The 72089-nt window shown below is 35.1% G+C and overlaps 1 long non-coding RNA gene across 1 annotated transcript; it reads left to right on the forward strand.

Annotated features, from left to right (window-relative positions):
- Nucleotides 1–8073: 8073 nt before the first annotated feature.
- Nucleotides 8074–26508, forward strand: LOC120319376. The gene is made up of 4 exons (XR_005559746.1): nt 8074–8161; nt 8397–8503; nt 24626–24714; nt 26443–26508. It is a non-coding gene; the product is annotated as an uncharacterized LOC120319376 (long non-coding RNA).
- Nucleotides 26509–72089: the final 45581 nt, after the last annotated feature.

Below are 72089 nucleotides of genomic sequence, written 5' to 3' on the forward strand. Positions count from 1 at the left end.
CTGGACCAGTCCCTGCAGTTTTCTTTCCAATATTTCTCAGCAGTGGTTTGCTTTTGTCTGCTTTCTAAAGCTAGAGGTCACCAGATGGCTTTGTGCCTAAGGCAGGACCAGAACTTACAGTCTCCTGCTTTCTCTCTTGATATCTTAAGTACTACATCAAATTCTCTCTCTCTAAATATTAAACAACTAAAACAGCATTGCTCACTCCAAGTGATTAAAAGGGTCCCCAACTACATACCGTGTAGCTCCAATTCAGGCAGCCTACAAGCACAAAGTGGATGCCCCAGACTGGAAAAAAATGGCTATCCCTGTTCTCTATAGCAACATTTTCTTTTAGGTGTTTGTTGGTTTGTTAAACAATACATTTCTAATGACCTGGATGGCTCAACAATAAAACTATAAAAATGGTAAAAAGCATATGAACCAAAAATGCTTTTTGGTGCCAAGGATAACAGATTCCCACATATCCATACAAACTATAGAGCTTCCCTGGGCTCCAGCTTCATAGTATACCAAGATTTAGGGAGGGAAAGTGTATCTTTAAAATTTTTCAGAGGATCAAGAGTATAAGAGCCTGTCAGCTTTGGGGGGGGGGAGGCTGCTTGAAAAATTATGCTCAGAGGCAAAAGGTTATAAGATATATAAACTGTTTAGGGCTGATGAAAGTTGCAAATCAACATTACTTAAAACAGTTTGGAGAAAGTTTTTCTCTACTGCAGCTAATTTTCAGGCTGACACCGCTCTACTAAAGGTCAATATGAAATGCTACTTTTCTGGCATTACAGAATAGTGGTCTCACAAATCAAATGCCAACAATGTGGGCAGTGTTAAAGTTCTGAGTAAACTTGCCCAGGAATTAGTCTTCAATTCCACCAACTGAGGCTTTTACCTCTAACATTGTTATTCATCTGGTAATGAACTTTTGATGTTAGCTACTTCAAAACAATGACAAGATTTGAATGACTGAATTCATTCAATAATTGAAGCCTTACATATAGGAGTTTTTTGTTCATTGTTTTTGTGAGTGTGGGTGTGCTTTAACAATGACAACAAAAAAGAACAACACTTACATTTTTATTTTAAATTCTTATTACTCATTCTGAATGTGGAGGTTTGCTCTGTGGAAATATAATAGTTTTCTTTATTAAAGCAAAGAAGGGACTTCACATCATCCCACAGTTTTGAGTTGGATAAGAGACTTCATTTTTCCTTTTGTTTGAATTTGCCTGCAGCACATTGCTGTCAAATTCCTTTTAGTGTCCCATGCACTTATTTTGGTTCATCTATAGAATCAATGCAATCAAAACATTGTAGCACTATTGCTCATGCCCAAAGAACAGAACTATATGTCTTATAGGTCTGCATGTTATGTATCAGTTAAAATCAGAGGAACGCTGAACATCAAGCAAGGACTCTATTTTTGGCTATTGTCCTTTCTGAAAGCTCTACTTTCAAAAGCTGTGTGGTCCACCTGATTATCTCCCAGGGCAAGGGTCCAGAGCAGAGAATAGATAGGAAGCAAATGAATGGTCTAACTTTTCCAATATTTAATTGAACATGGGAATCCTCCTGTCCCATATAATGGGGGAAGTTAAATTATGGTGCTGGTTGGCAGAAGATAGGTTTTGCGTGCTTTGGGTTGGCAGGTTGCTTTGATGGACAGACTCTTTGACATAGCTGTGGTGATGGAGTACAGTTGAATTGGGAACAGTGAACTGGACCAGGACTGAAATGGAATGGTATGCTGTGAAGAACTGGAATAGTTGGGGAATAATTGAGAATGAGCCATCAAAGAAAGGATTGTGTTGAGAAATAAAAGATTGCTTTATTTAGAGGGACACAATCTTCAACTAGGTTGGCATGCTTTTATATGGTATGAGAAAACTAAAGCGCATAAATTCTTTCAAAATCATGCCATAAGAAACGTACTACTTTCAGAATGGGAGAAAATCAGACATAATATATATATATATTGAGTGGCTTTCAACAATGGAAGCATTTGCTTACCCAAACCTGATTAACTATGATAAACTGGTTAGTTATAAAGACATTTTGGATAAAGATGGAAAACTTAAGGACAGGCAAACTCTTCAACAACAAGGTATTGACTTAACACGGTGGTCCTATTTGCAAATTCAAACAAGATAAGAAAAAGATATAAAATTAACAGGATTTTATAAAGAACAGACTCCATTAGATAAAATTTTGTTAAAAACGGATGAGAATTTGATTAAGAAACTCTATAAATTTCTTCTAAATTGGAAGATGGAAGAACAAGTGAAAGAGACAATGATAGTATGGGCAAAGAATTTTGGATATTCTATAGATTTAGAAGACTGGCAAAAACTTTGGGATAAAAATATTAAGCTTATAAAAGCAGCAGCATATAAAGAAAATTTATACAAGATGTTTTATAGATGGCATATGACACCAGCTTCCAGGTCCAATTCAAGATGGTTTTAACCTTTAAAGCCCTTTATGCCATGGGACCAGGCTATCTGAGGTACCACCTTTCCCCCTTTAAATCAGCCTACCTCATCTGATCATACAGGAAAGGCATGCTGCAAGCACATATTTGGCTAGGGATCTACATGTAGTGAGTCCCAGAACTCATGCCTTCTCTGCTGTGGTACCCACTTTATGGAATTTTCTTCTCACCAAAATTAAATTGGCCCCATCCATTTTATATTCATATTCCCTTGTTTTATTAAAAAGGCTTAGCATCTTAGATTTCAATAAAAATAAAAATCTGTTTTAAATAATATAAAAGTTAATATTCTGTAACCAATTGCCTTTTTAATTTAGAGATTCAAGGTCACTATAAAAAAATTCTTGCAATGGTTGTAAAAGATGTTGAATCCTTTGTAAGGCTGTGTAAAGATATTGCAACAACAAAGAACATCTTTTGGTACCTGTGCTAGTTTTCAAACATTTATGAATAAACTGTTTACAATTGTTTTTCGTTCTGTCTTTGGACCCTTTTATGTGCTGCGTATTTATGACTTCATTAAAAAGTCTGATTTCATTTTAAAACATAAAACTAAATTTTACAGGTATATGTCATATATAGGCTTATATGATTTCTGTTGACTAATTTCAGTGAACTTGGAGGAAAATTCTGTTTTGCCTCTGCATAATGTGTGAAATTGAGATTAGTGATTTTGGTTTTTTGACTGTAATTGAAGTGTGGAAGAGGATACGTTGGAGAACTTCTCAGTCAGATCAAATATAATTAGATAAATACATGTGGGCATAGCTATAAAGCTTTGCCGCAGTATAAAACAATTATGTCACATCAATATGCAGATTGTGTTCTATACTTCAGAAGGTGAAATATGGACATGAAACGATAAAGACATATCAGTTTTCTGAACAATGCTAACATTGCACAGAGTTTTATACATTTTGAATTATTTATTCATTTATTTTGTTATTTATTTAGATGCCACTTGATTCTAATTGACAATGAGGTTGTGAGATTTTGTGAGATGAATAGTCTTTTCAGAAATTTTACTACTGATATAGGAAGTATTATAGACATTGTAGTATAATCATCATCATCATCATCATCATCATCATCATCACCATCATCTATCCTATTTAAGAACCACCCATCTCCATCACAGAGTGAATTATAATTCTTCTTATATAAACTATGCATCTTGAAGTATGTATGTCTAATTTAGAATTGATTCAAGTCACTTGATTCATTGGATGTCCAGTGTATTCTGAACAATGGCCCCAGTAAATATTCTTGCAGTCTTTGCCTACCTAGCAAGGAAGAAGTCATTATGGAACTCTATCATGTCATCTCTCAGATGAAATTTTTAGAAATCAGTGCAGCCACTGGAATCAAAGATAAGGAAGAGTTTGCATAAGAACAACATGAGCTAAGGCTGTCATCACCTATTCATTCCAGATGAGATGAAAACCTCACTTGAGTCATCTAGCAGATAGCCAAAAAAAGTCCCAAGCTCCCTTGGAAACCTGTCAGCATCTGTTAGCCACCTGGGGCAAAACAATCTTATTAGACAATCTAACCTCTCTGTAAGAAGGTAGGCAGAACCTGCAAGTCAAGTAGCAACCATAGAGTTACCTGACCATGGCAATGAACTCATGATAATCTCCTCCAATGTCAGATCAAGTTACACTGTCCTGTGATTAAAAAAAAAAAAAACATTATGGCCAGGAGCTCCTAAGCCACATCAGACTCCACATTAAATTACACCTAACCTAGCAACAGAGTGACGAAGTTTAGGTAGCCAACTTCAATTGAAAGGTTTCATATCCAGTTATCTGTGAGATATTGTCTGTGAAACCTGTTAATATTTCCTGGGTAATAGTTGATACCCCCATTTCTGCTCTGCAGTTGTAACTGTTATTGCACTTAAAACTAATAGCAGACACTATCCACCCAAGCTGCTTTTGCCTTGCTGCACTGACCCATCGCGTGGCATATCTGTACAATATGTTTTATGTACAATACAGGTGCATATTAACCCAGCTGGGTTATATATGAATATATTATCAGGCAGCTACAAGACTAATACTTGGAATTTGGCACACTTGGCACACTCCCATCTCAAAACCCCTAACTGTCTGCCAAGTAACTAGTAAGCTCCAATATCCCTACATCTATGATTCCTCCACTTCAGCAACTCATTTGTAAAGCATCTAACAAAACTCCTACTCAAAAACTCATATCCTCATTGCTGGAAGGCTACTGGCTCATTCTCTTTTTTAAAAAAAATATTTTATTAAGTTTATATTAATAAGGAAAAAATAGGAACAATACAGGTATGGGAGGGGAAAGGGGTGGGGGATTTAGGATGGAATGGGGATAGGTACAATAATCACATACTTTAACAAACAAGCTACCATCCGGATCATAATAATGAATAAATATCATATTCAGCCATTTTAAAATAAGATTAACTATAACCATATTACTAACAATTAATAAACAGATAAATTCATCTATGTAAAACCTACCAAAAACAGTGCCATAAAAAACAGAATAGAAACACAAGTGAGTAAGTGAGTACCTGTCCAGCCTAGACGAGTTCAAATCACCAGGACCAGATGGATTACACCCTAAGGTTCTCAAGGAACTGGCAGATGTGATCTCGGAACTATTGAACTATATTTTTCAAAGATCCTGGAGTACTGGGGAACTACCAGAAGACTGGAAAAGAACTGATGTAGTTCTCATCTTCAAAAAAGGAAAAAAAATGGACCCAGGAAATTACAAACCTATCAGCCTGACCTCAATACCTGGGAAGATTCTGGAAAAGATAATCAAACAACGAATCATCGAACACCTACAGGCAAACAAACTCATTACTAAAAGCCAACATAGGTTTGCAAAAACAGATCATGTCAGACAAATCTTATTGAATTCTTTGACCAAGTGACAAAATTAGTAGATCAGAGGAATGCTGTGGATATAATTTACTTGGACTTCAGTAAGGCATTTGATAAAGTAGATCACAACTTACTACTTGATAAGATAGAAAAATGTGGGTTAGACAGCATCACCACCAGATGGATCCGTAACTGGCTGACCAGCCGTATTCAGCGTGTGGTCCTCAATGGAACCACATCTACATGGAGGGAAGTGTGTAGTGGGGTGCCCCAGGGCTCTATTCTGGGCCCAGTGCTCTTCAACATCTTCATCAATGATTTGGACGAGGGGATAGATGGGGAAATCATCAAATTTGCAGATGACACCAAGCTAGCAGGAATAGCCAACACTCCAGAAGACAGGCTTAGGATACAGGAGGATCTGGACAGACTTGAACACTGGGCGCTATCTAACAAAATGAAATTCAATGATGAAAAAAGTAAGGTTCTATATTTAGGCAAGAAAAACTAAATGTATAGGTATAATATAGGGGGTACCTTGCTCAATAGTAGTAACTTTGAGAGGGACCTCATAGTCCTAGTGGACAATCACTTAAATATGAGCCAGCAGTGTGCTGCAGCTGCCAAAAAGGCCAACACAGTGCTGGGCTGCATTAACAGAGGGATAGAATCAAGATCACGTGAAGTATTAATACCACTTTAAAATGCCTTGGTAAGGCCACACTTGGAATACTGCATCCAGTTTTGGTCACCACAATGTAAAAAAGATGTTCAGACTCTAGAAAGAGTACAGAGAAGGGCAACAAAGATGATTAGGGGACTGGAGGCTAAAGCATATAAGGAAAGGCTGCTGGAATTGGGTATGCCTAATTTAATGAAGAGAAGGACGAGGGGGGGACATGATAGCAGTATTCCAATATCTCAGGGGCTGCCACAAAGAAGAGGGAGTCAAGCTATTTTCCAAGGCACCTGAAGGCAGGACAAGAAGCAACAGGTGGAAACTAATCAAGAAGAGAAGCAACCTAGAACTAAGGAGAAACTTCCTGACAGTTAGAACAATTAACCAGTGGAACAACCTACCTCCAGAAGCGGTGAATGCTCTAACACTGAAAGTTTTTAAGAAGAGACTGGACAGCCATTTGTCTGAAATGGTATAGGGTTTCCTGCCTGAGCAGGGGGTTGGACTAGATGACCTCCAAGGTCCCTTCCAACTTTATTATTATTATTATTATTAATGAGTAAAAATCTCAACTAGTCATAATTATCAACATTAACGATTAAGAATCACTAAATCACTAAGAATAAAGATGTTATCAACCTATAAACTATAACTCAAAAATTTATCATCTATTCTGAAATATTAAATTCTTTTCAGATTCTAATGCGTCTCTAACCATTGATAAATTTTTTCCCAAGTTTTAAAATAAACTGAATCATCTTTCTCTTTCATTTCCAATGTTAATCTATCCATTTCTGCGCAATCTAAAATTTTAGCAATTATAGCCTGGTCAGATGGTAGATTTCAATTTTTCCAAAATTGGGCAAATACTATTCTTGCAGCTGTTAAAACATGTAATATCAAATAGTCATTATCTTTGCCATAATTAGGTCTTAATATTCCTAGCAAAAACAATTCCAGTTTAAATTCTATCTGTATTTTCATCATCTTTTCCAACCATCTATGAATCTTAAGCCAATACTTCTTAGCATTAGGGCATACCCACCAGGCACGGCTGTTGTTTACATTTCCAACAAGTATTTGATACATTTTTAAATATTTTCTTGCAAAACAGAAGTATAATATGTGTTGTCCTTGATGCTCAAAAACTTTCTGTGCTTCTGCATTCTGTACCAGGTGAAGTTTGGGTATTCTTCAAGGACAGCTCCATGTAGAGTTAATGCAGTAGTCCAAACTGTAAGTGACTAGGGCATGAGTGTCTGTAAACAAGGCCTGCTAATCCAGGCACAACTGATGCACAATACAAATCTGTGCAAAGGTCCTCCTAGTCATGATTGCCACCAGCTCCTCGAGTTTAGAAGAACTCCCAGATTGCGCACTGGGTCTGTCTTGGGTAGCGTAACCTTATCCAGCACCAAAGATGATGTAGTCCTTCAATCAGTGGGGACCAAAAGCCAAAATGACTTGATCTTGCCAGGGTTCATCTAAAGCCCGATGTCCCCCATCTAGACCCTCCCAGCCTTGAGACATCAGGATAAGATGATCATGGTATCACTTAATTTGCCATGGATAGAAATGTACAATTGGATATTATCAGCATAGTGATGAGACATGGTAAGAGATGAGCTCATCCAGAAGTTTGAAAAAAAATATCCTGGAAGAGTCTATATATATGGTTGCTAAGAATCAACACTGACATGATGGCATATAACTAGTCAATAAGATCATTACTTATCAGCGCAATCTCCATTTTATTTAAACTGACTCAGTTTTTTAAAGTAAATACGTATTTTATTTAGTTCATCTCATATTCTTGGCATACTGAGTATTGTGTGTCAACAGTATGCTGATGAAATTTCATTTTTAATCTCCAGGTGATTCATCTTAAAACATTCCAAACAGCTGTTGAAATGTGTGGACATCAGAAATGGGGTCATTGTAAAGCCTTCTTCCAATTCCAGTCCAACCGCGATAATCAGTGCAATGATCTAGATTAAGTTAACAAATTTCCTTTTCTCTCTCTTCTCATAAGACATCCAGTTCAGAGTTTAAGCATCAAAATCAGGGGGAAAGAAAACCTCTAGTTGAAATATATCCAGAAAAATCAGCCTTCTCCAAGTAAGTTTGAATATGTCTGTCTATCACATTAAAAACTACATTTATTTTTCCCAGCAGTTGTCAAACTGCATCCTCTTTGAGAAGCTGGAAATATTTTCAATAATCAATTGTTTAAAAATATTGTCCTCTCTCTTCCTATATAATTTTTCTCCCTCCTTAAAATGAGGGACAGTGCTTTTTCCTAAATGTCTCTGTGCACAGACCTCCTGAAATCCATTAATCTCTGTCTCTGCAGAAGGGAATAGCTCCAGCATCCTAAATCTAAGCAAAGTGATATATTCATGACAGGAAAAGAGATGGAAAACTTTTCTTTTTCGGATCGACATCTTCCTATGCATTAAGGTAGATCAAAGGTAGTTCATGGCCTACTCCATGAAACTTCCATTACTATCTCTATCCAATCCATTATTTAACAAGAACCTTTATAAAGTTAAAATTAAAGTTTTCAAAATCAAAATAGAGTCAAGAAAATTTGCTCTTCATGAAACTTTGAAGGAGAAACAGTTGTTACAGAAAGAAACGTTTCAGTGAGATCATTTGTGATCTTGTTAATAGAACAATAATGAATACTCTTTATTTATTTATTTATTTATTTATTTATTTATTTTATTTATTTATGAGATTTATATAACGCTTTAAGTGCAAGCACTCTCTAAGCGGTGTACACCAGTAAGCAATGTGTATGTATGTATGTATGTGTGTATATATATATATATATATATATATATATATATATATATATATATATACATCTCATTTTACCTACCTCGAAAGGATGGAAGGCTGAGTCAACCTTGAGCCGGTGAGATTTGAACCGCTGACCTGCTGAACACAGTCAGCTAAAGTGGCCTGCAGTACCAGTTTATGAAATATCTATCAGCACAGTGAGGAAAGGGATTTGTTCTATATTAACAGCTATAGTAAATAATGCTTTTATTTAATAATCAAGACCATTGCTTCCTAATACGTGGTCCTGGGAGGGCTAGGGATCCTCAAGATCAGTCAGGAGTCTATGAAATAAAAATTATTTGGTACTCTATGTTGAAAAATAATACAATATTAAAATTCCATAAAACAATTATGAGAACTGTAGCAGGTATATTAATTTTAATTTTTATTAAATATTGATAAGTATAACCCATACAAAAAAAGTTCCTTTGGGGTCCTCACTCATTTTTAAAAGTGGGAAGAATTCCTGAGAGTAAAAAAAGAAACATTGGTCTACACTCTGTGTTCAAGAATAACTGCATTTATCTCTTCTATATATTTGTCCCTTTGTTTTACTTACAAATGTAAAAGACATATTCACATATTGATATTCTGGAGAAAAACAGCAACAATGACAACAACTGTGCATGAGACCTGTGATCAGAATCTGAGCTGTTTCACTTCTCTGCTAATTTCAGAAATATTAATTGGTTATCTTGTTTTGCTTCATGTATTACAAACAAAATAGGCTGACTTTGAAAACAATTTCTTTGACAGAATATTTTTGCCTGGAGCTACAGCTTCTATTGCAATACATTAATTAGCCAATATTTAATTAATTTGCGTATAAACAGTGCTATGTTTTGAATGCTGACCTTTGCAGAGCATCAGTCTTATTCACCAATGGATTTTACATGCTTTATTATCAAATTTGATTTAATTTACTATATTTTCTAATAAACATTAGTATTTTTAGTGCTGAGAGCCAATTTGGAGCAGTGATTTAAGACACAGGGCTAGAAAATGGGACATATAGAATTTTAGTCCTGCATGAAAGTATGTGGGTGGCTTTGGGCCAATCCCTCTCTTTCAGCCCTAGGAAGAAAGAAAACGCAAATCAGTTCTAAAAATGTTCGCAGGAAACCTGCACATATTAATAATAAATCAAGGGCACCCCCTCAAATAAAATTATAAAAATGATAAATGCTTTATATTAGGTTCTTGCTACATGTAAATAATCTCAAAATATAAGTAATTCTCAACTTACATCCATAATAGAGCCCCAAAATTCCATTGCTGAGCAAAGCAGTTGTTAAGTGAGTTGTGCCCCATTTTGTGACCTTTTTTGCCACTATAGTTGTTGAGGGAATCACATGCTCATTAAGCAAACCTGGCTTCCTCCATTGACTTTGCTTGTCAGAAGCTGACTGGAAGATTACACATGGTGATCACATGACCCTGGGACAGTGCAATTATCATAAATATAAGTCAGTTGCTAAGTGCCTGGATTCTGATCAAGTGCCCATGAGGATGCTGCAACAGTCATAAGTTTGAAAACTGGTCATAAGTCACTAAATGAATACTTGTAAATCAAGAACTACCTGTATGTAAAGAAAGAAGTGTGAAAATTGGCATTTCTGCCAGGAGTAAGCAGAAGCACCTTAAGAGAAATATACAACTACTATTAGTGTAGATATCTCTTAATTACTCAAGTTTTCATGGTGGATTTGCCTACTGCTAGAAATTAGGAGCTGAAATCTAGAATTGAGTTTTCTGGATACAGTTTTTTTGAATTTTGACCCTCTACTTGTCTCTACTCATCTGCAGTTTTCTCCTTTTCTCAGTCATATAATTTCACCACCACCACCACCAAAACAGAATAGTTCTCTAGTACCTCATAAACTTCTATTTTGCCAGGATCATTTTGTCAGTAAAATATGAGTACACTATTAGCTATTAGCCAAACTTATGGGTATTGATGTGCTAACTACTATCATAGCACACTCTGGCAACAACTGTTTACTGGTGGAAATAGACAGAAAAGAAGAGGGATTCACACAAAACCAAATAACAAATGTAAAGTAACTGGAATGCTGACCTTATAATTCTATTAACCTGACCAGATTTCATACGATGGTATAGAACAGGGGTTCTTTGATCTTTGTGACTACCTCAGAATCACTGTTGGCTGATAGATGTTTATTTTAAACCATAGTAACTTTGAATATCTATGTTGCTGAAGTTATCCCAGATAATAAGATAAGACAAATTGATTATACACCTGGTAGTTAAGGAACTTATTGTGGCCCCTTGTAATACGGCATAGACCCCTGAGGGCCATAGAGCCCATGTTGAGCAGTACTGGAAAAAATAGTTTTCCTAGAACAGTATATACACTAACTGTATAGAATAGCTCTGGAATATTTTTAAAATATATCTGGTTATCAGTGTATTTATCTTAGTCATTGACATAAATACTCATTTATGAAACAATTACACTGAACTCACCTAAGCAAGTTGTCAAAGGCTTAGACTCTATGAAATAGTATCTTCATGTAAAGTGAAGATACTGAAATACATTTCCCAGTTTAGATTATATACACACACTAGTCAATATTTAAGAAGTTTGGGATAAGATGTGCATTTTTCCCTTCCGCCCCCACTCCTCCCACACATGCTGAGCTTATAGTTGGTTAGCCTAAAAAAGAAAGTGATTTTTCCAAAGTTACTCAGCAAGCTTCAGGCCTTAAGCTAATAATGATAAGATATCAAATGTCTATGGTTAAGCTTTCCCACAGATTGTATGGATCTGCTACTTTAAAGACATGGGGAAATGATTGCTTCTATCCAAGAGTTTCAATCCTTTTCTTCCTTGCCCTTTCCCTAAGCTAAATCAGATCCTATCAGCCACAGAGGACAAAAATATATACTGATATAGTATTTGGCTTAAGATGAATAGTTTACTTTGTGCTATGTTCAGCATGGAACAAATGTTAGTATCTAGCAGAGTTTTCATAGGTTTTCAATAATAAATCCTCTGAAAATGGTACTGCATTAAAATAAAAGCGAGTATGGATGGGGTATAGGTAAGTTGTAGAAATAAGTGAAACTGTTTGAAAATTCATTTTAAAATTAATTGTTCCTGTGATAACTTTGCTATCCTTTATCTTCCCTACATTCCTTCTAGTTACATTATCTTGCATTACTTTAAAGCAGAGGTCTTCAAACTTGGCCCTTTTGTCAGAATCCAATTATATTTCATCTTTAATCATCAAATATAGAAAACCCCAATTCTGCCTTCTCTGGATTCTGCCATAAGAGGGAGAGAAGGGGGAGAACAAAGGGGCTTTATGGCCCTCACTTCCTTCAGTATGAAGGAATGTGTTTATTGCAACCTCAAAGAGTTTGAATGTAAATAGCACCAAAGAACCTTACCATGACAAAGGGGCTATTTACCTTTCATGTAGTTTATTTGAAGTCTCCATCCAGAAGGACAGAAGAAAGCATCAAAGGGGTGGAATTGTGATGCCTGAAACTATCACTGGAAGGGGGGGGTGATTGGGTGGGACTGCTGGGGAACCCCTTAAAACCTTGAATGGGAGAGCTTAAACCCCAAGTCCTGTCTAGCCCGCCTGCAACCACTTCTTCTTAATAAAGGATTCCTGTTGGAAGAATTATTCCCAGAGTTCTGTCTTCTTAAGATGCAAAGTGGGGTGGGTCCTTACATCTTTTATGACTTGTGGACTTCAACTCCCAGAATTCTTCAGCCAGCATGCCTGGCTGAGGAATTCTGAGAGTTGAAGTCCACAAGTTATAAAAGGGCCAAGTTTTAAGACCCCTGCTTTAAAGAATTTCTATATCCTCAAAGGGATTTACTAGTAGGTATTTACTATCACTTCAAAGTAGTGATAGTAAAAGGAAAAAACTCCCATAAAAATTAGGGAATGTGGCAGGCACTGTTTTCAATTCTTCTGCCTGAAATTGTGAACAGCAGTCATTGTGCTTTTCTTTTACTCGTGTCAATTCAGTAACATTGATTCGATAAAATGATATCTATGAAAATGAATCTTTAGGTAAAGCACCTCGTTTGTAAATTAGTATACTGGACAATATTTCTCTATAATAATGTCATCATAATTAAGAAATATAGCTTATTTAGAAAATTGCAAATTATTCCAAGTTCTACAGTCAACTAATTTAAGGCGCTTAGTATTTCAGTATTGTGATTTGTTCTGGATTCTGGAACTAAACAGAATGGAACGTGTTACAATTGGATGGGTCACAAGAGTTCTGTGAAGGAATTCCAGACTGAACAATTAGGAGAAAATATTTATTTATATGTATTTATTAATCACATTTATATTCCCACAAGAGTGGGCAGTATAAAACAATGGTACAACAAATATATAAAAGCAATCATTAAAAATGTAAATTATATATTAAAAACCATATACAAATTTAAAATATACATTGTAAATGTATGTACAACTCAAGCCTGGAGGGATTTCCAGAATAATAACAAGGATAAAGCTAATCTGACTTCGGGTGAGAATGTTCCATATTACACTGAAAGAAAACAGTGGAAAATCACTTCCATTTCACTGCCAAAAACCCCAGACAGATGTGTTCTCATTCTAAACCAGTGGTTCTCAACCTGTGGGTTGGGACCCCATTTGGGGTCGAATGAGCATTTCACGGGGGTCGCCAAACAACGCAGTCCGCCATTTTTTTCCCCTGTTCCTTAGCTGTGCTACTCCCTTTTATTCTATTGGCTTTTTAAAGCCAATAGAATAGACCCTCTTGAATAGAGTCTAATTCTATTGGCTTTCAAAAGCCAATAGGAATTGTCCAGGCTGTCTGTGCCCTGCTGAGCCCGCCAAAAGTCTCATTCTGCAAACGGTGCTGCACCAGTTGAGTAGTCCTCGACTTATGACTGGTTGGGGGTCGCGGCATAAAAAGAACCACTGTTCTAAACCTTCTTATGTTGAAGGCATCTTTAAGTTTATAATTAATCTTTATGTTACCTTTAATGTCTAGTGAGTTTCTAGATTGCCCTAAACCAGCCTTGTCTAAGCAAGTCTTGAAGATCTAATTCTTTTGCTCTTTCCAGTCCTGGGTTAGGTATTGAGGTCTGGCCCTTTAAGACCATGAAAGTTTGAGAGGTACCACTTTATTGCTCTCCCTGGGTGTCTCTCATTTTTTTTTTCTTCTGGTTATAAGGCTTTCAATTTTTTTTTAATATAGTCTCTGCAGACCAGAATTGTAGTAGAGCTGGACCAGCTATAGAAATTTGGCAACACCCCCTTTTCATCATTTGGTTCTGTCCCTAGAATTTGAATTATGTTTTCCTTTTTTAAATCCTTGCAGGAAAAAAAACACAGAAGGTATTCAGTAACTGATACTTTATAAAGCTACATTATTAGATGTTTTGGTACCAATGAGGTAAGCTCATAACAACATCATCAAACACTGTGCAAACCTTTTATTTCTAAGAAATATTAGGCACATACTCTCTGTCAGTTGGCATCCTTTAATATACCACTTTGAAGTTGGAATCACTTTCTGAGCTCAGATATCTATTGGAAGATATTCTTTGTTCTTCCATGTCTTTTTCCATCTTTGATGGCTTTACAGATGTAATAGTACTTCTTATCTCTTACCTCTTCTATAAGCTCTCTGAAATTCTTTAAGTGCTTTCCTGAGAGTTTTGCCTTTCTTGGCTTTGACTTCTCTTTTTAGCAATATTTACTATCTGTTCTGACTTCCAGTTGGGTTTCTTTAGTTCCTTTGTCTTTGACAGTCTTTTTTCACATTCATCTTAATAAGTTTATTGACTTCATTCCATAATTCTTCTGGTCAGATTCAGGACTTCAAAGCAATTCCTAATGTTCTCTTTGAAAAAGGTAGGTACATGTTCAAAATCATACCATGGGAAATGGTTGGGTTTCTTCTCTTGTTTTAGCTTGACTTGGAACTTGTACATGAAAAGTTTATGATCTATTCAGAGTCAGCCTCTTGCCATATTTTAACTGTGCATGGATATAGGTATGTATATAATTAATATAAATATATGTCTGAGTGTGTGTTGTTTTGTTTATTTGAAGACTGTGTTAGGAAGGAGGAAAAACCTATGCTGAACTTGACCATAAAAATTGTCAACCTTCATTTTTTCTGGTTTTGTGGTTGAACTGTAACCTGGATAATTGTTATATTAAAGGGTTTTCAGGAAAATCTAATTCATATTATACAGTCATTGAACTGTACCATCTTTACTATCCTTTCTGACCATGAAAGAAATGCTGCTGCTTGTTTTTGTTTGTTTCAGAGCATTAAACAGTATGATGTTTGGAATGAAAGTGTCCAATTCCAATCCATTTCAATTTGCTGATGCCTAAGATGTCAATTGTAGTTGATTTATTTCATCTTTCACCACTTGAAATTACTATATTCATGTTGTTTACATGTTAGGATTCCACTGTAATACTGTATCATTGGCAACATCAGCAACTACTAATTCCAAAGGTTTTTATCTAAGCATGTCATAAATATAATTAGTACTCTAAAAGGTCCTCAGCCCTTTCTCAGTCCTATGATCTGCATACCTTCAATGACACTGCTGGGAGTATCATAACACGACAGTGAGGCAGCACAGCAGGACCTAAATGGGGAATAAATAAGATTTAAGGATTGCACTACAGCACTGCTTTTTTGAAAATAATAAATTGTGTCCTTTTGTAAGGATGTATGGATATATAGCACAACTCACTAACTATGGCATTGCATCAGACCTCCTTTGTTTAAAATGAAACAAAGGCATCATAAATAATATTTCTCTCATTAAGAGAAATAAAAAAGGTTACCCTTTTTTATTTCATTCCTTATGGTAATTCTGTATGAGGTCTAGCTAAATATGGAGGTGAAAGATGCAAGAGTTCTTCTAAGGAGGATCAAGCCAGGAAGTCAGGCAAAGGCCCAGATGTTCCTCTTAGAAATACAGATTTGAGAGTTTTCCATCTGGGGTCCTCTGTTTGCCAATTTTATCACATAAGTGGTTACAGCAGTAAGGTTCTCTGCTCCAGCTGAGAGAGCAAAGCACCAAAGGGAACTATTTTCTGCCCCACAATCAGTAGGAAAATGCTATGCAGACTGAAATTGTAATTATATCTGTGGCAATGTGCTAATGAGCTTTGAAAAGATTTAGCTGAATAACAGAATCAGAGAAATTAAACATACTGTACAGAACCATTACATGAAGTACTTAGATTTGCAAAATAATATTAATCAAGCATTAAGTCTTCATGAAACAACTCTATCTGTTCAAGCAGTACCGCACTGCTGATAACATTGGGGAATTGTAGGTTGTGTAGATGGCCCAACATCTTTTTTTTTTAAATGCTTATCATTTCAAATATGATTTGAATCCTTTTTTTACCTGGGTAAAGAAACAGTTTTATGATGATTTGCATATCTATCTATCTATCTATCTATCTATCTATCTATCTATCTATCCATCCATCCATCCATCCCATAATAGATTCATTTTTTTTAAAAAAAAGAAGTGAAATCATTTAAGGTGTATGAAGAATACCCAACTGAGAAATGTTTCTGTTTATTGAAATTACTTGGACTTGCTTTGAAGCTAGGCTTTCTTGGATGTTTCTCCTGGCAAATCATTTTGAGATTGGGTTTAGACTTCACATGTGACAGAATCTGAGAACTCAGAGATATGAAATCCAATACTCAGCTCTAAATAGTAGATGAATACATGAGAAGACAATTTGGAATGTTTAGGTTTTAATGTTTGATAACAAAGAGCTATGGAACTATGCCATTCCAGATCATACACATATCCCTCTGTCAGTATATATCACTATTGATTATTGCTATCATGGGTTGCTGGAAATTTTGGTTGAACAAGGTCTGGAGAATCACAGATTCCATTATTAGTGTCAACTTATATAGTATTTTTTACCTTTCATGTTTTGGCTTACCGAGGTGGACTTAAATGACTTGTTCTAAGCAAAGTTGAACTTTTTATTATTTCAATTCAGAGGAAGAAATCTGGAACACTCCCATAATCAAAAAGTCACAGGTCATATTGAGAAAAAAAAACTTATTTGTGTAGAAGAGGAAATAAAATGTAATTCATAGGTCAAGAAAGGATATTTTGGAAAAGTTAATGATCCATTAATAAAAGCAGATTTTAATTTTCATCCTTTTTGATTCATCACATATGAGCCTTTCATAAGTAATGCATAAAAACAATCTTTAGTGTTTTCATGTATGTATATGTTTAGTCTCGTCAATTAGTATCTGCCACTAATATATAAAATGAAAGCAAACCCCACTCCCTTCTAGCATTGATAATGTTACCTAGTTTGGTAATGAAATATCTGCAAGAAAATGACCAAGCTCAAAAGCATTAACAAGCCCATAATCTCTTTAAATTATTAGTTTGTTCTATTTTTTAAAAAACTTGTTTTGACTGTTTACACATTCAGGGTAGAACTGCTTTTTAGGAAAGAAATAACAGTAAGTACATGTTATCTTTCACATTTCACATTTATTTTCATTACTGAAAATAAAATGGCTTTAAAAGAATCAAACACTTAATTTTAAATGTCATTGTCAGTAAAACATTTGGAACCCAAAGCCTAGAGAAAGTAATTCCATTATGAGTAAAACATCATGCAATCTCAGATAATTCATGGTTTGTTTCAGTTCCAGACTTCTACAATTGGAAGCAACTACAGCTCCTAAGTAACTGTGCTATTCTTTCTGAAGCTGTTGTGGTTTCTATAGAAATTGCTGAGTTGTTTACCTTAGAATAGACTAGAATCACATCTCAGATTAGCTTTAGGAAGGCAAGAATGTGATGCCTCTAACAATCAGCAGAATAAAATGCCCATATAAGTCAAAAGAACAATAATATTCTAGTTATTTCATTTAACTTTCTGTCATGTTTGTTCTTTCAGCTTCCCTCCCAGCCATATCTCTCTGTCCAGCTGATTCAAAAAGTTAAATCTACATTCACATTCTTCTTCTATGCTATGATAAGAACTTTGAAAAGGATATTATTTAGTCTTACTTGCATTCACTTTAGAAGTTCTAAATATCATTATTTCATTTGTTCACCCTTCTGTTTCTTTAAGTTCCATTCCTTTAGTTAAAGAACAAAGCTCAGTGGTTTGCATATAGATCTCAAGTTTAATTCTGGCATCTTTATTTTCTATTTTTTTAAAGAGTTACATTATAATATAAAATACAATGTGGAAAACAGAAAGGAAAACAATTAGCTAATGACAATTCCTTCAGGAACAAGTACTGTTATCATTTGAACATTTTTATATCTTTGGTACCTCTAGAAAAAAACAATAACTTGTTTTGTTTAAATCTAGAGCCACAAAGTTGACCCCTTATTTATTTTTAGTAACTCCTTAGTCTAATGTAGAAACCTTCTGCAAAGACAATTTCAGAGCTGTAGCAAACATAATCAGGCCTAGTTTTTTTCTTGAGGAGGAAAACACACAGGACAGAAAGATGGTTGTGAAGAACAAGGTTGTTTGGATAGGGAGTGAAAAAGTCAAAATGGAAGCCATGCCATATGTTTAGGCACGTTGGTTGCCGCTAACTGAATTGTATTCAGTTAACTCTTTTGAGCAATAACTCTTTTACTGTACTTTCTAAAGTCACTGCTGGCTTGATGGCATTTCATTCAATTTATCAGTGGAGGCATGTTATAACTTCAATGAAAAAAAATGCCCTATTCCCTCAGGGGCTGATTACCATGCTCTGTAATCATCTCCCTCTGGCTAGACTGCCTTTTACATATGTTCTCTAATGTCCTTTGCTTAGCTTCTCCTTGCCTGAATGTCCCAACCATGGGACAACCATGACCTGAATGACTGAGAATCTCCATACACTCCTTGCCTGGAGTTTGGAGGACAGAGGGGTTTCTCTGGACAGACCCACCGTGAATGCTGAAAGCCCTTCCCTTCCCAAACAATGCTTTTTTTCCCCTAAGAGCAAGTATGCTAAACTAGATGTTACCATGGAAAAGAGAGAAACTCAACATATAGCTGCTGGTTTATTTCTTTGATTCATTTTTTAAGCTTGTCCTACAATTCTTGAATGTCTTGACCCAATAGAAGAATTTTACACTGAAAGTGGCACCTGTGGTAATCTCAAATGATCCAGCTGTCTTTCTACTCTGCCAGAGTAGAAAAGAATATGTCCTCCTTGCAATCACTGAAGGCCAGTATTTAGTTGTATGTCAAGTTGTTCATCAGAGGAAACATAGCTAACTTTTCATTATTCCCATTTCTTTATCAAACCAGATGAAAGATACAATCCCCTTTAGAGCCTCATCTCTGTTTCAACATTGTTTTTCTGTGCTATGTGGCATTTCAATATATTAGAAAAGTTAATTTGGCATTGATGGTGTGTAAAAGCTCAGCTGAGACTTGGAAACATATCTATGCCTTGGGGGCTATGTCAGCTTTATTTCATTTCATTTTATCTGAAAAGGGCAGAATTTTTATTAATTCTTCAAAATGATGAAGAAAGTTATGCAAGGACATGATTCCTACATCTCTCACACATGACAGAATTGCTGTCAATTTCCACTGAGAAAGAGAGAAAGTCAAACTTTTATTAATCAAGGTTGGTAAATAATTCCCAAAATGAAAACTTGTTCCTTAAGAACATAATAATAGTCTTAACAGACTGGCAGATTGTCTATGAAATCCAATCTTCAGCAGTAGACACTGCTGTCTACCACAAATAAAGTTGGCAGGAAGGGAAAAGAATGAATTTCCATTTTTTTTTTTTGATACAAGAAAACAGCTTGTAAGTCATTGAAAGAAGATTATGGCTAAGCCATTTTATATGGTTACTTTAATGCATAGTTCATAACACTAACTGATCATCTTAATCATTGCCTTGAGATCATTTAAATCCTGAACATGTCTGTCTCTCTTTTTAATAATAATGTTATTGAGGTTTAAAATTACAAAAATAAAAAATTAGTACAACTAAGGTGAATATAATATATATATAAACAAGGATAGAGAAAGTAATTCCCCATTCATCAACACAAGTATAAACATTTTCAATAGTTTCTCTAATAATTTCAACAAAACTCTCTTCATTCAATATCTTATCTATTGCCAAATAATAAAACTTCATCTTTCAATCTTAATCAGCAGGTCCATTAAGAGCTACCAGAAATAACAATAACATTGTGTGTGTGTGTGTGTGTGTGTGTGTGTGTGTGTGTGAACTTTAAATATATAAATCAATTTACTAATTCTTTCATTGCATCATACTCATGCCAAAAGCACCAAGACGCTTCCAAGTTGAAAGGATTAGCCAGCAAAATCACTGGTCAGTATTTCTCTTCATTTTCATTTCTTTACTTTGTCCACCTTTGCAGTATTAATTAAAACTCAACCCTGATTTCCATTTTGAACAAATATCTGCATGTTATGTGACTCAGGTAGGTTTTATATCCTTATGCCACATGCACATTACATCCAACATTATATATATAACAAGCATAGCAGAAGACTGAGAAAACATCTATGATGCTGTAATAGGACATTTGCTTCAAATAAATAAAGCTTCAATCTGTTTTGATCAGAGTACACTTTTAATTGGATATAGCTTCCACCATCTAGAGATTAATTCAATGGTTCCAGATGGTGAAATTATTGTTTACTGTTTAAGATTGTCCCTTTCTATAAAAAATGTGAACTTGGAACTCTAAAAAAAATAATAAAATGAAAATGCATTAAGTATTCACTAGTAAAGGCATCATATCTTCTAAACTCTGCTTTACTTGAAAGATATTCCATTGAAGTTAATATCTGAAGCTGCCTAGTTAACACTGTTAGACTTTAATATTATTGTTATTTTTGTTACTAGAGTTGGATTGAAGATACCCTTACTAAATTTTTTTGTCATTTACTATCAGATTTTTGCACTGGGATGGAACAGTCCTAATGGCATTTACCTATTAATCTAATATATATAAGCCAAATGGAAGAGATGGGATGGACTACAATTATCCTATCTTTTGTTGTTCTAATAAGATTGTTGCTTGGGCTTCAACTTCTTTCAGGTCATTATGAATAGGTGAGATATAAATGTTTTAAATAATATGGATGGTATGTTAATACACTTCCTATGAAAGCAGAAGCTTGCTGTATTAACTAAAGTTTGAGCAAAAGCCAATCCTGCAGCTTCTGTAACAGCATCAGTTTTTGAATATAGTTCAGATTCTTTCTTTCAGGTGATGTTAAATATAGGCTTTCACATTTATAAGTCTTCATTTCCAGATTAGATTGTGTCAGCACTCTGATTGCCTAAAATGCATTTTGTATTTATTTTGAGCATTAATTTACTTTTAGTTGCTTATTTACTTTACTTTATGCATTACCCATTCCTAGGGAGTAACAAGCTAAATGTAAAATAAACTAACATTCTCACAAAGGTCTCAAATGTATATAAACAAAGCCAAGGAAATATGAAACCATGTGTGCAAAAGTCATGTGCCAATGGAAATTCAAGACCACCAAGGAGGATTTGGTATAGGAATAGATTTTTCAGGGAAGATAGTACCATGCTGGATTTGTCTGCATGGCACAGATAGAGTAGAGGAACTGAAGACACAGGAAATAAGGCACTATCATTAATTTTGGCATAGGATATCTCTTACTGGTCTAAATCTCTCAACAGATGATAGATAGATAGATAGATAGATAGATAGATAGATAGATAGATAGATAGATAGATAGATAGATAGGTAGATAGATAGATAGATATCAGCAGGGCTTTTTTTCTCATAGAACGTCCAGAATGGAGTTCCGGCACCATTTTTGAATGGAACCTTGTAGGATAGGCAAGACGGGTTGTATGACGTGTGTGAGTTCAGGCACCTTTTTTTTTTTTTTTTAGAAAAAAAGCACTGGATATCAGTGTTCCTTCTTCTAAGTGGTCCAGTGTGAGTTGCTGTGCAATAATACTAAATAATATACTTTATGTTGAAAATGATGTGACAGTTAAAAATACCTTTCAGTTGCATGATATGCAATAGTCAAAACAACATCAGTGAATAATTATGTAGGAAAATTATTCTATTTTAGTAACACTTAAATCAATCCATAGAAGTAGGGAGAAATTAGCATATTGCCCATTTTAGCATACTCTGTAACTCATTTCAAACAAAGCATGAAAGATGAAGATTTAGGACAGACAAAAGGGGAAAAATCTATATATAGTTGATACAATGAAATTCACTATTATAAAGGGACACCTGACTTCAAAAATGGTTGGACAAATGTGTGGAAGATAGGATTATCAATGGATTTTAGGCATGGCTGCAAAATCCTACCTTGGGCTTCAGAAGAAAGAGAAGCCTGGATAATAGGTAAAATCCTTGCAAAGTTACACTTATGGATCCTTTTTTTTCTTATTAACAGGTTTTAACTTTATACTTTATTCTCATAGGACCTTGTTGTGTTTGGAAATGATCAGATTGTAACTAGAACCCTTAGACAAAGCTGAAGGCCCAATACAGCTTTTAGAACAGTTTGCTTTAAGTCAGCAGAATTATAGACCCATGTTTGGTTTTAACAATCAGAAATCAAGGAAGTCCACTTAGATACATCATATGTATGCATGCTCCAGTTTTATCTTCAGGCAACTCAATGACATCGTGAAAGCTATAAGGCAAAAGCACTGAAACAGAAAGGAGAAATACTAAAGAACGAAAGAAGCCAATGGAAGAAGTCATTTGTACATCGGTAGTTTAATTCTCTGAACTCTCATCAGAACACTTGCTTTGAAGCAAAATGAAGTGTCGTCTGTTGAGGATGAAAAAAGCTGGGCTCTCATTTTGCAGGAGCAAGTTTCTCCTGAGTTACCCATTTAATTAGACAGAAGTAGAGTACATAGAATCACAGCATGAGCACCCTTTGATTGGCATTCCGCAAATAGGATTTGGTGAGAATATACAGTGGCTGCTGTCATGCACAGAGTAATAATGGGATTTCAGATTGAATTAAACAACTTATAAGAAAAAGCTCCCGGGGAATGTTTGTGCTCAATTATCTACTCTATACATTTATGACTTCATTGAGAGACAGATTTGCAAATAGGAGAAAATATGTTATATATAAAAAGTATAATATATAGTAAGAACAATGTGTGAACCTGCCTAGTCTGCATTTTTAGATCCAATATACAAACTGATGCCCTGTTATTCTTCTTGTTTTCATACCTCTTTGACTGTTGTGATATATTATTAAAATGTGCAAAAATGAGTCTCTGAGGGAAAAATGAGTCTCTGCTAAAATGGCCATATTTAAGTGACAACAGTAGACACAATATGATAAGCATATCTATATCTATATATATTTTAGAAAAAAATTACATGTGTACCAAACATCATATGAACAGTGGTTAATGTAATTGTTATTAATAGTAATAGTAATAGTAATAATAGTCTTTCCCTTTGTTATAGTCACCCTGCTCCAAACGACTCAATATATAACATTCAATATATAACTAAAAATAATTGATTTGTTTAATTAGAGAAAAAGCAATATCTGTTTTTACTGCTGACTGGAAACTCCTTATCCACTTTTTGCATAAAACTGAAAAAATAAACTTGCAATTTATGGCTTTGATGATTAGATGATAGATTATAGAAAAAAGGGAATTCTCTAGAATCGCTCTATAGAAAAAAGTAAATTTTTAAATTATAAATATACTTGTTATAAAGAAGATTGGAAGCACTTCTTTATGTCTTTTTTCTTTCATTTCTATTTTTGTGTTTTTGTTTTCTTTCTTGCACTTCTACCTATAACTTTGATTTCTTTGTTTTTTCTTCTTGCACTATATTAATTTATATTAGTTTTTACCTTTGTTTTTAAAAACTTTCAATAAAATTGAAATGGTTCTTTTATCTTCTCAGCCTCTACTTCTCTAATGTATCTCCTTAGCCTGGTAGCCAGTGCTGTCAATCTTTGTTTAGCAATCTCTAGGACAATGGTATCCAACTTTGGCAACTTTAAGACATATGGACTTCAACTCCCAGAATTTCTCAATCAGCCATGCTGGTTGTGGAATTCTGGGAGTTGAAGTCCACAAATCTTAACGTTACCAACTTTGGGCATGCCTGCTCTAGAGCTTCAGATGGAGTCAGGCCTTTGTAATTTTTATTTCAGTACCTGCATCCTATGCAGAGAAAATCACGTTATGCCATCATCTACACAAAAACACCTATAACAATTCAAACAACAAATCCTATGAAATTAACATACTAAATCCCATGTCTGAGAACAGGGCTTTCTAGTACCTGAAATTGTTAGGACCATACATAATAGGAGTGGGGGGGGGGGATTGTCATTCCAGAGGGCAGAGGCTGTGACAGAGAAGGTACACTAACTTGATTCCATGAAATGATAATAATGAGGCAACCTGGAGTGCTCTTACTCTACCTAAACATATCAGGTGGGTAGAAATGATTAGAGAAAGCCAGTCCTTCAGATAACCCTATTGTACATCATGAGGATCTTTATAGATAAAGACCAGCATCTGGAATTGCACAAGGAAGCCAAAAATGCTCATAAACTCCTCTCACTTCTGCATTTAACATTGACTATGGGTGTCAAACATATATCAGGAGCATGAGAACCCATTGATATTAATGCCATGGTAATTAATGGTAATAACAATGCCCTATCCCTTTAGGACAGAAAGGGCACCAAACAGCCAATGAAGACAGAAGAGGATGAGTGATCAGCTTGGATAAGTGCTGAAGCCAGAATGGATCAAAGAAAGTATGTTAAAAAAGTTAAATATTTAGGTATTTATTTAACGGCAAAATATACTATATTAAAAGAAGATAATTATGAGAGATTAATGAAACAAATAAAAATGGACTTGGAAAGATGGGAAAATCTTCAATTATCACTTTTAAGGAAGAATAGCGATGGTTAAGATGAACATTTTACCAAAGCTAATTTTCTTATTTCAAACATTGCCTATTAAACTTACTAAGAATTTTTTTGATGATTTAAATGCAATGATTCTAAGACTTATATGGCAAAAAAAAAAGTGAGGATCAAATGTAAATTGTTACAAGAATCTAAGGATAGAGGGGGCTTTGGACTTCCAGACTGGAGACTTTACTATCAAGCGGCTATTTTGCTTTGGCTAAAAGAATGGATTGTATTGAGAAATAAAAGATTGCTTTATTTAGAGGCACACGACCTTCAGCCAGGTTGGCATGCTTTTATATGGTACGAGAAATCTAAAGCACATAAGTACTTTCAAAATCATGTGATAAGAAACGTACTACTTTCAGAATGGGAGAAAATTAAACATAAAATATATATGAAAATACCTGAGTGGCTTTCAACAATGGAAGCATTTGCTTATCCAAATTTGATTAATCATGACAAACTGGTTAGTTATAAAGACATTTTAGAGAAAGAGGGAAATCTTAAGGACAGGCAAACTTTACAACTACAACTTATATAAGATGTTTTATAGATGGCATATGACACCAGTTCGCTTAGTGAAAATATTTAAAAATGTTTCGGATATTTGTTGGAAATGTAAACATCAGCCAGGCACTTATTACTATGCCTGGTATATCCCCTATCACTAAGAAATATTGGGCTAAGATCCATAGATGGTTGGAAAAGATGAAACTACAGATAGAATTTAAACTGTAATTGTTTTTGTTAGGAATATTTTGTTAGAAATATTAAGACCTAACTATGGTAAAGTGAATGATTACTTGATATTGCATGTTTTAACTGCTGCAAGGATAGTATTTGCCCAATTTTGGAAAAATGAGAATTTACTATCTGACCAGACTATTATTACCAAAATTTTAGAGTGTGCAGAAATGGATAGACTAACATTAGAAATGAAAGAAAAAGATGATTCAATTTATTTTAGAACTTGGGAAAATTTTTATCAATGGTTAGAGACACGTTAGAACTTGAAGGATTCAATATTTTAGAATAGATGACTGATTTTTAATCAAGTTCTAACTAATATTTTAATAATATGATTACTTTTCCTGATTTACTGACTTTCATTTGTTACTTTTGATTGTTAGAATTTTTTTTGAGATTTTATCAGTAGTGTTTACTTAATAGATCAACATATTTGTTTACTATTTTTTTGATATGTTACAGTCTAAACTTTGCTAAAAATGGTTGAATATTGTGATTGTATCTATCCTTATTTTATCCTAATTCCTTATCTCCTTCCCCTCCCCCTTTCCTTCTACCCCTCCCTTTATCATACCTGTATTGTTCCTATTTTTCGTCATCTATATAAACTTAATAAAATTTTGTTAAAAAAAAAAGAAGAAGGTAGGTATAACATACCACTAATGATCTGTCATGAAGAATTGGTTAATTGGTTCCTTTAGAAATTTCTTTCAAAGAAGTCAATCAATTATCTATTATCTATCATTTATTAACATCTATTATATATTATCTATTGCTGTCTATTCTCTATTGTCTCTCTCTCCTTCCTTCTCTCTTGAGAAAAAAGCTTCAAACAGATTCTCATGGGTGGAAGATGATATTCTGGCTTACAAGATGGCTTAAAGGTATGTACAATTTTTTTTTTTTTTTTATTAAAAGTTTTATAAATTTTACAAGAAAAACAAGAACAATACAGAACAAAAAACAACATATACAAAAGAAAAAAAGTTAAACAATACATATATAAAAAAAAAAAAAAAACCCCCACCCCACACCCCTCCCAAAAACCCTCCCTTCCCCCCCCCTGAGCTTCCCAGAGCAGAATATAGGCTTGAGAAATAAAAAAAAAAAAAATAAAAATTAAATTAAAAACTTTATGTTTATATATATAAAAAAGATATCTATAATATATATAAAAATAAAACTTATGAAAAAGCTATATGATATTTTTGTATACCCAATCTAAATTGTATAAATTTTATCCATTTGTCCCAGATAGCAAAAAACTTCTCTTGCGTTTGTTGCTTTAAGAAAGCCGAAATCTTTGCCATTTCCGCCAGATAAGCTACTTTAAAAAACCATTCCTGCAATGTAGGCAAAGATTCCTTCTTCCAATATTGTCCAACTAACAGCCTCGCGGCTGTGATCAAATTTAACATCAATACAACCTCCTTTGTATCACAATCTGTAACAATACCTAACAAAAATAATTGCGGAGTAAATTTTACCCTCCTTCTAAAAATTCTCTGGATATTCCACCATATTTTGATCCAAAATGCTTTTATCTCTCTGCATGACCACCAAATATGATAATAGGAAGCCTCCTTATAACCACATCTCCAGCATTTAGGTTGCACGTCAGGGTACATGTAAGACATTTTTTGTGGATCAAGGTGCCATCTATAAAACATTTTATAAAAATTCTCCCTTAAATTCTGTGCTTGAGTAAATTTGACATTTCTCACCCAAATAATTTCCCAGGTGTCCAATGAAACTGGCTCACCAAAGTTCTGCGCCCATCTAATCATACAATCTTTAATTAGTTCCGTTTCTGAGTCCAATTCAACTAAAACCCCATAAATTCTCTTAATGTGGGTTTGTCTTTGATCCTTCAGTTGCTTAATAAGATTTTCATCTTCTCTAAGAAAACCCACCTTACAATCCATCTTCCATCTATCTAGTAGTTGCCTATATTGGAACCAAGAATAAGTAAAATTTTCTTGTGCTAATTCTTCCCGTGATTTTAATTGCCAGTTTTGTCCATCCCATTTAAGTAACTGTCTATAAGACACCATATCCATTTTAACCCCTCTTTTTATTCCTTCTATCGCATGCCAAGGTATAGCCCATAATGGTACTTTAAAATCACTTTTATAATATTTTCTCCAAATCCTAAGTAAAGAAATTCTTAAAATATGAGATTTAAAAGCCCAATCTATTTTTTTATTAAATATTAAATAGGCATGCCACCCATAAAGTAAATCCCATCCCTCTAGATAAAGTATCTCAGAGTTTGTCAAATTTACCCAGTCACTAATTAATGTTAAAACCACCGCATCATAATATAATTTCAAATTTGGTACCTTGAGTCCACCCCTCTCACGGAAGTCTTGCATAATTTTGAACTTAACCCTTGGTTTTTTACCTGCCCAAATAAATTTATTGAGACCCTTCTGCCACTCATTTAAATTAATCTCATTTTTCAAAATTGGTAACATTTGAAACAAGAAAAGGAACTTGGGTAGAATATTCATTTTTATCACTGCAATTCTTCCCATGAGGGATAATTGCAACTTTTCCCAATTTTTCAAGTCTTTCTGTACCCTGACCCACAACCTTTCATAATTATTTTTAAATAATTTTGCATTAGAAACAGACAGCATCACCCCCAAATATTTTACCTTATTAACAAGCTCAAAACCCGTCGAGTTAACCAAAATCTGCTTCTCCTGACTCGACATATTTTTAGGTAAAATTTTAGTCTTGTTTACATTAATCTTAAAACCCGAGACCAAACCATAATGGTGAATCAACTGTAATAAGTTTACTACAGAATAATCAGGTTCGACAAAGTAACAACCAAGTCATCCGCAAAAGCTCTCAACTTATATTCTTTTTTATTAACATATATTCCTTTAATTTCCTGAGAGTCTCGAATTTTGATCAATAATATTTCCAATGTTAAAACAAACAACAATGGCGATAAAGGACACCCCTGTCTAGTACCTTTCTCTATTGTGAAAACCTCCGACAAACCTCCATTAACAATAAGTTGTGCTGTTTGTTTTTGATATATTACCTTAAGAGCTTGTAATATGTTTTCACCAAAATTCATTTCTTCCATTACTCTTAGCATAAAATGCCAATTCAGTTGGTCAAATGCTTTTTCAGCATCTAAAAATATGAGCCCTGCAGGAACTTGGTTGTTCTTATCTAAGTATTCTAATAAATTAATAATTTGTCTAACATTGTTTTTCATATACCTTCCTGTTATAAACCCTGATTGATCTTTATGCACAAGATGATGCACCACCCTCATAAGCCTATTTACCAAAATTTTTACAAATATCTTATAATCCACGTTTAAAAGAGATATAGGCCTATAATTTTTTGGTAAAGTAAGATCTTGATCCTCCTTTGGAATCAATGATATAAAAGCACTACGCCATGAAGGAGGAATCTCTAAACCCTGTAAGATACCATTAAAAAGATCATTTAATGGTTGGATCATCTCCTCCATTAAGGCTTTATAATAAACAGCTGTTAACCCATCCGTACCCGGTGCTTTCCCTAATTTCAATTGTTGAATTGCTGAGGCAATTTCCTCCTTAGTAATTAAACCATTAATTTCATATTTCTGATCCTCAGTCAGTTTAGGAAAACTTGCCTCAGCTAAATATTTATTTATATCTAACAGTTGTACATTAGTAGATTTGTATAGGTTTTGATAATAATCCAAAAAAGATTTTTTAATTAATTCCTTCTGAGAAACTAGTTTACCCTTATAATTTATTTTCTCTATTATTCTCTGTCTCTGTTTCTTTCTTAATTGATAAGCCAACCATCTCCCCGGCTTATTAGCATTACAAAATGTATTTTGTTTCATAAATAATAAATTGGTTGCAGCTTGATCTGCTATCAACATATTAAATTGTGACCTTAATAACTTTACAGATTCTTTAGTACTTTCATCAGAAGGATTTAGAATCAAAGCCCTTTCTTTTAGTTTAATTTCATCTTCAAGTTCTCTACGTTTCTGAATCTGATTTCGCTTATAAAAATTATTCATTTTTATCAAAACACCGCGCATAAATGCTTTACCTGCATCCCATACCATTGACATTGAAGTCCCCTTATACATATTCAAAGCAAAATAGTCCTTTAAACACTCCTTTAGTTTTTGAACATTCTTCTCTTGTCTAAACAAATTTTCATTAACTCTCCAGGATCTTCTTTCCTCTTTCTCTTGAATCAACTCCATCCAAACTGGACTATGATCCGTCAGTGATCTAGGAAAAATCTTTACATTCTTTACTTTATTATACAAATCCGTGGTAATCAAGAAAAAGTCAATTCTTGAAAAAGATTGGTGTCTGTCAGAAAAAAAAGTAAAGTCTCTCTCCTCTTGATTACGTTCCCGCCAATAGTCCCTTAATTCCCAGTCTTCTTTCATATCAAAAAAGGCTTTAGGTAGCCTTGCTTGTTTAAGAAAAGGAGAGGAACCTTTCTTATCCCTTTGTGTGTCTAAGACACCATTCCAATCACCCATTAATACCACTGATCTATAATCAAGCAAAGTTATTTTTTGGTGTAACTGTTTATAAAATTGTTCCTGTTGTTGATTTGGAGCATAAAGTCCAACTATAAGTACTTTCTTTCCATAAATACCAAGTTCAATCATCACATATCTCCCCTGGGGATCTGATTCTACCAGACAAGCTGGCAGGTTTTGTTTAACATATATAACAACTCCCCCTTTCTTCCCAGGTGCAGGAGATATAAAATGAGATCCCAAACGAGCATTAACTAAATATTTCTGATCTTTAAGTAGAATATGAGTTTCCTGTAAACAAATAACATCATTGGTATGTTGTTTCAAATAATAAAAGATTTTTTTCCGTTTCTGAGGAGAATTCAATCCATTAACATTCCAGGTCAAAAACTTTGCCATCTCCCTTGGCACGCAGCCTGGAGAAGACACCATCAAACTCTGACAGAGCTGCGTGTGTTGCATAACTCTTGGGTCTTGCTCCTCCCACCGGCGGTGATGCACTTCCAGGAGAATTCTCTTTGGGCTCTTTTTTACGTTGCTCTTTCTCTTTACGCTTATAGGCTGCACGAGTCATCCTCTGCTCTTTAGCCTCTGTTTGGCGTTGCTTTGCCACTTCTATCATCCCTGCGGAAACCAAATCTAGTGCCTCAGATTGCTGCTCAGGTTCCTTACCACTCAAAGATTTCCGACCAGATGAAGTTGAGCCTGCACTCAGGACCGAAGTATAGAAATCTCTAGCTTTGTCAACTGTGTTCAATCTGTAACGTGTCCCAGCATGGCTCAAAACGATAGGTATGTACAATTTTGTACTTCATCGTACAATCATCTCTCCAACACACACACACACACACTAACATTAACCAATGAAGAGTCTATAGAGACCTATACTTTTTCACATATTTAAACTTAAACTTAAACTTTCCATTTATTTAAAATATTATAATCAAATTAATATATTTCTAAAACCAATTCATTCACTAATATATCGCTACATCCAAGTTAAATAATTAAACATAAACTAACATTCTCTATCTATTTATATTTTATAGGCTCATTAAGATATTTCTAAAACAAGTTTTCATTGAATATATCACTATATATAAATTTCATTAATCAATAAAAATTACAAAAACTCATTGTCTATCCAAAATATCCTGTTTTACGCTTTCTTAATTTTACAAATATTTATCTTAGACTAACATATTTATTTACTGCCCCAAGTATTTTCTTATTTAAACATTATTAACTCCAAAACTAAATTCTTCTATTTCTCACCCATATTCTATTCTTTTTCAATACTTCTCCAATTCTCAAATAATTAATTCCATCTTTTCCCATATTTCAGTCCTTTTCTCATTATACCATCTCTAATATTAAAAACATATAACACCCTTTTAACAAAGTCCAAATACAAATCAATCCGGGTTGCTATGAAACCTTTAGCACATTACTATAATCAAATTTAATATTTATATCTTATTCTGGGTTTTTTTCTATTCCAAATAGGTTTCCATAATCGAGCCTCCACCTGCCACACTATACACACCAAAAAAGAAGCTCCTATTGTACATTTTGTTAAATTAGTATAAAAGTTACAGCTAATCTGAATAACTCGTGGCAGAACATTATTTCTCCTCTCTTTTAAAATTGCATAAATTTTAGTTAAAATCCTTTTTATATTGTCCTCTTTTATCAAATTTTGCTCTTCTTCCAATAATTTTTCTCTATCAAAGAGTCAAATGGTGTCTGCAAACCAGCTTGTCCTTCTGAAGTAAGATCCTCCATTTGCTTATCATAAATCATTTGTCCATTGGTATCAAGTCTTTTTTCCAATATCAATTGATAATCCAACTGTGAGTTTGCTTCTTCCAACTCAGTAAATGGAGAACAAATCTCTTGAAGATAAATTGCTGTTTCACTTAATCCTTCTGCTTTACCTTGTTGATACAAAGAGATATTCTTTGTACAAGCAATTATCTTCTCTGTATTTTCCAAAATTTTATCCAAAATATACTTATAAGTAAGATCTAGACAGGTTTCCTCCATTTTTATCATGTTTAAAATCCTTGTCCTTCTGAGGAAGACTATATTTGAAAAACACTCAATCAATATCCATCTCCTCCCAGCTTCTTCATCTTTTTCCTTTGTACAAAATGAAAGCCTTCCAAGCAAAGAAAAAATGGCAAATACAATAAATAGTTTCGTCAGAAAATGTTCCCTTGAGAGTAATCAAAGTTAGTCAGATATTCAATCTTTCTGGACACCATAGAGGTAAAAGAAAACCATATTCTCCAAGTATATAAAAAACTTTCTTAAGGCTCCCCAATATCCAAATTAAAATCAACCATTCAAATCAAAATAGAATTAATCCTTTAAGCTTCTCTTCCCCCATTTATAACGCCGCTTTACCAGAAAAGAGAATAATTCAAAAAAAAAAAAGAACTTTTCACAGGCATAAAGAGAATAGAGGTAAAAAGAAAGTCTCACCAAGTCTTCCCTTGTGGGTCTATTTGCTTAGATGATCTTGTGGCTTACGGTTGGCGCAGCTAAACGATCAGCCATTATACTGGCCGATATTTACCCTGTCAGCCCAAAGGAGATACTCGGAGCACAGAGGATGCCACCACTCCTCTGCAACCATCCTAGAAGCCTTCTCAACAGTATTCACTCCTCCAGAGCGACTTTTCAACCCTCTCAGGGGTCTACCGGCAGGGGAAACTCGGTCTACAAAAGGACGACTCCCTTTGTTCGACCGCACCGCTGCAAACCGGAACTGGAAGCCAAGCTACTAATGTTTTCTTATGAAGTATTTAATCACTGGAGATCACAGTAAATACAGAAAAGCTTTGATGTGATCTTACATCACATCTATTTACCTTTATCTCTTTGCATTTCATATATGCACTTCAATAATTCAGATGGAGAAGAATAGACAATGAAAGAGGCATAAAATTATGCTTACATATTGCAGTCTACACAGTAAATTTATATACACAAAATTCACTGGGATTCAGATGGGAAACGTAATTAAAAAATTCTGTATAAATCCATAAGCTTACTATACATATGGGATTCTTCTTGAGTCTTTTGAAGAAATAGATTTGCTGAGGAAGAACTAGAGATGGATCTGAATTCTCTGAATAATTCATGAAAAAGCCAAGGAGAAAGCTTCAAAGCATGGGTTGCAATTATCATTATCTTCAAGATCCTCTTTAGATATGGACTGTATAGGTCAGGAATCAGCAACCACTGACTTAAACCCACATTAAACTTTTCATAGCATGAAGAGGACTACACTCACAAGTGGGCAGAACCAGCATCCCAAATGTGCCTAATTTATTTGAGGAGAACTTAATGGTTGAAACTGGTACTTTGTGTTTCTACAATCCTATGAAACCTTTTAGTACTGTCTATGGGGTTTTCATGGCAAAGATATTGGAGTGGTTTGCCATTTCCTTCTCCAGTGCATCACATTTTGTCAGAAATCTCTGCTATGACCTGTCCATCTTGGGTGGCCCTGCATGGCACAGCTCATAGCTTCATTGAGTTACACAAGCCCCTTCACCACGACAAGGCAGTAATCCATGAAGGACGAAAAAATCCATGAAAGAGTAGAGGTGACAAATAGATTTAAGGAATTAGATTTTATAGACATAATGCCTGAAGAACTATGGATGGAGGTTCACAACATTGTATAAGAGGTACAAACTAAAACCATCCCAAAGAAAAAGAAATGCAAGAAAGCAAAATGGCTGTCTGAGGAAGCTTTGCAAATAACTGAGGACAGAAGGGAAGCAAAAGGCAAAGGAGAAAGAGAAAGATACACACAATTGAATGCAGAATTCCAGAGAAAGGCTAGAAGAGATAAGAATACTTTCTTAAATGAACAGTGCAGAGAAATAGAAGAAAACAACAGAATAGGGAGGACCAGAGATCTCTTCAAGAAAATTGGAGATATGAAGGGAACGTTTCATGCAAAGATGGGCATGATAAAGGACCAAAATGGCAGGGACCTAACAGAGGCAGAAAGGATTAAGAAGAGATGGCAAAACTACACAGAAGAATTATACAAGGATGAGCTTAACATCCCAGATAACCACGATGGGGTGGTCACTGACCTCGAGCCAGACATCCTAGAATGTGAAGTGAAATGGGCCTTAGGAAATCTGAGCAACAAAAAAAGCTAGTGGAGGTGACAGTATTCCATCTGAGCTATTCAAAATCTTAAAAGACAATGCAGTAAAATGCTTAAAATCCTACAAGCTAGACTCCAGTAGTATGTGGATCGAGAACTACCAGAAGTACAGGCAGGATTTTGAAGAGGCAAGGGAACTAGAGATCAAATTGCCAACATATGCTGGATCATGGAGAAAACTAGGGAGTTCCAGAAAAACATCTACTTCTGCTTCATTGACTATACTAAAGCCTTTGATTGTGTGGATCACAACAAATTGTGGCAAGTTTTTAAAGAGATGGGAGTACCAGATCATCTTATTTGTCTCCTCATAAACCTATATGTGGATCAAGAAGCAACAGTGAGAACTGGACACGGAACCACTGATTAGTTCAAAATTGGGAAAGGAGTCCAGCAAGGCTGTATACCGTCACCCTGCCTATTTAACTTATATGCAGAGCACATCATAAGAAAGGCAGGGCTAGATGAATCAAAAGTTGGAATTAAGATTGCCTGGATAAATATCAACAGCTTAAGGTAGGCAGATGATACCACTCTAATGGCAGAAAGTGAAGAGGAATTAAAAAGCCTCTTGATGCGGGTGAAGAAGGAGAGTGCAAAAGTTGGCTTGAAACTCAACATTAAGAAAACCAAAATCATGGCATCCGGCCCTCTCAATTCCTGGCAAATAGATGGGAAAGAAATGGAGGTAGTGACAGATTTTATTTTCTTGGGCTCCAAGATCACCTCAGATGGGACCTGCAGCCAAGAAATTAAAACACACTTGCTCCTGGGAGGAAAGCTATGGCAAATCTAGACAGCATACTAAAAAGCAGAGACATCACCCTGCCAGCAAAAGTATGTATAGTCAAGGCCATGGCTTTCTCAGTTGCAATGTATGGATGTGAAAGTTGGACCATAAGAAAGGCTGAGCACCAAAGAATTGAAGCCTTTGAACTATGGTGCTGGAGAAGACTCCTGCAAGTCCCTTGGACTACAAGGCATTCAAACTGGTCAGTCCTATAAGAGATCAACCCTGACTGCTCTTTAGAAGGCCAGATCCTGAAGTTGAAACTCAAGTACTTTGGCCACCTAATGAGAAGGAATGACTCACTGGAGAAAGGCCTAATGCTGGGAAAGATTGAGGGCAATAAAAGAAGAGGACGACAGAAAATGAGGTGGCTGGATGGAGTCACTGAAGCAGTAGGCGTGAACTTAAATGGACTCTAGAACAGTGGTTCTCAACCTGTGGGTCGGGACCCCATTTGGGGTCAAACAACCATTTTACAGGGGTCACCAAACAAAAATGGGGCCACCATTTTTCCCCCCTTTTCCTTAGCTGTGCTACTCCCTTTTATTCTATTGGCTTTTGAAAGCCAATATAATAGACTCTCTTGAATAGAGTCTAATTCTCTTGGCTTTCAAAAGCCAATAGGAATTGTCCAGGCTGTCTCTGCCCTGCTGAGCCTGCCAAAAGTCCCATTCTGCAAACGGTGCTGCACCAGTTGAGTAGTCCTTGACTTATGACCGGTTGAATAGTCCTCGACTTACAACCGGTTGGGGGTCACGGCATTAAAAAGGTTGAGAACCACTGCTCTAGAAGATGGTAGAGGACAGGAATACCTGAGGAATGTTGTCCATGAGGTCACAATGGGCTGGACATGACTTCACAATTAACAGCAACAACAACAACATGAAACCTTTTATGTTTTGGGAACTGAGTCAGAAGTCCTCAGAGGGATGTTAGTATCCCTTATAACTTTATATTAGCAGAATGTTCTCCATCTCTGTTGTAGATGATTGAAACAAACTGTTCTACGGAAAAAAAATATAGTTTAAGATCCTCAGTTTACAAACATCCATTTTTTGTTGCTTTGTATCAAAACATGATTACACAAATAATGGAGGAACAATCATCTTTCTCTTTCCAGGCAAGAAGTGTACATAATATTGTTTGATTATGAATAATCAACCTGAGTTTTGCTTTGTCTTTTAAATATCCCATATGCTATTTACTAGTATTTCTTATTTCTTTCTATAAACCACTATGCCCACAGACACTACCCTTCACAAAATGCTAACATTTTTATTAGGAGCATTTAAAATGTTCTATAGTTGCTGGACTATTTCTCTTGATTAGCCAGCAGCTGTTAGATGTTTTCTAATAATTTTCATTGGGTCTGCTAAAATGCTGAAGCTAATTACTTATAATTTCACATCAATTTACTAATTTGAAAGCCAACAGGATGCCCCCTGCCATAAATGTGCCAGGATTTGCTTTTAATGGCCTCAACCCAGCTGGCTCTTTTTGGGTCTAATCATGCCTCATCCAAGTTTCAAATGTTTATTTGTATAGGTTCTCATCAAAATTGAACATTGTTGATAACCAGAACATTTTTTCAGGAAGGTAAAAAGCATTTTTATCTTTGTCCTATAGTTTCTTTTCCTTAAAAGCGAGCATGAAAAATAGGATAGATCCAAGCAATATTTGGTAAATAAAGCCATACTTAAGTCATCTATAAAACTTAAATCTGGAAAAACAGGAAATTGCTGTGATTCATTTTCATTCTGTATTAATATCAGAGGCAGTTTGGATTAAATTTGAATGACAAGAGCAGGATATGTTACTTATTTTCAAGCCAAAGACTTCTAACAAAGTTAGCCAAGATAAAAAATGAATATGTTTAGTTTTAATAGTGAAATCATGTTATTCCACTTTTTATACCGTTCTCCTACTTCCAGAATTCCCCAGCTACCATGGTATGTTTTGGGAATTGATGTCAACTCATCTTAAAGTTGCTGAGGCTGAGAAAGACTGCTCTAAATTAAAGATTTACTTTGCCATGAAACGTAGTGTTTGCAGTATCAAATGCCTCAGAACTGAACTACACAACTTGAGCAATAGTTCCTGTTGTCATTTGGAAATTAGTCTAGAAAATTCTTAGTTTAGGCAATCCAGTGACATTATAATGACAATCTATTTCTATCACCTGATATAAGGTTTTGATACTGAATCAAACAAGGGTTACTTTATATTCTCCTGAACTATTGAAGTTGACTTTTAAAATTCTAGTTACTTGAATGCTATGCATTTTATCTGCCTTTCCTGGATGCCTGACATATATGTGCAGGTATTCAACTAAAACCTACATTAGCTGCTTCCTCAATTACACTTTTTAAAAAACAATATGATTGACAAGTCTATTATTACAAACTGCTCTGATATGTTCATTGTATTTCTTATAAATAATTTGGAGGACATGGTGCTCCCTAACAATGGATTTGATGTGGTCTTTTAATCCAGATATAAGAGGGCAAAAAACAAACACAAACTTGCCATCTGTCTTTCCTGATACTACAGAAGAAGAGTAATTACTAAGACTTTCTTTTCTCCTTATTACTGTGAACTATGGTTGAAAGGTTAAAAAGAATAAGTTTTAAGTAACTTTTCTAGAAAGTTAATTTTTCCTAGAGATTTCTCATTATGTCACAAACCAGAAATGGTTTCAGTAGAAATATTTTCTCTGCTCTCGTTCCCATATAATAAATAGAAAGTTCAATGAGACAAGACAAGTTCTTTCATTTAATGTATGTAAAAAAGTGATGGAAAAGTCACTGGATAATAGAGAATTGACCACAATCCAGAGGTGGATTCAAATATGTGAACAACCAGTTCTCTGTGTGGATACTGCTTCCAGAAGTCCATTCTGGGCATGGGCAACAAAAAATTAGCTACCAGTTCTACCAAAGTGGTGCGAACTGGCTGAATCCCACTACTGCCACAACCTACTTAGCATCTATCAGTAGAATCCAGTTAACATCTATTAAGTATAGAAAAAGTGCTTAAAAATTCAGGAAAATAAATAATTTTGTGTCCAAATAAATTTTAATGTTCCCATTGTGGGAAGTCAGCCTCCCACCAGAGAAAGAAATATTTTGGAAATATTAAAAAGGAAGAATATTATATTTCCCCAAAGGATCTTAAAGGCAGAAGAGCAAGCCCATTTTTTCTTAATAGCCCCAAGCAGAAACTAGGCAGAGGACAAGTCTGTAGAAATGCAGATTTGATAATCCCATTCAGAAGGTCTGGGGCCCCATTCATGAGCAAATACTGCCTGCAGAAACCCATTCAAGACAGGATATTTTTAAATCCTTTGCAGAAAAACTGATAGCTAACAATAGCAGAGTTATAGAATTATAACCAACAACCCCTCACCCCAAAAATCCAACACAGGAAGTAAGCCATCAGCCACAGCCACAGAGAAGCAGGACATGACCTTTAGGACATAATAGGATTAACCCACCACCATCAGAATATCAAAAGGATATGCTCAAAAGCTCAGGTCAAATTCATGCCACAAGAACAATTCCAAACACAAAAGCTCAAGAAGTTATAAAAACCCACCACTCCCAGCTTCATGTGGTCAACTTTCCCAGAGCCACATTTCTGCATGGCTCTGTTCTTCAATAAACTACAACCTTCTTTCTAAAGCAGTCTCCATTTTGTTTATTGCTAGTTTGGACTGAACCCTGATGAAGATTATTTTTCTTTCAACATCATGCTTGAAAGATGAAATATCAATGAAAAAAGATTATTTTATTAGTGGTTTCTTGAACAGATGACTATTACTTATTTAGTATTTAAATTTCCTAAATGTCCAATCTAACTATTTTTCTTGAAGGAACAGATACTTTTAAAAGAATGTCTCTGCAGAGCATGTTATTTCTATCATCATCAAAATATAGAAGTTTGGTAGTGAAATCACATCATAGAATCATAAGAGAATGCTTAGGTCATTGACCCCACTTTTTTTTTTTTTTGGTTCAGGAATCCAAATTAAATATCTTTAACTAATAGATGACTAACTTGTGCTTCAAAACATTCAATAAAAGAGAGTCTTCTGTTTCTCTGGGTAATTGGTTGAACTGTTCAACTTCTCTTAGTATTAGAATTTTTTATTCTCTAACATTCAGTAAGAATCTGTCTTCTTATAACTTAAATCCATTATTCTCTGTGCTAAACTTTAAGAAGTTGTACCTTCTTCTGTGGGATATCCTTTAAATATCCTACTGAATATCTATTTAAAAAGATATCCTACTTCAAAAGTGCTATTATATTCTTCATCTGCACCTTATATTAATCCAGACTTCCCATTTCAAGGTTGAACATACAAACACAATCTCTCCTTGTAACACTTTGCTTTAATTTCCCTAATAATTCTCATTGTTGTTTGGTGCACTTATTCCAGTTTTCTGAATCCTTCTTAAAGGGATCTTCCCAAACTGAGCAATTCATGAGGTAGGATGTTGTAGAAGATAGTTTCCCATCCAAAAAAAGAATAGTTTACATCATGCAGGTATGAAGAAAAAGGCACAAGAGTTTAATCTTTATTTCACTATAACTAGGGCTTGCATTAGAAACATAGCAATTGCTGATTTTTTTTCATAAAGGTTTTGTCAGCCTTTATACATCTACCTATAGTTAACTTATGTTAGTGTAGCATTTTTAAAAAGAAAAAAAAATATGGATTTGAGCCAAGCACAGATACATAAATAAAACAACTCAGACAGTGTTTTCTTCTCTACAACCTTCTCTGTTCTGTATACTATATTTGTCCATTTGTTAATTTTAAAAAAGGAATGATCAATAAATCTATTGAGGACATTCTAAATTGTCAGCAAAACAAAATCAGAGCAAAGAACCCCCCTCAAAATTTATAGTGCAATCCATGTTAATAGGATACTCAAGTATACTAAAAGTGCTGCCAATTCTTCAGGTGATAAATGCAAATGAAGAACTAGAAATATTTGTCTATCCTGTCCCCCCTCCCAAAATTTTATTCCATTTCCTTACCGCTCTTTTGAAAGCAAAATGATGCAATTAACACAAAATCACTTTCAAGTTGCCCCATATTTCTCTGAAGTTTAGAGTCTTTAATAAGTATTGAAGGGAACTCCTAAGGTCCTTCACTTCCAGTATGACATCTTCAAACTTCCTGAGGTACAGAGAAGAGGAATTTGTAATGTGAGTGAAAGAGTATGGATACAATATTATAATATTTATGAAGAACTGATGATGATGGCAATGATACTCTTTTTGATCTTTATTATATTTAAAATCCAATGTATGAAATCTCTGATGAAGGTCTGAGAGCCACTGCAAAAAGTATTGCCACGTTGGATGTAAATGAAATTCTGGTGGCTGTATTTTAATCACTATAGGCTCCTGTGGGAGGGAGGGAGGGGAGGGGAGGGAGGGAAGGAAGGAAGGAAGGAAGGAAGGAAGCCTTGTGTGGTGTTTCCTAGACATTCTGGAACATTCTGGAGCAGATTTTGTATCAATCATAAGAAATGGAATAAATTGCACAGCAGTTCTTTCTTCCCAATACACTGAAGGAAGACTCTGCTAGTCTTTCTGTGAATTGGAGGCAGATAGTTCTGTGTGAATGGAAAAGAGAAACATTAAAAAAAAAGGTATGACCAAGATCAGAAAGATCAGAAGATTTCTGCTACTATGAAGAATTGCTGTTCATCAAAAGTCCTTAAGCAATTGCTTAAGTATAGCTTCAAATATTGTAGCACACTTTTTTTCCCCACTGAGACCATATAGGATTATTATAAGAAAAGATGAGTATGGGTGGGAAGGAGCAGCATAATTTCCATTGAAGTCCAAACAAATAATCTATTTCAGCATTATTTCAGTATTATTTAACAATAATATGCCTCCTACCTATGGAGCTAAAATGTCCAAATCAAAAAAAAACAAACCCACAATGTACAGTCAAATAATTCAATTAGCTAGGCTAGCCATCTATCACTGGAGTTCTGTGATTAAAATGTCCCCAGTTATCAACTCTATCATCCATTAGTCAAAGGTAAGATCCATTTCAGCAGAACATTATCATCAAAATGAGGTGCCGCAAATTTGATTAATCAGGTCCTAATTACCTAAGACTGACACAGAACATTTTAATACATTGCATGACTGTGTTAGAGGATAGAAATAATAAAGAGCAAGCAAGCATATACACTATTCTTCAGATTTCAATACTGACATTTTTAATTTTTAGTGTGTTGTTAAAACGAGATGATATTAACCTTTTCTTAGCATTCTATCTAAAAATTGCCCGTTCCTACCTTTCTAAAATCTTTATTCCCAAAATACTTTCTTTATTTGACCACAAGAAGTTTGTCAGATGAAGTAATTCTACAAATAAAACTCAGATGTAATTAATGTTACATGTTCATCAGTCAAAGAGTTAAAATACATAAAAAGAAGGGCAATTGGATGAATAATACCCACAAAAAAATAAACCAGTACTGTAATTGAGATGTCCATTTAAACATACGGAAAAGAACACTTTATATCTTGAGCAATCACAGATTAGAAATGTACAGGAAATGTGTCTTTCTAAAATGACCAGATATAGAAGGATACTTTTTTCTCCCTTAAATTCAATTAGCACAAGATATTAATATTTTTCACTGAGTAACACTATTTTCTTCCCTCTACTATTTTGGCATATTTGTTTCTTCTGTTTTCTAACAGTGCCTTTCTTTCATATTAGAATAATAAAGAATTCAGTTGATCAAGGACTTTCCAAAGAATAAGAATAGGTGAAAAGAATAAGATGAAATAACTTTGCAAAACTATAGGTAGATTTTGATTTGACCACAGTTGGGACTGGAATTTTGTTCTTAAGTTATCCCAGTCATAGATCAATGCATGACTGTGATTGACTGATTTTTCTATCATTATTATGACAGTTATTAAGCAAATCATATGGTCATCAAGCAAATCTATTCTCCTGGTTAAAATATTGCAAATTATAGTCATTTGATCACAGGACACTGCAACTGGGCATAAATGAAAGCCAGTCGCCAAGTGTCCAAAATGCAGTCATTGTCAAGATGAAACATGCCTCTGTGTTTCATCTTGCCTTTAGATTAAGGTGTGGGGAGAGAGATGTTACTTTCAAGTGGGTTAAATGGAGAAACAAAACCTCTTCAATTCAGCTAAAGACTGTGGGAACCTGAAGCCTTGTCAAGGAAACCAGAACAGGTGTGGATTTGAAGCAGACAGTTCCCACAACAAAGTGAACATGTTGATATGAATTATATAAGACTTTGGGGGTTTAGCTGGGAAAATTAATGTTTAAGTCTATGAACTGGTGTTGGAACCTCAGAGTTAGTTTTGCTTCAACAAAACCATACAATATATTCAATAAACAGTAAGATTTTTGGAAACGGAATGAATTTGGAGTTTTATATGGATTCTCTGGCTGGATGTTGACAGTCATGTGATTGAGGTGGGGGGGCAGCATGATATTTTACAGAAACCAAAAGTGTTTTGTGGGCTGTAAAACATACTTTCTGAGGTTGTCATAACTTTAGTTGTTAAACAAGCATTCGTTAGATGAGGACTATCTGTATTTGGTCAGATTTGTCAGTATGTCTATGTCATTGAAAGTAAAGTTAACTGAAAATAAAAGCATTCTTTTCTGAAACATCTATCTACATGTGATTCCGGACAATTAGATGAGCATCATTTTACAATAAAATAACAAATCAGATTTACCTATATGTCAACATCAGGTGGATGGGTGAAGAACAATTAGGCAAGAATGGGAATGTAAAACTATTGATATTTTAAAAAATATACTGTTAAGAGCAATTGATAGAGGGTGGTTTTTGTTTGTTTATTTTGCCAGTGCAGAAAGTGTTAAATGGAACAAATTTTTCTCAGCTCTACCTTTTTTTTAATTATTAGTAGAAAAAAAAGTTTTCTTTTGTGCATTTTGGCAGATGCAGTGCTTTTTATCCATGAAAGACAAAATTAACCCACTGACATTTTCTCTGACACATCTGTTAAAGTTATAGAAACATTGGCTATCTTTGCATCTGTCAATCAAAGGCCTATATTCAAGGTATATGAAATGTTTGAAATTTTATCTCTGAAATAATAACATTGTATACTCTTTCTCATTCTAGGAGTTCAAGGTGACTTACATGGAGATCTCCCTTCAATTTAACATCACAGCAATAACCTGTCAAGAATGATGATATATTTTAAATTATCTGTTCTGCCACTTCTCATTTACTGACTATCGCAGTTAATGACCAAATGATAATAAAAAAATCATTTTCTGACCAGTGCACACATTTATGATCAAATGTCTTGCACCTAACAATAAAAACCTTCAGAAAGTAACATCTGCTCACTTTCAGACAGCCATCTGAGGAAGCTGGAAGAGTTTAATCAACTAGTTAAGGCCATGATTTTTAGAGTAGCTCAACAAGAAGCTCAACAAGTGAATTCTCTCTCTCTCTCTCTCTCTCTCTCTCTCTCTCTCTCTCTCTCTCTCTCTGTGTGTGTGTGTGTGTGTGTGTGTGTGTGTGTGTTTGTGTCACATTCTAGATGAGGAGAGGTTTTAGACATTCAGTTTCACTTGTTTTTCATTAGAAAATAAGTAACTAACTGCCTGTGACAAACTTTCCACTTTATTTTCTGTAATATAGTTGATAACATATTTAATCATGAAAAACTGGACTTCAAAGTATCAGGCCTACATACAGTAGAGCCACAGTATGTAGTATAACGTTAATGTAGTGCTAAAAATACTTATGAATAAGTTGGACCCAAATAGTAGGCTTGATCAAGATATATAAACTTTTATAAAACATATTTTTCTTGAGCATCAAAGTTTATAGGAGTTTGTTGGGTGCTGGTGATTATGTTTTCTCTCTTTGATGAAACTTACATTCTTCTGTGTCAGATTTTATCCAACTTCATAACTGCTTACTTACATTGAAGCAAATACACAGATCCTACTTTTAGAAGAGGGAGTCAAGCTATTTTCCAAAGCGCTGGAAGGCAGGACAAGAAACAATGGGAGGAAACTGATCAAGGAGAAAAGCGACTTAGAACTAAGGAGAAACTTCCTGACAGTTAGAACAATTAACCAATGGAACAACCTGCCCCCAGACGCGGTGAATGCGCCAACACTGGAAGTTTTTAAGAAGAAACTGGACAGCCATTTGTCAGAAATGCTATAGCATTTCCTGCCTGAGCAGGGGGTTGGACTCGATGACCTCCAAGGTCCCTTTCAACTTTATCATTATTATTATTATTATTATCCTAATAGATCCTTATTATTAAAAAGATCCTTGTCATTTAAAAGCATTCCAGATGAATCTCAATGCCAAAGATACAGGACTGATTTGTCATTGTTATCTGCACAAATATTTTTTTCAATTTCCCAGTCCATCCAGGAACTTTCTATTGTTCTATTGTTCCAGGAAGCTTTTAGGTTTTTTGAGATCAGCCAAATTGTGCAATCATGGGCTAACTAAATACTTTTCTCAGCTTAATACCTGAAGAGAACTAGAGTTCTTGAATAGGTAAATATTATTTAATTTCTAAGCAGAATTCTATATATTGGGATTTAAAGTTAGGGATTTGAAACAGAAGAAAAAGCTAGCAAGTTAGTTTGATATACATATTTTCCTTCACTCTTCTGGGGATTGATTGAGGCTAATAATAATAATGAGAGAGAAAGAGAGGGAAGGAGGGAGAGGAAGGAAGGAAAGGAGAGTGGGGGTGTATAATCAAATACTCTTTCAGCTTAAAACTAAAATGCTATCATTGTGTTGCATGAAATTAATTTGTAATTATATATTTATTATATATTTATATTTATATAATTTAATATGATTTATGATAGCACCAATTGTTATTTTAATAGAAAACCTATAGGATTGGAATAAGGAGAGCATTCTACTATAGCTGATATAATAAAAAACTCTGTCTCAGAAAGTTCCACAATGACCAGTTATATCTTCCCCCTCCCAAAATATGTTATCTCCAAATGTAAAACATTTCATCAGATGACTGCCTAATATACCACCCTTCTCCGATTTTAAATTTATTTTTACTGTCCATGAGTATTATATTATGCCTTGATAAATTAAAGTAAACTAATACGTCCAATGATGTAAACATTACATGGTTTAGGGCAGTGGTTCTCAACCTGTGGGTCGGGACCCCATTTGGGGTCGAACGACCATTTCACAGGGGTCGCCAAACAACGCAGTCTGCCATTTTCCCCCCTTTTCCTTAGCTGTGCTACTCCCTTTTATTCTATTGGCTTTTGAAAGCCAATAGAATTAAACTCTCTTGAATAGAGTCTAATTCTATTGGCTTTCAAAAGCCAATAGGAATTGTCCAGGCTGTCTCTGCCCTGCTGAGCCCGCCAAAAGTCCTATTCTGCAAATGGTGCTGCACCAGTTGAGTAGTCCTCGACTTACGACTGGTTGAGTAGTCCTCGATTTACGACCGGTTGGGGGGTCACGGCATTAAAAAGGTTGAGAACCACTGGTTTAGGGACATTTTACACCATATTCCAATACTGGGCTGGTATATCTATGTATTCAGAGTCATCCTCAGTCTGCCTATTGTATTGTTTCATTGTTTCATAAGAAAAAGGAAGCTTGAACCTCTAACAATATTAAATGGTTTTCAAAGGAAGTGAAAATCAAACAATATTCCATCTTAATTGACATGAAGAAACACATTATATTGATATATATTCTTTTCTCTCCTTTTTGGAAAGAACAGGATACATATATAGAATGTCCTATAAGTTATTGTATACTTAAGTACCTCTATCTTCTTTCTTCTCTGGGGGTAGCATACTATGTTAATCACATACTTTTCCATTTCCTTAGAACAATATTTGTTTTTCCTTCACTTCAGAAGCTGATTATTATATCTACAATCTATCTACATAAGTGTTAGGAGTTCCAAATGAGTGTCTTTTCTCTACACTTATCATCTTTCACCCCCTTTCTCCTTTCATTTTGGCAGTGAGTGGTGATGCTTTTGATTAGAACAATCTGGCATGTCAAATTATACCTTAAAGCCAGGATTGAGCAAATAATTAAAGAAAGACATAAAAACATTTCAACACTGATAATGATTCTGGCAGGAAATGATGGACAGCATCTGGTTTCTAATCAAAGGCCTGAATCAAAATCTCTGGAGGATGATTGAAAAATGGATAAAGCAGGCTTCTTACTTTATTGTGTCACCATTAGCTAAAGTAAGCACACTGTCTACTCCAACCAGACAAAGTAAAAACTGCATTTTCTACTTTTTATATTGAAATTATGTATTGAGTTGAAATATGATTATACACGTTATCTGAGGAGATAGTGTTCCTATAAAGTACAGAATAATTAGCATACTTCAGATTGAATAACAGAATAACTATTGGAAGGGACTTTGGGATTCTTCTAGTCCAACCTCCTGATCAAACAGGAAACCTTAATACCATTTCAGCTATATGGTTGTTCAATCTTTTCTTAAAAACCTTCCACAACGTCTGGAGTCAAGTCATTCCACTGATTAATTGTTCTGTCAGGAAATGTCTCCTTAGTTCTAGGTTGGTTCTCTCCTTGATTAGGAATACACCAAAGCGAATAATACAAATTAAAATGTTTGTCTTAACAACGTACCAGGGGGGAGATTAAGTGTTTTCCGGTGAGACTGATCTATCAAGGCAACCTGGTCTACCCCCCCCCCCCTCATATTTTCGCTGATAGACCACTCTCACCAGAAAACACTTAAACTCCTCCCCGGTACAGCTGACAAAGTGAGGAGAGCCCATGGCCTAGAGGTTAATACATCTGCCTAACATGCAATTGGTCTGGGTTTGAATTTCAGGAGGATATGACTAAATAGTTCAAAATAGCTATACTAGTCTCCCTTTAATTCTTTGTCGGTAAATTTAAATTTAACATATGACTATAGAGAGCCCTGTAGCTTTACAATGTACTCACAGTGAAGATTCATGAATGTTTGCCTACCCTAATATTCTTGAAGTATATTGGAACAGTAGCAAAGTGTGATATTTAATGAAAAAAAATAGGATCTTGAAATTTACCCATTTTTCGGGTCACACTAGGACAACTGTTTCTACAAGTAGGATACGTAACTAAAAACTCCAAAGATTCATAGTTCATCTTTTCAGTCTGCACAATACTCATAAGACCGGAGAGGCATATAAAGGGATGCTGAACTGTAAAGTTACTCAAGAATCATTTGAAATTCATCTGACTCCAAGTCCAAGATGTTATTGAACACCTCATGTCTGAAACTCCTTTGATATTTGCTATTTAATTTATGCACAAAGGGTATGGACTTAGAAAGGGCAAATTGGAATGGTTTGGAGAGAATGGAGAAAAAAGACTACCTAAACAGAGAAGAAGATTCTATTAGCAGCTATAGAAACTGAGATCTTCTGATGCATTGGGCTCCAATTCTGCTATTAGGGCTGTTCAGAGAAGTGTCCTGCTTTGGTGAAATTTCAAATGAAGGTCCCTTTCGAAGCATTACAGAGCAAAACAATCTTGTTATTACACTTTACATTGGTCTCAGAGTTTTCCACACAGATTTTTTATGTGACAGAAGTATGAAAGGAGAGTTCTACCTGTACATTCAGACTGATCAGCTTTGAAATTGCTGTGATAGCACCACTGCTCTAACTGAAAATATCCAGCCTGAACTCTCTATGGACTATTCACCAAACATCTTGGCCACTGATACAGAGAAGGTACCATTTGCCTACTCCCAAATATGCATCTCCTTTAGCACATCCGTAGATTATATGTATGTGGTTCATAATGTTGGCAGGAAACATTTCCCAATTCATTTCATAGAGGCAAATCCATATTACATAATATAGGCCTAAGTACTAATCACAATTTCTTTCTTATAGAATGCATTTTTCTCTTCTTTTTTTTTAAAAAAAAAAACCCACAATACTGTCAATGTGTGTGTATTTCAGTTTCTGTTTCCTGATTGAATTCTTGATAGTTCTGATACAGTCATATAATGAATAGATCGTGTGATCCTCCAGAAACAGCAAATACAGATGACTTATAAAGATCACCACTGTGAGCAAAATGTACATTAAATTTAGAATGAATATTTGCCCTGAGAAAAATAAGGAATTAATTCTAGGAAATAAATATTTAATATTTATATAGATTTTTTTTAAAAAGTGTACTAATTTCAAATGTAATTCATAATCTCCCTTACAATCATGTTTTAAGTTGAAGTAGGTCTAAAGAAGTGTCTTACAGCAAGAAAGAAAACTTTTCCCTTTCCTTCTACCTCCAGTCCTATAAAATAAAACCTTTTTCTGAATAGTTATCAGTTGAACAGTCCTGTCTCAAAATGACAAGTATAAAACATCATCCATAATCTGAAAGTAACAGATGAGGTTATCTGCAAAGAAGTTTCTGACAGAAGGTACATGCCAAATCTTTTGATCAGCAAAAGAAATGAAAATACAGTATATTATGGTTCCAGTGGCATCTTTTCACATCACCTCTATCACATTGCCTTCTGTCATCCTGAAACAACCCGAGAAAAGTTAACTGCACAAAGTGGCACCAGTCTTTTGTGTTCTTAACACACTCGATTGAAATGTCTGACAATTTCAATATACAATTTCCTTTTGCATAAGCTTGACTAAATGTGTAGGGTAAGAAGTACATTCAAACCAATTTTTGGCCCACAGAAAAGCAGATTTAATTGAAAGATAACATTACAAAGAACAATGTCGCCTCCCTGATACCAATTAAAGAAGATGACATAATTGGTGCCAAAGTCATGCTAGAGTAATAATAATGACACTCCCAAAGGTGCTTTGTCAGGAGGCAACTGGACTTGCTTGTTTTTTCTTTGAGGATATTTCTCTTCTTCATCCAAGAAGCTTCTTCAGCTCTGACTAGAATGGAAGGATCCCACCATCCAGTCAGAGGTGAAGAAACCTCTTGGATGAGCAGCAAAATGTCTTCAAAAAACCCAAGAAAAAGCACCTTTGGGACAACCATGACCTGGATTACTGAGAATCTCCACAGACTAATAATAACACTGTTTGGCACATAGTTAATGATGTCATCTGATGCATTCAATGCTATCTCTAACAGGTTGCTATGTCAGTTGCTATGTCTCTCTGCTGGCCTAAGGTACAGGAGCTATGAAAGCATTTTCCTGTTCTTTGCTACTTTTTCATAATTTCATTGATCTGGCCAGCCTCACAAACCAGATGCAGCTTTTTTTGCATCCGCCAATTCGTAAACCAGAGAGGAGAAATATCTTCCTCTGTTGAAGTAGAAAGCAAGAAAGAGAATGACCAGAGAGGATTGTTATTGTACAGCATTTGAAGGTAAGAAAAAAAATGCCCTATCTTTTCAAGGTGGCGGGGACATATCACATCACCTAAAATGATCATTTCTTGCTGTGTTCCATCTACACCCCAACAGAGCAGAATTAAGGAAATGAGATTACACTTCACTAAGTATTGGCCTGTGGCCTAAATTTTTGGTCAATTTGGATATAATAATAAATGCACCAGGTCTTGTTCTTGCCAATTGGTCCTTTAATCTGCCCTGTTAAGTCAGTATCCACTAGCCCTATTACGTCATTATAACCCTGTATTTCATTAATGGAATTAATTGGAATTACTGGATAAATCAGCCAGTAGAATAATGATCTTGTTCTGACCTGTATCTTAGACTGCTTAATATTCTTTTCATGTTTAGGCTGTTGTCTGATCATTAATCATGTTTAGTTGTACCTGCAATTATTTTTTCATATCCTTAATATGCCAATTTTATTACAGTACCTACTCTCAGGAGGTTTATAACAGTGATTAAAGCTCTCTTAATTGTTGCATGCTTTTCTGGCTTGCTTCAAAGTCATTGTGATCAAAGACTGGGTGGAGATTGGATAAATGGCAAAGTTAATAACAAGTATAGAATGTTTTTATTTATATTTATAAACATTTCTGAAGTATTACATTTCCCAAGACTGTGAAATAAATGTCATTTATGTTAAATGCCTTTCATTCTAAATGATATCCAATCCATCATGTACATTTAGATAAATAATTAATGTGGGTGGATGAGTGGCAGACAATAGTTCTCAGAACATGCTGTGCTATTCCCAAGTGTGTAGTATTCTCTAATATAATACTTTTTTTTAAAAAAAAAATCATTTACAAGCAGTAGGTAATTTTAGAATATGAAAACTGATTAATTTGATAAAACCACAGATTACAGATAGAAGTAAATCAAACTTTATCAACGAAGAATGATTTGTGATAAATGATGCTAAAAGCTACATCAATAACAGTTGGGTGTTCTACCCTTTTAACAATATTTCTCTTTCTTCTGTTGGAGATTTCATATATATTGAGGTTACATCTATGTGAGCCTTGGTTTCTTGAACATGAGAGAAGTGTGAAATATTTCCTGGAATTTTGTTCTTTTCATGGGTCATAAATTCATTGCTGAGCATCATTCACTATTTATTACTCTTCTTCAGAGAACAATTGATTCATCAGAAGGTTGATACATTTTTTGCTTGTTTTGATTGTTTCAATCATTTCATATACATTGATTCCAGGGGAAAATCCAGGCACTATGGTGTATGTAATTTAACTAGCACAATGTGCTCATTTCATCATCTTATGAAGGTAATTTTCTACCGATCCTTTTAAAACCTACGCAATTAGAATAAATCATATGTAAATTTGTATGTTCTACCTTGGTTTTCTAATTCTTTGAAAATGCTTTCTTGGCTCCCCTAATGTTTGTTCCTGTTTCTTTGTTTTTTAAAAATGTATTGCCTAATTTTTATAAACAGAAATTGTAAATCTCAAATTTGTATCAACCTCTGATTTCTGTTCTAGATGATGAATACATTACTAGTGAAACTCAGCATAAAAGTACTTCTTCAGTTAAGACTAAAGAGCTGTTTAATTACTTTCTGCTCAACACTAAACAGTGAGATGCCTGTGAAATACAATTGAAACATCAGGAATAAGGGACTTTTTAAATAATATATATTTTTTAAATTTATTAGAGTATAAAATACAAATGAAAATGAAAATAGTGAGAAAATTGGAAAAGGGAAAAAGGGTAAGAGAAGTGTAGGCTAAAGGGGAAAAACATTCAATTCTGACTATTTTCAGTGGATTACAATAAATATAATAACGTTATAGTTTCAACTTTTTACTTTGCATACTCTGTATAGTCATTTCTATAACAAAAAAAGGGTTTAATCAATACATCTCAAAATTAAAATTTCATTTTTTTTTCTATCTCAAGCATAAAATCCAGAAGTGGCTTTCAGCTAGAAACAAAATTAAATGTATTTTTCTTTTTGATTAAAGCAGTTAATTTGGCCATCTCCACTAGTTTCATTGTTATGCTTAAAATCCTACAAGCTAGACTCCAGCAGTATGTGGATTGAGAACATCCAAAAGTACAGGCAGGATTTTGAAGAGAAAGAGGATCTAGAGATCAAATTGCCAACATACGCTGGATCATGGAGAAAGCTAGGGAGTTCCAGAAAAACATCTACTTCTGCTTCATTGACTATGCTAAAACCTTTGATTGTGTGGATCACAATAAATTGTGGCAAGTTCTTAAAGAGATGGGAATACCAGACCATCTTATTTGTCTCTTCAGAAATCTATATGTGGGTCAAGAAGCAACATTGAGAACTGGACACAGAACCACTGATTGGTTCAAAATTGGAAAAAGAGTCCAGCAAGGCTATATTCTGTCGCCCTGCCTATTTAACTTATATGCAGAGCACAACATGAGAAAGGCAGGGCTAGATGAATCAAAAGTTGGAATTAAGATTGCCGGGAGAAATATCAACAACCTAAGATATGCAGATGATACCACTCTAATGGCAGAAAGTGAAGAAGAACTAAAGAGCCTCTTGATGAGAGTGAAGAAGGAGAGTGCAAAAGTTGGCTTGAAATTCAACATTAAGAAAAGCAAAATCATGGCTTCTGGCCCTCTCAATTCCTGGCAAATAGATGGGAAGAAATGGAGGTAGTGACAGATTTTATCTTCCTGGGCTCCAAGATCACCACAGATAGGGACTGCAGCCAAGAAATTAAAAGACGCTTGCTTTTGGGAAGGAAAGCTATGGCAAATCTAGACAGCATACTCAAAAGCAGAGACATCACCCTGCCAACAAAAGTATGTATAGTCAAGGCCATGGTTTTCCCAGTTGCAATGTATGGCTGTGAAAGTTGGACCATAAGAAAGGCTGAGTGCAAAAGAATTGAGGCTTTTGAACTATGGTGCTGGAGAAGATTCCTGCGAGTCCCCTGGACTGCAAGGCAATCAACCGGTCAGTCCTAGAGAAGATCAACCCTGACTGCTCTTTAGAAGGCCAGATCCTGAAGTTGAAACTCAAGTACTTTGGCCACCTAATGAGAAGGAATGACTCACTGGAGAAAGGCCTAATGCTGGGAAAGATTGAGGGCAATAAAAGAAGAGGACGACAGAAAATGAGGTGGCTGGATGGAGTCACTGAAGCAGTAGGCATGAGCTTAAATGGACTCCATTTTAAAAAATAGAATCTTGACTGAAATTTTTCATTAGTGCTGTGTTAAACTTTTCTTTAGCATATTTTTTTCCTGTTCTCATTAAACTTGACAAGAAAAAAAATACTTTCAAAAAATTATTCAAAATGGAGATGGTGGTAGAAATAATAATCTCATGGATATAATGCAAGATTTTTGGTACAATGGCCGAATGCTCTTTCACTATACAATCATTGTTAAAAGTGATTTGTAGTCTTTTTGAGTTTCAAGGCGCTGGAGCTTTGGCAGATCAGGCTAACTTAATTTAGATCACCTGGAGCCTAGTAAAGCTCAACTGTTTGATCAAAACAAATTAAACAGAAAAAAATCAGAAAGTCTTGCAGAGGAAAATATAATTTGGAAATTTGAGGACCCCCATTTAACATATGAAATTATTTGATTTTTTCCTACATTTTTGCCTGAATATTGAATATTCATTTTCAGGATACTAATAAAGTCACAAATGTGCAAAGGCAAACATGCTATTTTCAGTTCTTTGTTTTTTGTTTCTGTAATTTCTGAGGTTTATTTTAAGCCCACCATGACATACATTTGTGTTATATATTTATAAAGAGAACAGCCAAATTTTTAAAAAAAAAACTTTTGGGTCACCAATACAGTGGGAGCTACAGTATATGCATCTTGGGTGGGGGAGCTTATGCTGTATTTGGAGGGGCATCCAGGAGGGAAATTGAGCTCAGAGAGCAGCTCAGGTCCTTCATTACAGGTAATCCTTAACTTACAATCACAACTGAGCCTGGAAATATGGTTATAAATCATTGTGGTCATTAAGCAGATTATCATGTGATCATGCTTGATTTTACAACTTTTTTGTGGCAGTCATTAAATGAACACTACCATCATTAAGAAAATACTGCGATTGTTAAGCAAATCTGTTTTATCCAATGGATCTTTCTTCACTGGAAACTGAAAGTTAAACCCTCACAACTGATAAAAGAAAATAAATGTGAGCCAGTTCCCAAATACTCAAAATATGATCATGTGAATGCAAGCAGTTAAATTCAGTAGAACTTTGAAATCAGATGATAAGAACTATTTGGTCTATCCTAACCAAATAGTTGAAAACATCTGGTCATTAAGTAAGGACAGGGTAAAGAACATGCACAGCTATCATCTTCATTAATTTTAGCCCACCCTGCAATATCTATAATGGCAATCTTTGGTTAAATTTCTCATTTTAAAAGATGCTTAATCCTTTGAATGTTTGAAATGACGTTCTACCTGTAGTTTGGCTCACAGTATTTCCCATTGATTTTGAACAGTTTTGTGGATTCCTTGAGCATTCACAAGCTTATATTAAAAATCAGTAGCAATATTTAGGCTAGTATCTTGTCACAATTAGATCAGAAGATAATATAATAATTTGGAATCTTGTTTTCTATATTGTACCAGTGCTTATTATCTGAATTTTCATTATATCTATATATTCCTACAGTTGCTAAAAATATTTCAAATACAGTGTTGTCTTTACTGGTAGCTCAAATCAACCCACTCCCAACCCTCCCATTCCCCCAAAATTAAGAAGTTTGTCATAACAGTTTGCCTGTTCCCTTAGGTTCATTTCGTCTTCTGTCTTTAGTATTGAACAGATTTAATTTCCAGTTCACTCAGCTTCTTAATATAATATTGCAAAGATAGTAGTGGAACCTTGGCATTCTGTCCTTTTTCTCAGGTAATAAGTTTAGGCCTTGCTCTGTTCATATTATTTCTATACTCTCTAAGTACTGAGAATAGTAAAATCAATAGAACAATTAACCATTAGCCATTTGTCTGAAATGGTATAGGGTTTCCTGCCTGAGCAGGGGATTGGACTAGATGACCTCCAAGGTCCCTTCCAACTTTATTATTGTTATTGTTATATTTCATCTGTAGAGAAATTATGGTTATTCTTTGAAATATATTCTTAAACTCAAATATCTAACTTGAAACTATCATCTCTCTCTCTCTCTCTCTCTCTCTCTCTCTCTCTCTCTCTCTCTCTCTCTCTCGCACTCCATCATCTATCTATCTATCTATCTATCTATCTATCTATCTATCTATCTATCTATCTATCTATCTATCCATCCATCCATCCATCTATTCATCCCATCTTCTGGCATTTATCTGTTTCTGATCTTAGCCAAAATATTTTGCTCAAATTGACTCTTCAGTGATGACATACAAATGGTATCAAGATTACTTTTTCAGGAAAATGCATAGAATCCAGTGTTTATCAGTGTAACTCCTTTTTAACTGAACCTTGATGTTCTTAACCATGAAAGGAAATCATAGGTTTTTTTCCCCCAAAGGGGTTGTTAGTGACTGCTGATCTAAACAGACCAATTGCTTTGATACAATTTTCCATCCCAAATAAAACGCCCCACATAATGTCTTAATGTCGACAAAAACGTTTTCTCTTCTTTTTCTTTGGTAATGAATATGAGTGCTAATTGTTCCTAATTTAGTTTTGATGGGTTCATATCTAATTAGCACTTAACATTTTTTTAACCAAGTTAAAGAGATGTTCTAATGAAGAAGAGTAATTACCTTTTTCATACTTGCACAAAAGATGCCTAATGATAAGAAAATCATTTCCATATTTTTGCTTGTTCTAACAAGTGCTATGATTTCTCAGCTATCATTTCCTCCATTCAAAAACCTTCAGCCTTTGATTTTTAACATATTTCTATTCTTCAGAGCTGTGCATTGATTGCTTTGGTGACTAATTAATCTCGATAATTATAAGATTTTCCTAAAATAATCCAGATTGGTAAAAGGGTAATCACTGTTGAAAGGAAAGAAATTCTATTTACAATACAGTTTAAAACTGAATGATTTGGTAAAAGCTACTGCTCAGAGGAAACCATATTTTATAATATCTGCTTCATGCTTTCAGAGGTGTTAGTGAAATGTGATCATTTTCTTTTTTTATTCAAAACATTAATGATACATGTGATTATGATAAAGAGCTATAGCCATGGTAAATATGGTGTGTATTATAGATTATTTCCATATATACAGTGGATATAAAAAGTCTACACACCCCTGTTAAATTGCTAGTTTTTTGATATGTAAAAAAAAAATCAGACCAAGATAAATCAGTTTAGAATTTTTTCCTGAATGTAGCATACAGTATAAGCTGTACAATTCAATTTAAAAACAAATTTGATAGAAGAATTTGGTGAGGTAGCTGGACTTAAGATTAATAAGAATAAATCCAAATGAATAACAAAACAATCATACAAAGGCACAGGAAAGTGAACTGGAAGATAAAACAAAGATAAGTATAACCAAGAAAATAAAATATTTAGGGATCTGGCTTACAGCGAAATGTTCCTCGATTAAGGAGGACAGTTATGATAAAATATTACACCAGATAAAAAAGATTTAGAAAATTGGGAAAATTTGCAAATTTCATTTTTAGGAAGAACCGCTACAGTCAAAATGAATGTATTGCCAAAAATATTATTTCTGTTCCAGGTTATTCCAATAAAATTAGGGAAAACATTCTTTCAAGAATTAAATAAATTGGTCACTAAATTTATATGGCAAAGGAAAAAAACCCAGGATTAAATTAAAACTCTTGCAAGATATGAAAGATAAAGGGGGATTGGCGTTACCAGAGTGGGAAATATACTACCAAGCATCGAGCTTAACTCGGCTAAAAGATTGGATGGATTTGAAAAATATTAGAGTTTTAACAATAGAAGGACATGACTTGCAAGCAGGGTGGCATGCATTCCTATGGGACGAAAAACATAAAATACACAGATACTTTCAAAGACACAGACTTGGGAAAAAATAAAATAAAAACATTATATAAGAATTCCAATGTGGTTATCCCCAACAGAAGCTCTGAAATACCCAAACCTACTGGATATAAATAAGATAATTAGATAACAAGGAATTAGTAAATGAACAGGGAAATCTGAAAAGGACAAATATTCTAAAGAAGAATAAGGGGAGAAATGTAAATAATAGAAGATTACCGTTACGTAATTGCTGTTAAAAAAGGGGGAGGAGTATATACTGTGTGTGTATGTGTGTTATGTTTTGCTTTGTTTTGTTTTGTTGGTTAAAAATAAAATAAAATTTAAAAAAAAATAAAAAAATAAAAAAAAATTGAATTTTTTTAAGGGGAAAAATAACAATAAAACACACATCTTCTTTGCAAAAGTGCTCCAGATTGTTAGCTTATGAGGGCATGTCCTATGCACAGCCTTCTTCAGATCACCCCACAGAATTTCAGTTGGATTCAGGTCTGGGTTTTGGCTGGGACATTCCAAAACTTTGATATTCTTCAGGTGAAGCTGTTCTTTTGTTGATTTGGGGGTCTGCCTTGAGTCGTTGTCATGCGGAAAAGTGAAATTCCTATTTATCTTCAGCATTTTAACAGAGGCCTGAAGGTTTTGTGCCAAAATTGACTGATATTTAAAACTGTTCATAATCCTCTCCACCTTGACTAAAGCCCCAGTTCCACCTGAAGAAAAGCAGCCCCAGAGCATAACACTGCCACCACCATGCTTCACTGCATGTAAGGTGTACTTTTGGTGATGTGCAGTGTTATTTTGTGTTGGAATTATGGCCCTTGATCTCACCAGACCATAACATATTTCCCACATGCTTTTCTCAGACTTGATGAAGGTTTTTGCAAAATGTAGCTCAGCTTGGATCTTTTTCTTTGTAAGAAAAAGCTTCTGTCTTGCCACCTCACCCATAGTTCAGACATATGAAGAATACAAGAGATTGTTATCACATGTAGTACACAATCAGTACTTGCAAGAAAACCTTGCAGCTGCTTTGATATTGCTGTATGCCTCTTAACAGCCTCTTGGATTAGTTTTCTTCTTCTTTTCCATCAATTTTGGAAGGACATCCAGTTCCTGGCAATGTCACTATTGTGTCATATTTTTTTCCACTTGTTGATTACTGTCTTCACTGTGTTCCATGGTGTATGCAATGCCTTGGATTATTTATTTATTTATTTTTGTGTCCTTCTCCTGAGTGACACCTTCCAACAATGAGATCCCTTTGATGCTTTATAACAGGCATGTCAAACTCGTGACATCACGTGATGTTGTGCGATGTATCACGACTTTTTCCCCATTGCTGGCAATGGGGTGGGTGCAGTTTCGGTGTGACACAACTGGCTCGTGGGCCAGATGCTTGACATGCCTGCTTTATAAGGTCTCTGCAGACCATGGCTTTTGTTGTAAGAGACAGTTGTATAAATGTCAGAAAAATCCTACTAGAACAAATGAACTTTATAGTTCATTGATCAGAGTCACTTTAATTGATAGCAGGTATGTACTGACTATTATTTATCATCAGTCTGAATGTGATTGATTAATTCTGAACACAGCCACATCCCTATTTATAAGAAGATGTGCAGACTTATGCAGCCACATTATTCTAGTTTTTTATTGTTATGTCATTGTTTTGCTTGGTTATTGGTATATATGGTTTCTTTTGATTTTAATTTCTTCTATGCTATACACCTTGTGTTGTGTGAGTTGGATGACTATATAAAGGTTGTAAACAATTTTTTATTTGTTTCCCTTAATTTGGAACAATGTCATCAGAACAATTGATTGTTCTGTCCCTCTCCAGAGTTATCAGTTTAACTTCCACACCCCTCCATGTTTAAAAAGAGATATGCTTTCCTGGTGCACATCAAACTTTTATTTGCATTTTTTGCATTCCATTTCAACTGCTATATATTCTTTATGTCTGATTTTCTCTTTTTTGATGTTAGCATTATTAAAAATAATATTATCTGTGTGTACGGAAGGGATGATTGCAAACTTGGATGTGGACAACCTATTACAAATATTATAAAAAAATAATTGTTTCCAATTTTCAAATCTGCTGCATGCCAACTGCACTTTTGAATATCTCATCTGAATGTCAGCCAGGGATCAGGTGAATTTATAGAAACCTGTCCATTCAGTAAGACATTTAATAGCTTTTTTTAACTGGGTTCCAGTGTATGCATGAATGACAACAAAAGGGAAAAAGTACTTGGTCAAGAATACTTAACAATACTGTGGTATTTCACATCTTTTTTTTTTATTCTCAGACATTTTCTATTTTATAAGAACTAGACATAAGAAATAAAAATAGTCCTGCTTCAGCATTGGCTGTACTCCCAAGAGTTGCTCCTGATAAGCACATTCCCTGCCATTGTTCAAATGATGTTAGCCTCCTGCAGATAACTGCAGTTTCAGCGTGAATACTTGCTGGACAAAAGCCAACCTGCACAGAATTAGGTTTTGGAGGCCAATACAAAAATATGTACAAAGTCTATTATCCTATAAAAATTTGTGATGACATGATTTGAATGATGTTGGTGGGATTGGGTCTTACCAAGAATATTTATGACAGCTTTTATTAATAACTAGTGTATAGTCTACAATTTTGGGAAACGGTACGAGTGGTACCTTTAGGGTTAAGAACTACTATCCTAAAGCATCCCAATTTATTTTCAATAGCTACAGTGTCTTGGTATTTATTTTGAATAGTGGCTTTCCCCTTTTCCGTTTCATTTTTACTAGATAAATGTCAACAGTTCTACCATCACAACAGTTAGCATGTGTATCTAATTTATTCTTAACCAGTTCATCAGCTGTAAGTTTACTCTAAAACCAGATGGCTTTAAATTTCTAAGTTATCTGGCAGAGGTTTTTTAGGAGAAAAAAATCCTGCTTATAAATTCTGTCCTCGGTCCAGGTTTGCTAATAGGCATTCAATATGTGTTCTGATTCAAGGTGAATTAAATTACTCTGAAAAATGAAAAATGGGGAAAGCTTTTGGCAGCTTGATTCACTGGCAAGGACAGGGGATTGGGAATCAGGAGTCCTGCTTCACAGGATAAAATTAGGAAAATCACTTTGCACACATCTGTCCTTGCAACTGGAGGACACCAGTAAAACATTGAAAGTTTTCCTTTTCTTTCTTTTAATAGTAAGTCAAATTCAATCCATAGTCTTTGGCTCCATCAGATTACTCATATGATATAGAAAGGTGTCAACAATATCATTTGATTGGATAAAAGAGGGAGACTGGTAGCAATATATTGCTTTAATAGTGTGGTTGTTTAAGGGCATTTGTTTATCGTAGTAAGTATATGTGTGTGTGTGTATGCAAATGCATATGTATATGTATGGAAGAACGGAGGGAGCAACCTTTTTAATGACTTTAATTCCAAATATTATTAATAATCATCAACTGCCTTATTAAACTCAATTTGTTAAAAGATGGTCAGAAACATTTCTATGGATGGAATGGGGTTCTGGCATGTACCTTCCTTTATTTTTTTACATAATTTTTCCCATGGTCTTCAACATCCAAGTTTCTGATACCTGGATAGTTCAGCCATTAGTACACAGGCATCAGGGAACACCTCCCATGGAACATCTTTGGATCATGAAACAAATGGCAGCTCTGGATATTGCAAAGGGATGAAGAGTCATACAGCATAGAGTAACAATTATACTATTGCACTCTACCAACTTGCAAAAATGCCATCAAATAGTGGAAATTAAAAAGTTGTAAAGAATCCTGAGAATTAGGATAAAACCAGAAGACTCTTGCAAGGGAATGGTATATATAGGACAGGAATTGATAGAACATGCACTTTGTAATGCACACATTACATGGATTTTCTTGTATTATTTTTGAAAATATAGTCATAACTAAGAATGTCTTGCAAACTAATCCATAGATCAGAGTTAGTCAGAGTAGATACCTTGAAGTCAATAGAAGTTTAGATAATCTTGGTTGTGCTAAGTATGACTGCATCTGATTTCAACCCCTGGTATTTATTTTGGGCATAATTCATTGGGATATTCTGCAAAACTAAATTATTATGAATAACTGATCCATAAGATAAAACCAAAAGATGTGCAAACATGCAAAATAAAATTTGTATTCAAAGCGTGTTGGATATGTTAGCACCTTGAGTTATTTGTAAAAAAATAATAAAGCAAAAATAAAACAAAGAACAAACAAATAAATAAAATGTAATATTTACTTTATATACTAACTATGTAATATATAATATTTATGTGCCTTGTGTAGAATTATTAACTGGAAAAGAGTACATTTATTTGCACATTCTAAACAATAACAATCATTATCAACAGCCTGTGTTTCAAAAGTGATAACCAAGCTAAAAAGTGAAAAAAAATGGCATCTGTAAGGAAATACTCAATGAAATGTAATTACTATTTGCAGAATGCAGTTTGATACCAATAGATTATAGTTTTGTTACATTTAAAAGGTAATTTATCTGGAGTTTGTTGATATGCAAAAATTTTCTTACACACAATATTATTGTAATAGTTAAAAAAGGAAACTCTACATTAGAGATTTGCTTAGACAAATATATGAAATAAGATGGCTTTAGTCATTAAAAACAAATGAAATTGTTTTCATAACCTCCTGACTCTGATACACAGAATTACAAATAATGCAATTGAAAACTTCCAATGAGGCTATTGAAAATATCATTCAATGCAGCCATTGGAATGTAAGAACTGTCATTCAGTAGCAAGTTTCATGGTAACAGATGAAACTTGAGAGAGAAAATGGACATGATCCAGTAGAGAATGAATTTTATGAAAAAGTTATTAATGCTTCTGAAGGAATTTCTCTGCAAAATAATAATATGACAATTTCTAGCAAATTGTTATGCATATATGCTGAGATTACTCTCTTTAACAGCTATAGAATAGAATAACAGAGATAGAAGGGACCTTGTCATTTAGTCCAGGAGTCTCCAACATGTGGGCTGCAGCCCAGTACCAGGCCATGGCCTGTTGGCCACGGGCCACGGGAATGGTGGCAAGTACATGCACATGTGTGTGAACCCCCCACTCATGCTAGGACCACCGCGCAGACACTAGCAGTCCCATTTGCAGGGCACTAGCACCGCCACCAGCATCACACAGGTGCTAGCAGACCATTCACACACGTGCATGGGTGCTAGTGGCCCACTTGCACATGTGTTCAGGTGCTAGTGCCGCTGCCATGTGCACACCCACTTGCACTGCTCCCCCCTTTTCCTCCAGACCATCAGCATGGAAAGGTTGGGGAGCTCTGATTTAGTCCAACCAACCCCCTGCCTAAGCAGGAGTTCCTACATAATTTTTGACAGATGGCAGTCCAGTCTCTTCTTGAAAGCCTCTGGTGATGAAGCAACAACAACATTTGAAGGCAATTTGTGTCCATTGTTTGTTGATTGTTCTCACTGTCACCCAATCTATATGTGTACTCTTGGTTTTTCTTGCCTAAGTGTAAGACTTTACTTTTCTCTACGTTGAATTTCATTTTGTTAGATAGGGCCTAGTGTTCAACTCTGTCAAGATCTCTCTGAATCTTAAGCCTATCATCTAGGGTGTTGGCTATTACTGCCAGCTTAGTGTCATCTACAAATTTGATAAGTTCCCCTTCTATTCCCTCATCTAAGTCATTTATGAAGATGTTGAAGAGTATTGGGCCTAGGAGAGAACCCTGTGGTATTCCACTGCTTACTTCCTTCATGTACACGTAGTACATTAAGGACTACTCTTTGAGTGCAGTTTGTCAGTCAGTTAAAAATCCATCTGATGGTGATTCTGTCTATCCCACATTTTTTTCCATGAAGTAGGTTGTAGTCTACTTTGTCAAATGCCTTGCTGAAGTCCATGTATACTATGTCCACAGCATTCCTGGGGTTCACCAATTTAATCACCTGATCATATTTTTCAGAGTTTCCCAAGCTTCTTGAGTTGTTTTCCACTTTAGGATTTTCATCCAAGAAATCTTTCCCAAGTTCTCTTGGAGTTTGTTAAAATGAGCTATTTAACTAAACATTGTATATGTGCACCTATGTTATAACTGGATGAACAATTTGAAATGTAAACTCTCTACTAAAACAAAACAAAATAAAAACACCTCCAAAAATATTTTTCTTTATTTACTAACTATTTACTAACTCATCTGAATTTAAGTATTTTGTTGAGTGATTGAAAATCCCCTTGCTGTTAGTTCAGTTTTGGGCAACACAACTGTAAAAACTACAAAATACTACAAATTATATTTGGGGAAAGATATTTTCCCACAATCTCTGCAGTAGATATGGGTGAAAGATAATAATGACAATAATTAATTCACCTTATTACCCAAAATACTGCAGGTAGATTAAATAATTTCTAAAATAGTAAACAAGACAATTAATGCAATAAAATATAACAAATACGGAGCAATTAAATAAAACATTGCAAATAAGAAAAAGATGCCAAAGGCTGGCCAATTTAATTCAAAATTACAGGAATGAAACTGAGATTACTTTGGGACCAAAATTGAGTATCACTGTACTGAAGACTATTTTCCATTTATTTTCTGTTGAAGCAAAATATCATGACATAGGATATATTTGGAGAAAATAAATGGTAAAACATTAGCACTTTGAAAAGTATATGCAGTATTAGAGTTATACCATAAAAATACAGATTATATAGACATAGATATAGATATAGATAAATAATATGTTTGTTGTTGTTGTTGTTGTTGTTAGTTATGAAGTCATGTCCAACCCATGGACAATGTTCCTCCAGGCCTTCCTGTCCTCTACCATCTTTTGGAGTCCATTTAAGCTCACTCCTACTGCTTCAGTGACTCCATCCAGCCACCTCATTTTCTGTCGTCCCCTTCTTCTATTGCCCTCAATCTTTCCCAGCATTAGTTACATGTGGTATAATACATGTTTAAACATACAGCTTCCTCTGATCCACACTTATTGCCAATAAATTACTCTTTTCATAACTTAGTCAAAATATGTTTAAATTGCAATTAACAAATCATTTGTCAATCATATTTTAATCATATTTGTATATGCATAGATTTTCACTTACAATTATCTCATACTTGAATAAACTTTTTAATGTGTTTTAAATTCCTCATCTGCAGCCACATAAGCACACCTTCCTGTGTAAGTATAGTGATTTTTTTAAAAAACCCAATCAAACAAACCAACAAACCAAAGACTATGATTCTATAACATTTTATTTGATTTTACTTCTCAATACTTTCTTTATGTTGTTGTTGTTGTTAATTGCGAAGTCGTGTCCGACCCATCGCGACCCCATGGACAACGTTCCTCCAGGTCTTCCTGTCCTCTACCATCTTCTGGAGTCCATTTAAAATCACACCTACTGCTTCAGTGACTCCATCCAGCCATCTCATTCTCTGTCGTCCCCTTCTTCTATTGCCCTCAATCTTTCCCAGCATTAGGCCCTTCTCCAGTGAGTCCTTCCTTCTCATTAGGTGGCCAAAGTATTTGAGTTTCAACTTCAGGATCTGGCCTTCTAAAGAGCAGTCGGGGTTGATCTCTTCTAGGACTGACCGGTTTGAACGCCTTGCAGTCCAAGGGACTCGCAGGAGTCTTCTCCAGCACCATAGTTCAAAGGCCTCAATTCTTTTGTGCTCAGCCTTTCTTATGGTCCAACTTTCACAGCCATACATTGCAACTGGGAAAACCATGGCCTGGACTATACGCACTTTTGTTGGCAGGGTGATGTCTCTGCTTTTTAGTATGCTGTCTAGATTTGCCATAGCTTTCCTCCCCAGGAGCAAGCGTCTTTTAATTTCTTGGCTGCAGTCCCCATCTGAGGTGATCTTGGAGCCCAGAAAAATAAAATCTGTCACTACCTCCATTTCTTCCCCATCTATTTGCCAGGAATTGAGAGGGCCGGATGCCATGATTTTGGTTTTCTTAATGTTGAGTTTCAAGCCAACTTTTGCACTCTCCTTCTTCACCCGCATCAAGAGGCTCTTTAGTTCCTCTTCACTTTCTGCCATTAGAGTGGTATCATCTGCATATCTTAGGTTGTTGATATTTCTCCCGGCAATCTTAATTCCAACTTTTGATTCATCTAGCCCTGCCTTTCTCATGATGTGCTCTGCATATAAGTTAAATAGGCAGGGCGACAGTATACAGCCTTGCCGGACTCCTTTTCCAATTTTGAACCAATCAGTGGTTCCGTGTTCAGTTCTCACTGTTGCTTCTTGACCCGCATATAGGTTTCTCAAGAGACAAATGAGATGGTCTGGTACTCCCATCTCTTTAAGAACTTGCCACAATTTGTTGTGATCCACACAATCAAAGGCTTTTCCATAGTCAATGAAGCAGAAGTAGATGTTTTTCTGGAACTCCCTAGCTTTCTCCAACATCCAGCGTATGTTGGCAATTTGATGTCTAGTTCCTCTGCCTCTTCGAAATCCTGCCTGTACTTCTGGTAGTTCTCGATCCACATACTGCTGGAGTCTAGCTTGTAGGATTTTAAGCATAACTTTACTAGCATGTGAAATGAGTGCAATGGTGCGATAGTTTGAACATTCTTTGGCATTGCCTTTCTTTGGAATTGGAATGTAAACTGACCTTTTCCAATCCTGTGGCCACTGTTGAGTTTTCCAAATTTGCTGGCAAATTGAGTGTAGCACTTTTACTGCATCGTCTTTTAAGATTTTGAATAGCTCAGCTGGAATACTGTCACCTCCACTAGCTTTGTTGTTGCTCAGATTTTCTAAGGCCCATTTCACTTCACATTCTAGGATGTCTGGTTCGAGGTCAATGACCATCTCATTATGGTTATCTGGGATGTTAAGCTCATTCTTGTATAGTTCTTCTGTGTAGTTTTGCCATCTCTTCTTAATCTCTTCTGCCTCTGTTAGGTCTCTGCCATTTTGGTCCTTTATCATGCCCATCTTTGCATGAAACGTTCCCTTCATATCTCCAATTTTCTTGAAGAGATCTCTGGTCCTCCCTATTCTGTTGTTTTCTTCTATTTCTTTGCACTGTTCATTTAAGAAGGCATTCTTATCTCTTCTAGCTATCTCTGGAATTCTGCATTCAATTGGGTGTATCTTTCTCTTTCTCCTTTGCCTTTTGCTTCCCTTCTTTCCTCAGCTATTTGCAAAGCTTCCTCAGACAGCCATTTTGCTTTCTTGCATTTCTTTTTCTTTGGGATGGTTTTAGTTGCTACCTCTTGTACAATGTTGCGAACTTCCATCCATAGTTCTTCAGGCACTCTGTCTATCAGATCCAGTTCCTTAAATCTATTTGTCACCTCTACTGTATATTCATCAGGAATATGATTTAGTTCATACCTGAGTGGCCTAGTGCTTTTCCCTACTTTTTTCAATTTAAGCCTAAATTTTGCAACGAGAAGCTCATGATCTGAGCCACAGTCAGCTCCTGGTCTTGTTTTTACTGACTGTATAGAGCTTCTCCATCTTTGGCTGCAGAGCACATAGTCAATCTGATTTCTATGTTGACCGTCTGGTGATGTCCATGTGTAGAGCCGTCTCTTGGGTTGTTGGAAAAGAGTGTTTGTTATGACCATCGTATTCTCTTGACAAAATTCTATTAGCCTGTGCCCTGCTTCATTTTGTACTCCAAGGCCAAACTTGCCTGTTATTCCGGTTATCTTTTGGCTTCCTACCTTAGCATTCCAATCCCCCATGATGATAAGGACATCATTTTTGGTGTTAATTCTATAAGGTGCTGTAGGGCTTCATAGAACCGGTCAATTTCATCCTCTTCAGCACCAGTGGTTGGGGTATAGATTTGGACTACTGTGATATTGAATGGTTTGCCTTGGATTCGAATAGAGATCATTCTGTCATTTTGAGGATTGTATCCCAGTATTGCTTTTCCTATTCTTTTATTGACTATGAAGGCTACTCCATTTCTTCTGAGGGATTCTTGCCCACGGTAGTATACCTGATTGTCATCTGAGTTAAATTCACCCATTCCTGCCCATTTTAGTTCGCTGATTCCTAAGATGTCGATGTTCAATCTTGTCATCTCTTTTTTGACTACGTCTAGCTTGCCTTGATTCATGGATCTTACATTCCAGGTTCCTATGGAGAAAAAATCTTTACAGCATCGGACTTTCCTTTCACCACCAGATATATCCACAGCTGAGCGTCCTTTCGGCTTTGGCCCAGTCGCTTCATTCTTTCTGGCGCTACTAGTACTAGCCCTCTGCTCTTCCCCAGTAGCATATTGGACACCTTCCGACCTGAGGGGCTCATCTTCCAGCATCATATCTTTTTGCCTTTTAGTACTGTCCATGGGGTTTTCATGGCAAAGATACTGGAGTGGTTTGCCATTTCCTTCTCCAGTGGATCACATTTTGTCAGAACTCTCTGCTATAACCTGTCCATCTTGGGTGGCCCTGCACGGCATAGCTTATAGCTTCATTGAGTTACGCAAGCCCCTTCGCCATGACAAGGCAGTAATCCATAAAGGGGTACTTTCTTTATAGGCAACATCTATTTATAGATATTAAATCTCTTTGCAAATTAAATATGCTATGGGTTACATCACAGGTATGCCTCACTATCAATTAATAACATGTGCTTGATGTACCGTCATTCTTGTGCTTTACAGGAAGAAATTGTCTTCATTGGCAATTATATAGGAAACAAAAAGGAATAAAACAGCAGAAGTGAATTTAACATAAGAATAAGATGTAAATGGAATTACTGTTGCAAGAAAATATTCCATTATTTTCATACTTCAATTATCTCCCATTAGTTTATTATTAGAATAAAATGACTGACTGTGGTGGATCACATCAAACTGAAGATTAACTATTATTAATATTTTATCAGTCTGGGATGCATTAACAATAGAGGATTAGTTATGCATAGAATTCTTAAATTTCAGGAAAGCAATGCTGTATTTTTTCCCAAGGCCCCATTATATTAGCAGAAGAATTAATCAAGATTTATGAATTGTACAGGTCTAAAAGCTGTATAGAAAAGAAAGTGGAACACTGAATGGAGTCCAGTGTTAGTCTATTATAGCTGGTTGCACAGTCAGCCAGATGTTAAGACTGGGTTTGGCATTTTGGTCCACCAATCAAGTCCTTCCCAAGCATCCTAGATAATAGAGGTTGTTTAATAATATTAAAAGTATCATCACCTTTGGCAATTCACTTATAATGATTTTATCAATGTTGATGATGTTCAAGCAGTGCTCCAGTTGCTTTAGATTTGTATCCAAGACCCATACTATTTTTTTTTTGTTCTCTCTTGCACAGTTCTACTTTTATCAGTATGTTGTGATATTTTTTTTCAATTCTTTCTCTTCTAATCTATTATTCAAACTTTTTTTGTCTTTCTTATCAATAATTGTTAATTTTCAGGTGTTTTGTGGCAGCTGTTGGTCTGTTTGAATTCTAATGGCCCACAGCATTTTAATTTCTTCATTTTCTATTACTTTATCTATTTTATGGTCCCACAGGTTCTTGCTTACAGGCCAATACTATTACAGGCAAATAGTATTTCTTGTAGGTATTCCAATGCATACTTTATCATGCCATTGTTTGTAGTCAGTGCGTACAATCTTCTTGCAGCAGCTAACCAGGTGGTCCATTGTTTTTTCAGCTTCTATGCAAAGGTAGTATTTGATGTCTGTTGCTGTTTTCTCAACTCTGACTTTGAATGTATTTGTTGTTAAAATTTGGTCTTGTGCAGCCAGAATTTATCTCTCTGTTTCTTTCTTCAGCTTTCCTTGGTAAGACATTGCCAGGTGTGGATATTATCTGCTTTGCCTGCTAGTTCTTTTCTATCCTGGCCATATAATACTTTGCCTTGCTGTGTCTCTTTTCTATTCTTAATTTGGTCTTTTTTGTAGGCCAGTTTGGCCCTCCACAACTTATAAGCCGACATGACACACTAGCTTCAGTGTATTTTCTTCACTTTCCTTCGTATATTCTTCCTATTCCCGTTTACCTTCTTCAACTGTCTGATGTACTTACAACATTTCATACCCATCTATTTTCCTTATAGGTAGAGTTTGGTAACATGGCTGCATAGATGAAGATCATGATTCAAAGTCATTATTTTTCAAGTGTTCCTATCCAGAGCTTCTAATCTCTTTGTGACTAGTCAATTATTTCAGCTATAACTGGAATTGCCCAGGTACCAGTATTAATTGACTTGATGATATTTTTTCCACTGAACTGGGGTATTAAAATCTTTATTCTTATGATGTATTTACTCCTAACCCTCCTTTTCATTTCAGTGTGCTGAATGTTGCCAGCTTGAAAGATGGCCAAGTATTTGTAGTACTCATCTTTGTCCAGGCTTTCCCAAAGATGGAATAGGTAGATGTTACTATTTGATGGTGTTAAAGATATCATCACAAGATATAAGCTGTTCCAAGTAAAGCTGCATTTTGAAATTGATTGATAGTGATTTTGTTAATGCTGATTGTAATTAGAATTAGTGAATTAGTGGTGAAATAGTCTTTCAAAGGAGAAGTTATACACCCACATTTATAAGGAGCTTGTGTAAACGCAAGAAAACCCTTTAAAAGCATTGGTTAAACATTACTTGTCTTGGGCAATAAAAACCACACTGGCTACAGAGGGCAATTCCTAATGACTGAAAAGAAATGAAGTACCTGCAGCAGCGTAAGTGGCCAGCAGGCAGATTCCATTCCTGATTATGTCAGCACCCACACTGTGCATGAAGTCTGCTAGATTGTGTGTGTGTGTGTGTGTGTGTGTGTGTGTGTGTGTGTGTGTGAGAGAGAGAGAGAGAGAGAGAGAGAGAGAGAGAGAGAGAGAGAGAGAGAGAGAATTGTGGAGGGGGAACAGGACCAAGAGAAGAGGGAAAATAAGTCTTTGAAGACTTTTAAAATTGGAACATCTTAATTAATCCAGTTGTGGGCTAAAGAAGAGAAGAAAATAAATACTTCACAAGGATATGGCTTTTAAACAAAGAAAGAAAAAACGAGCATGGTTAAAAGGATATGTGTAATCTGCAGTTATGAGACATAAGGACAAGCCCTTAGAAAGTTGTAAGACTCCATTATAGTGATGGAATTGGGCTCTTTGGGCAAAGAAACAAATAACAAATCAATACTTGCTTTTAATTAATAAATGTTTGGATTGTCTGTGCATGCATCTATCATACTGAATAGAAAGGGAGCCAGGGCATGAAAACTCATCCCTTATCCCTGCCCCTTCATGGAGGCAATCCTGCATATCAAAATGTATGTGCTTGCCAGCAATTGATGCAACATGCTTGGCTTGTTGTTTAAATTAATTGCCTAAAAAGCATTACTGGTGGGAATAGTTAAACAATTGTTCCTCCTGAGCAGCAAATGAAGCATTGATATAAGCCATCAATAAGCTTTTCCCTATCTTCAGAATTTTATACTTCCTTTTCAGGATGAAACAAGAAATTACATTAGCCAGGACAAAAACTAAACTGATTTAGTTTAAATATAATTAACCTGAAATTGTATTGATTATATGAGATTAATTTGATTGCTCTCCAGATCATATGTTTTCCTGTTTCTCACATTAAAGAATAAACATTTGAGGCAAACTGTAATGGAATAACCTCTCAATGAGAGAAGGAGGAAGACATGGGTTATACACTTCAGCTTCAATAAGTTTTGCTATGTCACTTACACTAGTGTGTGTGTGTGTGTGTGTGTGTGTGTGTGTGTGTGTGTGTGTGTGCTTCTATTTATTCTCTCTTGAGTCAGCTTGAAGCACAATACTTCATTCTTCTGCATGGTAGAGCCAGTTTTGGAAGTAACCAAGCAGATGGTTCATATTTAAAAGGCACCAGCATTACTTTACAACTCCTTCACTTAAAACAATTACCATTAGGACTAAAAAAAAATCCACACATGAGTCGCTACAAGGAAGAAATCTGCTCTGCCTGAGTAAACCATCTTGAACATACAGTCATTCTCTGCATGTGAGATAAGTCGGGATAGAGATGAAGTTAAAAGGGTCTATCTTGGCTTGGTCAATAGATCTTTATAGACAATTGATTTTGTAGATGACAGGAAATAAGATCTACTTTTAAGAAAATTAGGCTTTTCTTTCTTTCTTTCTTTCTTTCTTTCTTTCTTTCTTTCTTTCTTTCGTTCTTGTATTAGTAGGGACAAAGTATAGGCTTTATATAGGTTTTATATAGCTACAATATAAATATATTGTATACAATATAACAATATAATATTATAATAATATAACAATAATCTAAGTATATGAACCATCTTCTTCTATATCTATTTTCTTTTTGTTGCCAAGCAAATACAAACCTGTTTATATTCTGAGTCTGGTTACATCATTCCTATTCCCAATCCCAGAAATACAATATCTAGCGCAAAAAGGAAAGTTCTCTACAGATGAGATATGTACCTTCCTCCAAATAGTAGTAGTAGATTTTCCTACCCTATTCTTTTGTATTTATAACAAGGTGGTTTTCAAAGTGGCAAGATCTAAAAGTATCTCTCCCTTTATCATTCATCCCCCACTTCAAAGACAAATTTCCACGATAGAAGAGGGCCAAATTTCTTCAGAGGGAATCCTCAGGGTGCATAGATAAATATTAACTTTTATTAGACATGTGTGTGGTTAAATGCCAAGAGGTTCTCCAGGTGTACATGTGAAAGCTAGCTTCAAAGAAGGGCCATGACTTACCACAATATTCCTTCAAGGGCAAGATTTGTATGTAGTCAAAAGTATTTTTTCTCATGAATATCCATGAGACATGAGAAAGCTTTGTCCATCTTTTCTCCGAATTAGAATATTGTTATGCTTCCATTATCATGTTTGAAAATTCAGTAGTAATGGACAGTCTATCTCTTAAAAATAGTCACTCTTTAAGATATTGTAACATCTTTTTCAGCAAGTCATTTTTTCCCAAGATGCAACAATTATGGATTTGTCAGTTGATTAAGGGCAATTTTTACTCTGTGATGTTGATGTGCAGTTCTAGCTTTTGGCCTCCTTTTGTGGCTCCAGAATTCCCTAAGCTTCATTATTGAGCCATTAAATTTACTGAGTTTCTGGACCACTGACAGTACTAGGCATTTGTGCTGCTTCAGTTATGACAATGATTTACAACTACTTGACCTTTTTGAGAGAGACAAAAACTTGGTTTCTGAAAGCTTGGCTGCTTAACTTCATTTCAAATTCCATTTCTTAACAGAATATGAAATTATCTCTGACACAGAGACTAATGACATTAGCATTGCTGAATTGGAAGCAGATGAAATCTAAGGCCTGGGTAACAATAGTAATGGTAATGGTGACTTATGGCTGATATATATATTTTTTTCCATGCAAGTGAAAAAGAATTGGAGAAATTCCTTCTAGATATATGGAAGAACAATGAAAGATACATATGAAACAAGTGCTATAAAAGCAATTTTTTCAGTGGTGTGTTGAACCCAAAGTTGAGCAAAATATTTAGCAATAATATTAAATAGTTTTGCTTTTTT

Source organism: Crotalus tigris, unplaced genomic scaffold, assembly GCF_016545835.1.
Source record: "Crotalus tigris isolate CLP2741 ecotype Arizona unplaced genomic scaffold, ASM1654583v1 scf7180000020708.443673, whole genome shotgun sequence".
Taxonomy (NCBI): Eukaryota; Metazoa; Chordata; class Lepidosauria; order Squamata; family Viperidae; genus Crotalus; species Crotalus tigris.